We start from the raw sequence: 72,089 nt of genomic DNA on the forward strand, positions 1-72,089 counted from the left end.
GCAAAGATATTGAGTGGTTTGCCATTTCCTTCTCCAGCTCATTTTACAGATGAGGAAACTGAGGCAAAGAGGATGAAGTGACCTGCCCAGGGTCACAATGCTAGTAAGTGTCTGAGACCAGATCTGAATTCATGAAGAGGAGTCTTCTTGATTCCAAGCACAGTACTCTATCCACTGCACTACCTAGCTGCCCCACATATCAGCTAATCTGCAAAGTCACAGAGGTGGGAGATGGAATATTAGTAGAGCTAATAGCTAGTAGACTAATACTATTAGAAGAGAGTCAATAGTATAAGTTCCCCACCAGGCATAAACACACACACACACACACACACATTTCTGGGCTTTCATACTCCACTGTGACGTACCATCTGTACTGTATTTGCACCTTTTGATGAGCTCAAGTATTCTACAATCAAGGTGATAAAGAACAGAGAGATTTTTATGCCTTTCTTTCCTTGATTATTTGCCTATTTCTTTTACTCTTACTTTCACCACCACTAGAAAGCTTCTGTTTGGAACAGTTTGATGCTTGGCATTTAGTTACCACAATCATTGGGCCAAAGTGGCTCTGACTGGCTTTGCTACATGAGTAATGGAGGAACAGGGATAAGAGTGGAGCAGCTGATTTTTTTTTTCCTCCTGTTTGTGCCTTCACCAGCTCCAAAGGCAGCGAACTAGCTGTCTACTGGCATTTAGCCATCGCTGGCCTTGGGAGATATTCCTACTAACAACTAAACAGACTGGGGATACTCACTGTCTGTGTAAGGATTGGTGGTAATGGTTGATATTTAAAAATAAATTATAGGGCAGAGTATTTCATATTTCTTGTTCATGTAGCAAACTTGTAATGGCTCCTTCCTGAAGCCACAAGAGGCCAAAGATGATTTTGTGTTCTATCAACAGACTCAAGCTGCCTGGTAACAGAAGCAACCCCTGCTGCTGATATAAACGTTTCAAAACTCTTACATTTTGAGCCTTGCCCTGGTAAGATGTGCTCTTTCTCAGAGAATGGGGAAAGGAATCTGAGTCCTCCTGTGACTTTAGACTTCATCGTCAATTATAATAACCATCACCAACAAGAATTTGAGAGCCTACTGTGTGCACATCACTGTACCAAGCATTGGAGGGAATTTTCGGTAATGGAAGAGAAGCTACAAAAGAAATGAAAGACCCTTCCCTCAAGCAGCTTATAATTTAGAAACAAAACTAGTACACACAGAAACAATCAGAAAACAGTCACCAATCAATCAACAAGTATTTAAGCATCCACTCTATGAAAGGTATTATGCCAGGAGCTGACAGAATGAACCAATTCTTAATTACTTGCAAAGAGTTCACATATGTGATCATAAAGGATTGTGAAAATACACATGGGTCAGTATGGTTCGAATTGCAGACAGGGATGAGAGAATGCAAAGTAAGTGACCACTTTGGGGTTTTGGGGTTAATCATCTTGGAGGAACTGAGTGTGTCGCTGTCACAATGATTTGAATAGACACATAGTGGTGCAAAAGAAACAAAAGGGCATTTTTGAAAGGGGAAACAGCATTTACAAAGGTTCAGAGGTTTGAACAAGATGTGGTTGGAACATGGCCTTAGTTCCTGTCTTCTAGGAAGGGTGTAGCATATCATGTCTGGATTGAACATATGACCTCAAGCTTGGCGTGTAACTCCTGGGTCAAACTGCTTGAATCGATCTGTAGCCACAAACTGTTCAGTGTTGGGAAGAGTGACTACACCTCAGGACATCACTCAAGTCCAACAGTCCTTGGGACCTGCTGCCATAGTTTCCCTCTTATCACTTGAATGTTGATATGACGCTTTAAAGCTAGTGTAATAAATGTTTGCTTTGTACTATGTGTTGTAAGGATCTTTGTCAAGGAGAATCTAGAACGTCCAAAGAACCATTCTATAAGCAGAAAGGACTCTAACTCAAGCCCATAAATAGTCAAGATAAATCTCCTTCTCTTTCTAGTGGGCTTCCATTTTCTTCAAAAACTACCCCAGGATTTACATCACATCCCTCAAGAAGAAAGCACTAGGGATTGACGTCATTCCCTCTAGCGATAGCTATCTTTCCCAGAGACCTATACAGTCTTCCAGACTTACTGCCTTGCCTTGTGGTTGAGGCCCCCTCAAAAGAGGAAAGTATTGGTTATAATTTACATTTTTTCCTATACCTGCATGGTCCACGTAACTCACAGTACTAGTGAAGGGAAGCATCTGGGTTTATTCCTCGACATCATGATTCTCTCTCTTGCTGCTCCTTGGCTTTGAATCCTACTTGGTGATGAATCTTCCCCACTTGGTCCAGGAATGTGTCATTTTCCAGTAACTCCTCCTTTTCTCTCTGGGAAGCTTAACAGAATCTTTGTATTATCCACAAACCTTTGCTAGTTCACGACTACTTCTCTCTTTTCTTGATTAGTGGAATAGGGCAAATAGTCCACTATAGCTAGGTGGCCTCTAGCCATCCTTCACTTTATACCTAGTCCATATCCTTGCCAGTTGCCTCTACTATATCCTCCACCATGCCCCCATAATCAAATACCATCAATGCTACTGGGAAGGCTGTGTCAATGTATTCCCCTCACATTCCTGTAACTTTCCAAACCAAAATACCTTTCTGAATGCAGCTCCTTTATATGTGCTGTCTCCTCCTGTTAAAATATAATCTCCTAAAGGGTAAGGACAATATTAATTTTTGTATTTATATTCCCAACTCTTAGAATGATGCTTGGCACATAGTAAGTATTTAATAAATGCTTTTTTATTCATTTATTCAATTCATTGTTATCTCTGGGGCCACATGGCTCTCTAAATGGGTTTTACATATGTACAGGCTTCTCCTGGGAAATGAGTTTAAGTCTCTGTGAACAGCCCTCTCTTTTTGGCATCTATTTGCTCTCTAGTTCATGTTCCTGGAGGCTTGGAACCTTGGCCAGGCTCCTCCAGGGCTTCTACATTGGATGGCAGTGTATAGAGGCAGGAGTAGAGTGTCAAAGAGTTCTTAGACAAATTTCTAGCCCAAGCCTCCTGGGCTCAGAGTAGTGGTGGAGGACAAACCATGAACCAGAGGCAAGAAACAGCAAGGGACAGAGCCATGACATAGAGGAGCAGATGCAAACATTGTTCTACATTGGCATTTAGCTATTTGGTTAGAGGAGGGGCAGGAGGGGAAGAAGTTGATTCTCTTGCAACTGACCCTAATTCTCTTGCTTCTCTCCCTGCCCCCCGGACTTTTCTTGGTGACGGCGAGTGGTCTCAACCACAGGGTATTCCTATAAGTCTAGAGGACTGCATAGATTCCCTGGACGTGAAGTTCACCAGAGGAAGAGGAGTTGAAGTGTTCTTCCCTTGCAGGAGAGAGGTGGGGCTCAACCCTGGGATAGAGTCCTTTGGGAAAATGGAGACCCCCCAGAGAGGGAAGGAAACTTATCTTGGCTGTCTATAGGCTTTGGTTTGAACTGTTCTGTGTTTTCTGTTGGGTTAAAGATTGTTCTATATTCAACAAACTCTTAGCTAGCATGTTCACATAGGAGCTGAGGACCCTCTTACCCACGCCTCGGCACAAGCTAAATTCTGAAGTTCTTAGGAAAAACCGTGGATAGGGGCAGGACACAAGAGTAATACATGACATTCCCAAGACTGAATCCAGTCCATAAAGCTTATTCCTGGACCAAAATGCTGGACCATTGGTTACAAATAGAAAGAAGGACTAAATAAGTCTAGGTATGGCCACTATAGAGGATTTCTTCGGACCTATGAAAACAGAAGGGAACATGACAGCTATTTTAAAAGACGCGAAGGGCTTCACATGGAAAAGGGATTACACTTGTTGTATGGCAACAAAAGGAGGCAATTGCAATGAGATAAATTTAAGTTTGTTACAGAGAATTTCCAAACAATTAGAATTATCCATAAATGGAATGGCCTGTCTCTAACAGTAGCAGGTTCCCTTTTACTGGAAATTTTCAAGCAAAAGCTGGATGACCATTTGGTCAAACCTACAGGAGAGAGGGCTGTAACCAGCAGTGAAATTTTTAGCCATTTTAATGTTAATGTACCAACATATACCCAAAGGCTAGGTATGCCACAGTGGGGACTCATGTTTAAGTATGAGTTGAGTTAGGCAGATGGCCACTGAGATTTGTTCTATCTCTGAAAGTCTGTGATTGTGTGGACTGTAAAAAATGGGAAGACATAGGGTTTTTTTAATGTTTTGAAATCAGACCTTTCAAAGTAAAAGCATTGGGGTTCAAATACTTAAAAAGCTTAAATTGAGCTAGAAGGGCTTCAGATGAATGGTTGAGAAAATACACTCAATTCTTTAATTACAATCACTAAGTGATTATTGTGCCAAGAAGGATGGTGCCAAGAAGGTTTTACAAAAAAAAAAAAAAGCGTAGTGAAGATATAGAGGAGGAATAATCAATAGGGAGCCTGAGTGGCTACAAGAAGAAAGTCTCATGATGTGCCCCAAATCAGAAAGAAAAATCCACACCTTGTAATTTAGAGCAAATCTCCTTCCTTCCTGCACAACTATCTTCCATTGTCAGACAGCTTATTATAGAATGAGAATCTTGTGGCTGGAAGCATCCTTGAGAAACCTCCTTGTCCAGTCATCCTTCTACTCTAAGGTAAGACCCTACTAAAAAGCCATTCCAGCCAGATGATAATCCCTTTTGTTTATGTACCTGAAAAGAAATTTGCACAATCTCATTTTCTCCCATATACCAATATTTAACATTGACCACTGCTACGAAATTCTTCCTTATGACAAAGTTTAAGATCACTTGGACAGATAATGGTTTTTACCCTCCCTGTATACGAGCCTTTTACTGATTTTATTCCTTTCACCCATCTGTTCCCAGCATCACAAACTTGCTCCTTTCATTTTTCCCCCCAACTCTTCATTCATCTTTGTGACTTTTTTCAAGTCCTTCTATGGTCAGACTCCTAGAACTGGACATTTCTAGTGGAACGTATTTTATGATGTCCATCATATTGATGTGAACTTAGTGGGAACTAGTCTTTGGGTTCATATAGTTTCACATCTGGCCAGCTAGGTAATGCAATGGATAGAGTGCTGGGCTTGAAGTCAGGAAGACTCATCTTCCTGAGTTCAAATCTGACATCAGATAAGTTGTGTGACCCTGGGCAAGTCACTTAATCTTGTTTGCCTCAGTTCCTCAACTATAAAATGAGCTGGATAAGGAAATGGCAAACCATTCCAGTATCTTTGTCAAGAAAATCCGAAATGGGGATCCTGAAGAGTCGGATACAACTTAAATGACTGAACAGCCACAGTTCCAAATCCACATAATAGCAAATTATGCGGTCTTTTAAAAAACTTCAAAACATGGAGTGTGTGCTGGCTGTAGACCCTGCCAAAGGAGACTTTCAGTTCCATGACAACTGATGACTGACCATAGGAAAGTTTCTCCTGTTCCCTACCAAAGATTTGAGGGAAATGATTCCTATCTTTTACACATCAGCTTTGGACACAATAGCAATAGGGCTGCACAATCTGAACAGATGGCAATAGCAGACTGCCTTCCCCCTCTCCCATCACACAGATCTTGTTTAGGCACAATAGACCTCCATTTACTGGTATTCAACTATTGATAGGAATAGGAGAAGGATTGGTGTTAAACCTTTGATTATATTGGTACTGGGAGATTCTGGGTAATTTCTTCTACCCATGCAGGTTGGCCCCTTTCTCTGCAACTTTTATATAGATACGTATACATACACAAGTTGCAGAGAAAGGGACCAACCTACATACGTGTATGTATATAGAATATATTCTTAGAGTTGCCTGGGTCTCAATGAAGTGACTCATTGAAGTGTCTCAATGACAGGATCACACATCCAAAGCCAGTATGTGTCAAAGGAAGGATCTGAACCCAAGTGTTTCTGACTTCAACACCAGCTCTCTATCCACAATTCAACATTGTGTCTCTATTAACTATTAATATCATTTTTAAAAGCACTCAGGATCAGCAAAACATAGAAAAAAATATATGCAGAAAGATGAGTAGCTGGGATTGATATTGAGAAATCATGTCAGTGAATAAAATAGCTAAAATTTTCACTCAGCTACTAACAGCCTTCTCATCATAACTACCAAAGGGTCAGAAAAATCAGCTTTCAACAAAGCAGAAATTAAAACTAGACAACTCCAAGATAGTCCTGATACTACATATGTCACTAGATATCCTCAGAGGTAGAAGTACCCAGCCCAGGGCTCTTAGCTCCCTCTGTTGTCCTGAGTAATGAGGTATTGTATGACTGATAGACAGGTTAGTGGATACTCTCTTGGCTCTTGAAAATAATGTTCAATTCATCTGAATATGGGGCTACTGACTGACAGTTTGGTCATGCAAACTACCAAATCTGAGATCTCCAATATACCAAAGGAATCCTGCTGAAGGATACCTTATTTATTTTTAACAAGGGATAAACTGGGAAGCAAGTTCATCTGAGTGACCTTTGCCTAGAACTGCATTTGGAATGTGCTTTATATTTATATTTTCAGTCAGGAAGTCTGTTAAAGAATATTTTAATGCAGACATCCCGGCCGCTGACAACACCAATGAAATATGGACTTGTTTTGTTCAGCAACATAAAATAACGTTACTTCTGCTTGGGAGTTCTCTCTGTCATTAGAACTCTGCAGTCTGCAAGATCGATAAGCTTTGCTTTAAGGGGGTAACACAAAACACATACCTACATGGACATAAATACATACTTACTGCATAATAAGCCCTACAATTCTCTCTCATCAGTAGTACCTTTAAAAGTAACAGATGTATAATGATCCACATCAACGAGGTTCTCAACCTCAAATACAGTATTAGAACAAATTATATGGGAAGGAGTCAAAGGGTCATACATGTCAAGGAGAGAGAAGTTTCAAGCTGAGCCTTCTCTGCTCAAAGGGTTCAATACTTGGCATTCTCCAAGATCACATAAAGTGGGGAAGCTTTTCAACACAAAAACTAAAGACTGGTGGATGGGGAGAAAATAAATTGTTTTATTTCATTTAGGACATTTTAAGATTTTTATTGAGAGCTTCTTAAAAAATAAGCATTATCAGCCCTTAGACAAGCTCAAACACTATTATTTTGCTATATGGATATGTTGGAAACATCCAATGGTAAAGCAATAGATTCTACAGCTGGTGCTCCAACACACCACCTCACAGCCCATAGTCAAAGGCAGCAGGATCATTCTGAAAATAGAGATCAAAGAAGCCTTTATATGTCTTCACATCAATGAGGAGAGCTTCAACTGTGGGGTCCTTCTTCATGGTGGTGACCCACAACTTCAGAGCAGGCGTGTGGTCCACGCAGCTGTACAACAGAAACAGAAGCATAAGCAGCACAAAGAGGGAGGTGCCAGGAAACATTAACATCTACTAATGTGTTTATTTTGAAGTTTTATTTTGTTTTTCTTCCAATTCACCTCTACAGAACCTAGCTTTAGGTTCAAAGGACGTGAGGCACTTTTTTTTTTTAATTTAAGAAACAGACATTAAAACAACCACATAGATATTATACCTAATCCTTCTACTTCAAAGGAGGCTGACATTGAGGGGGGCATCAAAAGACTAAAGCCAGCTGGTATTCCGTGCCCCAAGGAAAAGCTGTTACACTGCAGAAGCATTGCTAGATTTCCCAAGCCCCATGAATCTAAAGGAAAGATTCTTCATCACTGGAATTGCAAGTTGCCCTGGCTGCTCTTGGCAGGAATCAATTATTCAGTTATTCACCTGCCTGAATAAATAAACTGGGTACTCTGAGTATTGCTGTAAGGGTGCTCACTTTCTACTAACCACTCTTTATGATGACCTTCCATACCAATCTTATGCTTGCTAGTGAGATATTTCTTGCACATTAAAGAGTCCTGGTATTGTGATACTTGAATGAAATGTACAGTAGTAGACTGTATTTTAGCAAGTAAACTCCATGAGACCAGAGAGGAAGAAAAAAACCAAGTGGCTGCCAAAGTGTGCTACAGCTTTTAGACTACCTTAAGCAATCAGGGCCAAGTCGGTATTGTATAAAAAACAAACAAACCTTAGACCTGGAAAACCATCAAGAGATAATTGGACACACAGACCTACAAGAACACATTCAAGGAGTAAAGCAGAAATCTGGGTATAGCTTGGCCTTTGGTAAGTGGCAGAACAATTCACTTATATTTAATACAGCAGTATCTTATTTTTAAAGTTGGTTCTTATGTATACATGAATAGATAATTGAACAAACTGGAGGGGTTTAATAAAGGAATGACAAATTGTTATTTTTACCCTGGTGTTTTATGGCAAATAGCTTTGAAATTATGTTGAGTTTTGTTCTTAAAGTTTGTTATAAAGTTATTTCAAAAACAGATGACTATCACAGACCACAAAAATCTAAAGAATAAAAAAGTAATACACTATTCCAACAATAATAAGGCTGTATTTATCAGGAAGTTTACCGCAGAAAGCAGTCAGATAACTTACTCAGCTATCTCATATGATTCCAACCGTTCAAACCAGGGCCAGATTAGGTAATCAATCATAGATACAGAGTTTCCACCAAAGAACATTGTCTTCTGCCGGGTAAGAACCTGAAAAAGTGGACAGAACAAAATTTCAGGGTTTTTTTACGTACATGTTATGATCCCTATAAGATGGCAGAAGCATTGGTGGGACCAGTCCTCCCAGGCTGCTTTCAGTTACATGTGCTTACATGCTGCTCTCTCTGTGCCTAATCTGAGCAATTTAAATGAACAGGACAAGCTCTTGATAAGCAGGTGCCAAACTGAGGGGATAGTTTAAATCACAGTAAAAAATACCAAAAGTTCTAAGGAGTTAAGAGCAGCTGGTTAATGTTGAATTTGACTTGGCTGCATCACCAAAGACACTTTGACATCCTGAACTACAAGGGTGGTCTGATTTCCATAAATGTGACCTATAAATGACAGCCTACACTCTCCACTTTTGACCATGCAACAAAGCATAAAAATGAAGCCACTTTTAAAGAATTAAGGAGAATCACCTGGAGACTCCTCCAATCGAGTCCGACAATGCATTCACCAACTAGAATGCTATAGGAACACTGAAATAGGCAAACCGGGATGGGTAGAAAGCTTCAGCCAAGCAGTGCCAGCGTAGCCCCAAGACCATCAGGGAGCCCCAGGCAAAGACAAGCCCAGAGAGACTGTGAAGCCCCATGACAGGAGCCCAGAGTCCAAGAGCAGGGAGAAAGGCATCTGGCAGAGCCTAACTCAGGGGTCGGCTCTGGGGCCCCTGGCAAAACCCAACTCTCCAGGATCCATAGAATCCCTGGAAGAAGGAGCCTAATCCTGGCCAACACACTTAGGACTAGGCAGGGTCTGCCCAGGCCACTCAGGAGTATAGCAGCAATGCATTCATTACCCAAGCACAGGCTCCCAACCTAGAATTTGCTGAAACAAGAAAACCGAGGAAAACAGCAAATACTGCAAGGAAATACCTTGGACTAATAGATGCACAGAAGGTAAACCCTGAAAAACAAAGCACTCCCACAACAAGTGGAGAGAATCTGGCCACAAGAACTACAAGTGTCGGGGGCAGCTAGGTGGCGCAGTAGGTAGAGCTCTGGCCTTGGAGTCAGGAGGACCTGAGTTCAGATCCAGCCTCAGACACATAAAACTCACTAGCTATGCGACCCTGGGCAAGTCACTTAACCCCTATTGCCTTGCCAAAAAACAGAAACAAAAACAAAAACAACAACAAAAAAAAAAAACTACAAGTGTACCTGGAAAAAATGAAACGAGGTACAAAATATAAGAGCTAGGGAGGAAATAAGGCAAACAGAACTGATACTTTAGATCAGATGGTGGAAAACCTTACCCCAAAACTGAATGCAATGAAAATTAGAATAGGGCCAAAGGGAAAATGACTATATGAGACAATAAGAAATATTAAAACAAAATCAAAAGATTGAAAAACAGAAAATATAAGAAATGTAATAATAAAAACCTGGAAAACAGGTCAAGGAGAGATGATCTAAAAATTATTAGACTATCTAAAAAGCATGACCATTAAAAAAAAACCTTGGGGGCAACTAGGTGGCACAATGGATAGAGAGCATCGGCTCTGGAGTCAGGAGGACCTGAGTTCAAATCCGACCTCAGACCAAACACTTGACACTTAATAGCTGTGTGACCCTGGGCAAGTCACTTAACTCCAATGGCCTAACAAAAAAGAAAAAAAAAAATCAAGAGTTCAAGTTAGGATCATATAAGATTTGACACTTGTCACTTATTATAAAGAAGAAGAGAATCTGGAATATAGTATTCCAAAATGCAAAAGAGCTTACAAAATATAAAAATTGAAGTATAATCTCACAGGGGGAAAAATGGACCATTAAGGAAATAGAGAATTTCTAAACATTCATCATGAAACAGCCAGAATTGAGTAGATACTGTGAAATGGAAATGTAGCAGCAAAGAGAAACACAGAAAAATACACATATTTGTTTAAATGGAAGGGAGTATATGGGGAAGAATTGTTATATGCTAATGGTTGGTAGTGGGGAGGTAAGAAACAAATGCATTCTTCCAATACTAATAACCTTAAGGGCCATAGAGAAAGGTCAATATGACAGATGGCCCATGGGTGGTTTTGTTCTGTTTTGATGGCCTCAGTAAAAGACAAAAATGGGAGGGACAGAAGATTATACTGGGAAAGAAGGAAAAAGGAGAAAAAAATGATTTCCATATAACATAAGCACATGAAATAGGGAGTATTTAATCATGGTGGAAGGATCAAGGAGAGTAAAAACCAGGAATTAGGGGTCAGGCAATGGAAAGAAAAGAGGCACAACAGAGAAGAAATAGGCCATTTTCCTTGACAGATCACAATTGTCAGACAAACTCTTTCTCTTTTACCACCTTTTTATTTATAAAGTGGAAAGCTGGAACAAAGAAAGGAAAAAGTACAAGAACACAGGAGAGAGGGAAATACACAATTAACAGTCATAGCATGAAATCCCTCATAAAAGGGAATATGGTATCAGTATGGATTAGAAAACACAATCTAACAAAATGTTGTTTATGACAACATATGAATGTTTATAACAATATATTCTATGTATAGATGTATAATATATTCTGTTTTATATGATATGACTAAGTAGTAACTTTGAAAGACTTTAAAACTCTGATTAATGCAATGATAAACCATGAATCTAGAGGACTGAAAAATACAGAATGAGAGACACGCATTTTTTGATATGGCCAACGTGGGAAATTGTTTTTGCTGCACTATGCATATTTGTTATGAGGGTTTTATTTTTCATTTCTTAAAATTGTTCAACTGAGGGAGAAGTGAAAGGGAGTGATAATAAATGCTTATAAAAAAAATTTTTAAGAAACTTATGGGCTAATTCTACAGGCAAGTCTGGCTAGAAGGGACAAGAAATTCTTGGGAAAGAAATTCTGAAGAAGCCAACATAATTCTGATGAGGAAGAAAAGTTGTACAGGGAACTCATCTACCAACTATATCTTAACAAGACATGTATAAAAGATGACAGCAAGAACAGGTAATGGGGGGCAGCTAGGTGGCACAGTGGATAAAGCACTGGCCCTGGAGTCAGGAGGACCTGAGTTCAAACTCTGCCTCAGACACATAACACTCACTAGCTATGTGACTCTGGGCAAGTCACTTAACCCCAACTGCCCTTACCAAAAAAAAAAATAACAGGTAATGAAAAATAGACATAGAGTATGACATAATGAGTATAATGTGAAGAATGCTAAAGCTTTTAGATCAATTGAGGTTGGCAAGGAAAGATAAATACAAAAAAGGAATTATTTTAAAGTGTGTGAAAGAGAGTACAGGACCCTCTCTTGGGATAGATGGAATGATAAAAGAAATAAAACAAAGCTGCTCAACTCTTATTTTGCTTGTTTTCTCTATCAAAAAGAATGCTCTTTGAACTGGAAAACAGAGAATAAAAACAAGTAGCATGGAATTAATATTCAAGATAAATAAGGACAGAGGGCATCCAACTGTCCTTGATAAGTTTAAGTCAAAAGGCCCAGATGAACTCCATAATGGGGCACTTTTTCTTTCCACAGTATTAGAAAAGGCAAACATTTCCCCAGTTTTGAAAAAAGAATGGAGTCTGCAGACTACACAGTTCTGTGAGTTTGATTTAAATTCCTGGCCAAAATCTGGAATGGATTATGAAAAAGATAGTGAGTGAACATTTGGAAGAGGAAGCCATGCTCATAAAGAGCAAGCAAAACTTCATAAAGAACACACCACTCAAGTCTAACCTCATTTTTTGACAGGAGAATATCACAGATACAGTCTACCTGGACTTAACAAAATATTTGACAAAATCTTCTATGCTGTTCTGCAGACAAGAGGGAAAGATGTGGGCTAGATTAATAATAAAGTTAGGCAGATTTAGAACTGGTTGTATGGTCAGATCCAAAAGGCAGCCACAAATGGCTCAATACATTGCTGGGGGATGGAGAGGGAAGGAAGAAGGAAAGAAAGAGTGAGTTCTGAACCTTCGTCTTATAAACTCTAACCTACTATGCTCCATAATTATTGAATTACAAAAAAAAGTTGACTATTAAAAGAATCATGTTTAAAAGCTCTACCAGAACTTGCTATTTATAAAGTAATTCTATGAGAAATTCATTGGCAAAGTGAAAATGTATTTTGTAAAATGAAAGTCAACTGGTATAATGGAAAAAGGATACTAGACTTTTTGTAATTAGGAGACCTCAGTTCCTATCCTAGCTTCAATAAGTACTCACTGTACAACCATAGGGAAGTCATTTGATATCTTAGAATATTTATTTATCTATAAAATGGATGATACTATTACTATATCATCAAATAACTTATCACTAACGAAGTCCAATATCTCAGAATTCTACTAAACTAACAATACTGACAGTCAGAATGATGGGTCAGAAAATTCCAACTCACTAAGAGAAGTTACCAGGTTTAGACACTGGTTGGTTATCCTAGTTCATCATCAAAACGTCAACAGACAATTAAACCTATGTTAAACAAATATCTCAGTGTGAGACCTTCAAATTAGGGTGTGAACAACTACTCAGACCTAGGTTACTTAATAATTGATAATCATGCCATGGAGTTAACTAATCTTTCTGCTGAGAAGTCTAATACGAGGCAGAATGTCATAGTGGACGATAATGAAATTGGAGTCCAGATGATCTGTATGTGAATCCTACCTGAGACACTTACTAGCTATGGGAATGTGGGCAAGTCATTGAATCCCAGTCTGTTTCCTCACCTGTAAAATGAGGGGATTCGATTCAATGATTACTAAGATTCCTTCCAGCTCTAAACCTGTGATCCCATGAATAAGAAACTCTATGGTTTTCAGTCCAAATTCTTCCCCTTAAAAATGCAAACTGTTTAACTTGCTCTGTTTGTTGAATGAATGATAGATAAAACAGGTTAAACATCCTTTGGCACAAAGGTACCATAAATCACCTATCCGTGCCAGAATCACGTAAAAGATGGGCATCCAGGATTTTAAATAGTTAATCTGACCTAAGGGATACTTGTTAAGAGCCCGAGTGAAGATACGTCTCCTCCCTTTCATGGCTAAACTCCTCAAGGAAACCATTCACACTGAGTGCCTCCTCTTCCTCTCCTCTCACTATCTGGCTTCTGACCTCATCATTCAACTGAACAAGCTGCTCTATCCAGAGTTACTAATTATCTAACTAATGAACTGCCAACTCTAATGGACTATTTTCAATCCTCGCCCTTCTTGCCCTCTTTGTCACTTTGCCTCTTCTATGTGATACTCCTTCCTCTCCAGGTTTTCATGACACTTTTCTCTTCTGATTCTGCTCCTACCTGTCTGACTGCTCCTTCTCAGTCTCCTTTGCTGGATCTTCAACTAGGTCACACCCACTAAATGTGGCTGCCCCCCTCCCCCAGGGACTGTCCTGAGTCTTCTTTTCTTTTTCTGTACTCTCTCAATTGGCGATCTCATCAGGTCTCTTGGACTCAATGGTCATCTCTAAGCTAATGATCCCTAGATCTCTTTATCCAGTCCTAACCTCTCTCCTGACCTCCAAGCTTACACCAATAACTACTTACTGGACACATCCTGAACTGTATGTCCCATAGAAATCTCAAACTCAAGATGTCTGAAACAGAACTTACTGTCTTTCCTCCAAAACCTTCCCTTCTTCTGAACTTTCCTATTGTTGTGAAGGGTACCATCATCCTCCAAGTCATCTAGGCTTGCAATCATTATGTCATACTCAACTCCTTACTTGGACTTACCCCACATATCCAATTTTTTAGCAAGTCTTGCTTTTTCCTTCACAGTATCTCTCATAAATGTTCCCTTCTCTCCTTTGAAATAGCCACCACTCTTACCTAAGTTACCACTCATCACCTCACCCCTGGACTACTGTAGTCTTCTCATTGGCTTTCCTGCCTCAAGTCTATCCCTAATACAGACCATCCTCCACTCAGCCAGCAAAGTGATCTTAAAGCTTAGGTCTGAACTTGTCCCCTCTTTTCAGTAAACTGGAGTGTTCACCATCATTAAATGTAAAATTTGTTTAGCTTTTCACACGTTTCCAGTCTTCTTATACTTTATTCCTCTCCATATATGCTATGATCAGGGACACCAAACTTCTTGCCTTCCTCACATGACACTCTTATCTCCTGATCCCATGCCTTCTTTTTTTTAGTGAGGCAACTGGGGTTAAATGACTTGCCCAGGGTCACACAGCCAGTAAGTGTCAAATGTTTGGTCTGAGGCCAGATTTGAACTCATGTCCTCCTGACTTCAGGGCCGGTGCTCTATCCACTGCGCCACCTAGCTGCCCCGACCCCATGCCTTTTCACTGATTGCCCCTGATGCCTGTAATGCTGTGCTTCCTCACCTCCACCTCCTGGCTTCCTTAAAGACTAAGCTCAAATCCCACCTTCTGGAAAACGCCTTTCCCAGTCACCTCCACTGCCTTCACTCTGATTATTATTTCCAATTTACACTATGTATATACATATGTATGTGTATATAACATATATAATCCTGTACACATGGCAAACATATTATATAGGTGTACACATATAGGATCCTATATATGGTATATGCATGCACATATATGTACCCACAATAATCAGCTGAAATAACGGAAAAATACTAATTCCAAAAACCTATAAGGTAAAATCCTACAGTCACACCTTACCCTTGAAAATTTCTTAAATAGTACATAAAGTACTTTTTCACTATCTTTAAACAGTTGTAGGTAGAAAGGACCTAAAGGCTCTTTAAAAGAATGTATATCACAAAGTATGTGGATTAAGATGGTTGCTATAGAAATTACTGAAGGCAGATTTTCGTCTCCTCTATAGCCAGCCAAAGGGCTGTATAAGAAAGAGACAGGAATAAGGACTTCTACTCAAATACAAGAGAACGAAATCTGGCAAGAAAACCGATTGGGTAAAAATTCTTGGAAGGACTTCTTCAGACCCACCACGCTGTGATCATTTGAGAAGAGGATCAGCCCACTACATAACTGCTTCTTCCTGCTTCACGGTGAGGAAGGAGAAAATGCAAAGAAACCAAAGCGAAGAGAGCTGATGAGTTGACCAGGAATGCTGGGAAAACCAACAATGGCCTCCCTCCCTCCAATCTGCCCTTCTAGCTGAAGCAGAACAAATAAATTGTCTGTGGGCATGAGAAGAGGAGAATCTAGACGAGAAGACACTCATACTATAGAAAGAGGGAACCTAAACTGACTTAGGGAGTGGCAGATTCTTATCTCCCATCCATTCCGCACTGACTCCAGGGCATCCATGGAATGGCTGTCTTCTGTCTCAGATTATGAAAATTGTTTTTCTTTTTCTTTTCTCTCCCCTCTCTGTCTTTTGTCTCTCATTCAATGGAATAATTTAATTCAAGTGAAATGCACTTCCATTCCATTATTAATTGTCTACTATACATAATAGGGGGAGGGGGAAGAAAGGATTATAAATTTTAGTTATGATATCTGTTCTCAGGGAGCTTACAGTGCAGTAGAGAGTTAAGACACAGACCGCTATAAAAAACCATAGAGTGTGCATAATAACTACATTAGAGAGTTATAAAATAATGTGCTACATAACGTTAGGTTGAGGGAAAGGTTGTTACTAAATAAAACCAGGTGATGGGCTAAGGGACAGCTTGCCAGAAGAGGTACACTACATACTTCACAAACTTTTGAGGAAAATTCTTGGAAAACCTTAAAGAGTTAAAGAAATGTGAAGTTATTATTATTAAATTATTCAGTCACCAGCCCCTTTCGAAGTACCTAGGTATTACCAAAGAAGCAGGCTGGTAAAACAAGTGATGGGAGTGTGGGATGGGGTGGGAGGAATGTCCAATTAGAAACTAGAGAGCTTATTGGGAATTAGAAACCTATCTTTACTTCTAGTCCTTAGGGGAACTGAGGTTCCTATTTCTTAATCTCAGCCTGGTTAAATCTTACAGGTTTGAAAGGATTAGCACAATCTTTGATTCATCAACAAAGGATCTGGTGAATCAGGCAAGGGGCTGGAAGTCAAAACACTTCTATTGTTAGGACAATCCAGTTAAGCTTTCTGCTTACCTTGCCCCTCATAAAGCTATTACCCTGTGGTTAAAGGTAACAAGATAATTGCAGTGAAGCAGGTGGAACTGAAAAGGAAGTGGAGGACAAAGCGAGGTGGAGCACTATTCACACCATCCATCCTTCTGCACATATGCTGGTAAGGGGCCCCTTTATCAAGAGATTCCATGCACTGGGCACCAGACATTGAAAAGTAAAGACAGATACATTACTCATGGAGTTAAAGGCTCCCCCTTGTGGACAGCAGAGGTGAGAAGCAAAGGGCATAAAATCACAGATCTAAAAGATAAAAGGATCCTTTGAGATTGATTATCCAACAGCTTCACTTTATAGTTAAGGAAACAGACCCAGGTGGTTTAAATGATTTGCCTGAGGTTACACAGGTAGTAAGTTATATCAGCACTGTGCCTGGCACATCATAATAAATGCTAGATGGTTGATTTTAGCTGTTGTTTTCCTGTACAATAAACAAAAATATATCTTATCAAACCTAGATCTACCAATCAATTCATTAAGAAGCACTTTTAAAGCACCTATTACATGCCAGGGCCTGTGCTATGTGGTGAAGATACAAATACAAGTAATGAAACAAGCCTTACTCTCAAAAGAGTTGACATTCTAATGGGCAGGGAGACAGTACATATATAAGCCTATATAGAATAAAGAAAATAAATTCAAGATTGTTAGGGAGGAGAGCACTTGCTGTTAAGGGAAATTGGGAAAGGTTTCATAAAGAAGATGGTATTGTATTTGAGCTGCTTCCTAAAGTAATTCTGTTGGGTAGAGATGAGGAGGGAGTAGATTCCAGGCATGGGGGATGGCCAGTGCAAAGTCATGGAGATGGGAGATGGGAATGAGCTATGAGGAACAGAGAGGTCAATTTAGCTGGATCAAAGACTGCAGACAGGACAGCAATGTATAATAAGGCTGGAAAGACAGGTTGTAGACAGGTTGTAAAGGGTTTTAAAAGCTAAACAGAGGAGTTTATCTTTTATCCTAGAAGCAATAGGAAGCCACTGCAATTCACTGAGTTCAGGAGGTCAGATCTTCATCTAAGGAAAATCAACTTTGGCAACTGTGTGGAGGATGGGCTGGCCAAGGGAGAGACTGGAGGCAGGGAGAGAGATGGTGAAGAGGTAGAAATGACAAGATGTGGTAAGTGCATATTTGGGTGGGGGGAACAAGTTGTCAAGGACAAAACTTAGGTTATGAACCTGGGAAACTAGAAGAATGATAGTGCCTCTGACAGAAAGGAAAGTTTGGAAGAGGGGAGAGGAAGATGAGTTCTGTTTCTTGGACATGTGGAATTTGAAATGTCCATAGGACATCTGATTTAAAATGTCCATCTGGCAACTGGTGGTAGGGGACTGGGGCTGGATAGAGAAATCTGTTAAGTCATCTGCACAGAGACAGTAACTAAGCCCATCTGGAGCTGGAAGCTCAAAAGCCATCTAGTCTAACTCCTTCATTTTATGGATGGGGAGTAAGCATCAGAGGCAGGATCTGAACCCAGATCTCCTGACTCCACAATCACCGCTCTTTATACTGTGAAAAATTTTGAAAGTGGAATTCAGGAAAGAAGCAAAAGATTCTACTTCAGTCAATCACTTCTGCAACTTTTACAGCTGCCCTCTTGTCATCTTCATTTTCATCCTGTGTGACAACTTCAAAGCCAGCAGCTTTTACTTCCTAGGGGGTTGAAGAGTCTAGGAAATTCTGTGAATACTCATTGGAATGAACTGAGTAGGAAGTGTAGGTATACTTTAAATGTTAACCATTATAATTGTTGAAGAGGAAAAAAGCTTTGTCCCTTAAGAGGTAAATTCTTATTAAAAGCACAAAGTCCCCAAACAAGCACAAAACCAAAGGCTAATCACTGGACTACACAGCAGGACAAGTGACAGCTCCTTCTAGGTTCATAGGAGATGACGAAAATCAGAGCCAAAAAACGGCATTCATTCTCTGAAATACAGGTAACTTTCATTCAGGCATGGTAGAAGCCAATGAGGAGTTAAAGACGATGATGTCTTGTAAAAAAAAAAGAAGAGACAGATTGAGTCCAGATGAGTTGTTCATTAGTAAGAAGTGTCAAAAAATATCTGATTTCAGGACCTGGATTATTAATTTCTCTAGGAGAATTCAAAGCTTTGCTAATATAAACGATTAAGACAGCATCATATTGTATTGCATTAAAACAAAATTTAATGGAAAGGAAAAAGCACAGATGGATCTAAAATGGGAGATAATGACTAGTTTAACCTATTTCTAATGAGAGGCCCATCACCTCTGAATCCTACTAGAGTAACACAAACATTCAGAATGATGGATGAGACAAAGAATTCTAACCAAGAGAAGTTACCAAGCCTAGACATTGCTTATACCCTGATTCCAATGATCACTAATGGGTCAATGGACAGAAACCACATTTAAGCCCATGTTAGACTAATGCCTAGGATTGCAACTCTTACATCATGTTGGTGACAACTACTTAAGTCTAAGGTGGTTGGCAATGGGTATTCTATGGTTCCATCAATTCCACTACAAGAAAAAGGAGTTAACTAATTTTTCTTCTTATATACAGGCCTGAGTGATAAACTTCATGACTTTCAACCTCCATTCTATCACTGTTCAAGTTGCTTAATTTCTATTTACTGAATCAGTGAATGGACAACAGATAAAACAGGTTAAATTTTCTTTGGTATAATATTACCATAAAACATCTATGGATGCCAGAATCATGTAAATGAAAATGACAGCTAGGATTTTAAAGAGCTAACCTGACCAGGCTCTACTTGTTTTAAAATTTAAAAAAAAAAAAAAAGGAAAGAGATTAAAACCAGAACTTGTCTAAGGAAAAAAAAAAATAAGAAGGAAAAAAAATTGTATGAGAGTTGGTGGTTTTCTTAAGGGAAGTGTCACTGACAGATTAAGGAGTATTACACGCAAGCAAAATGAGAAAGAATAAGAAGGTGTGGGGCAAGGCTTCAACTCAAATAAAGGAAAAATAATCATCCCCACAGTTGTGAGAGATAATTCATTTTTGGACCCCTACTCAAATTCTAATCAGTATTAATCAGTTCAGAGTGATTCCATAAGGGGTAATGATTATCAGAAATTATTTTATTAAGTGACACATTCATCTAATAATACATATTTAGTCATTCATCTAATAATAAGTATAAGAATAAATATATACTAATCCATATTTTACACAAATCATAAAGGAATAACTGGACAAAATAGACAAATCACATGGGAAAAATCAGACAAAATAGGAGAAGGCCTCTCTAACAGGCCTCATATTCACTACTTCTTTACCAGCCATAAAGCTTGAGTAACCATGAGAATGCTGACAAAGATATCTCCATCTTATTTTGCTCAAATTCCAAATGACCAAGCCAAGCACAGGTGGCGTAGTTAACAGAAAGTCCCTCGACTTGTTTCTGGTATCTATGTATGACTTGTACCATCTCCTCTTCCTCAATATGAGAAGGAACCCTTCCATCAGTGGAGATATTACATGCTTTACCCGACCTGGGACCCCTCTGCTGACATACCATTTCTAGCTGATGGACCATATTTGGCCCTCAAAGCAAGGTCTATCAACCAATGGATTTCTGTATTTTGTGTAGCCTCTCTAGAATGTTCAGGTATCAAACCCTATAAGAACAGGTCCTGGTGACCAGGGACATCTCAGACTGGGAGGAAGGTCTTCATTTAGACAAGGCCAGGTCCCTTTGGTAAAGTGCTATTGGTTTGGAGCTCTGCCTAAGTTTCTCTTTTTGTAGTCTGGGTGTTAATGTTCCCACATGGCAAAGAATTATCCAGTGAGAAGTCAGAAAGAACAGTGCCACTCCAGAGAAGTTAACTTGTAAAGGAAAAAGGCAGCCAGCCCACTGGACAATTTTAGATGCAAGGAGTTATTTCAACTCTCAGGGCCTAAGTTTCCTTAACTGTAAAATGGTAGTTTTTTCCTCCTTTAAGATAGATTAAGCTCTAAATTTATGATCCTATGATAAGAAGGATGGATTAAGAATTAGATAATAGTCATCTAAGAGGTTTAAAAAAAAAGGTATTCAGGGTAGTAGTGGATAGAGCACCAGCCCTGGAGTCAGGAGGACCTGAGTTCAAATCCAGCCTCAGACACATAACACTCACTAGCTGTGTGACCCTGGGCAAGTCACTTAACTCCAATTGCCTCACCCAAAAAACAAAAAAACAAAAACAAAAAAAAAAGAACTGAAGGTCAAGTGGAAAAAGTTTAAGAAGCCCTGAAAGAACAACTCTCACTCACTACACCAGAAGTGTCAAACTCCCCAGTACAGCCCCAGCCAGATTAAAATGCAATTGGCAAATGTTTAACAAAATAAATAAAAATACAATACAACATAATGTTAATCTATGGTTTCCTCAGTCAATATGTGGCCTGGAGGAATCCATTTCTACTTAAGTTTGATATCTGCACATTGCCTCTAAAATATTTTTTAAATACAATTACTTGTTGGAGAAACTATTATCTTTGCTTAATCTTTCACCTCATTAGTCATAGAACCTAGATAAAATAGAATAAGTAAAAAGGAAAGGGAAGGGAAAGAAAAATATAACTCCTCCTAGTTGGAGGCAATGTGACTTAATGCCTACAATACTAAATTTGGAGTCCAGACCTGGATTCAGATCTTACCTACAATATTTACTAGCTGTGTTAGACAATTCATTTCAACTCTCTAGCCTCAGTTTCCTCAGCTGTAAAATGGAGATAATATGTACAGTACCTACCTCCCAGGGCTGCTGTGAGGCTCAAATGAGATAATGTATGGAAAACACTTGGCAGAAATTAAAGCACTATATAAATATTAATTGTTATTATTATTATTCACCTTTGAAGACAGTCCAATACTGAAGCAAGGCTACCAGGCTCCATATTTCCACTGGCCTCATTAGCAAACTATTCTAACTTACTGGCTAGTTAGGAAAAAATAACAAGGGGCACAGGAATGCAAGGAGATGACTATGCTGGGCACGCTCCCTGCTCTAGGGTTCTCAGGACCAAGCACAGATTTGCCGGGCCAGGTGCTACAAGTGTCAACACATCAGTACAGAAAGATGGGAAGCAGGGGAGTTTTTGAACCTAACAAAGTCTAACAAACTATAATAAGCCTTGTGCAGGAAGGTGGAGAAAGGACTGAGGTGGCCCCCATGCATCCTTTACCATGTGGTGACTCACACAGGAGAAGGCAATGAATATTCTTTACCTCTTCCAGTTTGCTGAATTCCTTACAGAGTTCTGCTTTACGAGTGGTGCAGTCTTTCCCGTTTTGTACTGCTGTAAGAATATCCTTAGACAAAGGTGGTATCTAGAAAGAAAACAGAAATTCTTAATATATTAGTTTAAAGATAACTCTATTTTCCTTCTTCATCTAAAACAACAGTGGAGCCTTCTTAGGTCAATATTTTAAAGAAGCTATTAATTATTTGTTTGTGTATTTATAATGAGGCAGTTAGGTAGGTCACTGTATATAGACTACTGGGCCTGGAGTCATGAAGACCTGAGTTCAAATTCAACCTCAGACACTTAGACTAGCTCTATGACTCTGGGCAAGTCACTTAACCTCTGTTTGCCCCAGTTTCCTCATCTGTAAAATGGAGATAATAACAGCACCCACCTCCATGTGTTGTTGTGAAGCTCAAATGAGATAATAATTGAAAAGCACTTAGCATAGTACCTGGCACATAGCAGGTTCTACATAAATGTTAGCTATTATTATTGTCAGTCTGAGTAGTCCCTGAGTACTAAGGCCCTCCACTGACAAAAGGACACAGCCCCTCACAAGCATGAAGAGACAGTCTTCACAATTTGTTGTGGCCAAAATATGTGATCACCTGGCAGGCTCACTGTCTGATGATGAGCCTCCAATCTTAGGTCAGTCCTGGTATGACTGATGGACTGTCATTGGGGCCATATCCAGGCACAGCAAGACTTGCCAGTTTGCTCCTCTGAAGTAGGTAAACTAGGGTCACCTCTGCTGTGACTAGACACTAGAGAAGATATTCAGTTTTACTCTTGAACACTGAATTTATGACATTACACTTATTTTATAGGCTTTCCAAAGTATTATTCATCCCTATGCTCCAGGAGATATAAGCTTATTTTATCAGTATTAGGGGGCGGGGGCAGACTTTAAAAGGGTGTTGTACATAACTCCGTACATAACTGATTTTCTTATAATCACAGTCTTTATAATCATAAGGAATCGAGTTTTCATTTCTAGTCAAATTAAGCAGTCAATTGCCTTGCTACTTTTTCTCCCTTTCTCTCCAAGATCTCTCTCACAAGCCACACGGTTTTATACTATTACCTAGTATTCCAATTTTTCCACATTTTCTCCATTTACCATTTACCTTTTCTGTCACATTAGCCAATCTGAAAGATGTGAGGTGGTATCTCAGAGTTGTTTTGATTTGCATTTCTCTAAACAATAGTGATTTAGAGCATTTTTTCATGTGACTATAGATAGTTTTAATTTCTTCAGCTGAAAACTGCCTGATTATATCCTTTGACCACTTATCACTTGGGGAATGACTTGTATTTGTATTAGTTTGACTCAGTTCTCTACATATTTTAGAAATGAGGTCTTTATCAGAAACAACGGCTGCAAAAATTGTTTCCTAGCTTTCTGCTTTCCTTCAGATCTTAGTTGCATTGGTTTTGTTTGTGCAAAGACCTCTGAATTTAATGTAATCAAAATTATCCATTTTGCATTTCATAATGTTCTCTACTTCTTGCTTAGTCATAAATTCTTCCATTCTTGATAGATGTAAATTATTCCTTGTTCTACTAATTTACGGTAGTACCCTTTACGTCTAAATCATGTACCCATTTCAACCTTATCATGGTATACAGTGTGAGATGTTGGTCTTAGTCTGTTGACTAGTTTCTGCCATACTATTTTCCAGTTTTCCCAGCAGCTTTTGTCAAAAACTAAGTTCTTAATCCTAGAAGCTGGAGTTTGGGTTTTCTCAAATAGTAGATTACTATAGTCATTTATTACTGTATCTTGTGTACCTAGCCTATTTCACTGATCCACCAGTCTTTTTCTTAGCAGTACCAAATGATTCTGATGACTGCTGCTTTATAATATAGTTTTAGATACGGTACAGCTAAGCTACTTTCCTTTGCTATTTTTTTTTTTTGGTCATTAATTCCCTTGATATTCTTGATCTTTTATTTTTCCAGATGAATTTTATTATTTTTTTCTAGTTCTATAAAACAATTTTTGGTAGTTTGATTGGTATGGCATTGAATAAGTAAATTAATTTAGGTAGAATCATCATTTTTATTACATTAGCTTAGCCCACCACGAGGAATTGATATTTTTCCAATTGTTTAGATCTGATTTTATTTGTGTGAAAAGTGTTTTGCAATTGTGTTCATATAGTTCCTGGGTTTGTCTTGGCAGGTAGACTCCCAAATACTTTATATTATCTACAATTATTTTAAATGGAATTTCTCTTTTTATCTCTTGCTGCTGGGATTTGTTAGTAATATATAGAAATGTTGATGATTTATGAGTTTATTTTACATCATGCAACTTTGCTAAAGTTATTAATTATTTCAAGTAGTTTTTCAGTTGATTCTCTAAGTATACCATCATATCATCTGCAAAGAGTGACAGTTTTGTTTCCTCATTGCGTATTCTAATTTCTTCAATTTCTTTTTCTTTTCTTACTGCTAAAATTAACATTTCTAGTACAATATTGAATAATAGTGGTGATAGGGACAGCTAGGTAGAGCAGTGGACAGAGCACCAGCATTGGAGTCAGGAAGACCCGAGTTCAAATCCGGCCTCAGACACTTAACACTTACTAGCTGTGTGACCCTGGGTAAGTCACTTAACCCTGATTGCCTCATCCAAAAAAAAAAAAAGAAAGAAAGATATATTAAAAAAAAATAGTGGTGATAATGGGCATCCTTGTTTCACTCCTGATCTTACTGGGAAAGCTTCTAACTTATCCCTATTACATATGCTTGATAATGGTTTTTAGATAGATACTACTTATCATTTTAAGGAAAACTCCATTTATTCCTATGCTCTCTAGTGTTTTTAATAAGAATGAGTGCTAAAAAGCTTTTTCTGCATTTATTGAGATAATCAAATGATTTCTGTTATTAGTTTTGTTATTGATATGGTCAAGGATGCTGATAGTTTTCCTAATATTGAACCAACCCTGCATTCCTGGTAAAAATCCCTCCCTGGACATAGCATATTATCCTGGTGATAAATTGCTGCAATCTCTTTGCTGATATTTTAAAATTTTTTCATCAGTATTCATTAGGGAAACTGGTGTATAATTTTCTTTCTGTTTTAGCTCTTCCTGGTTTAGGTATCAGCACCATATTTGTGTCATAAAAAGAATCTGGTAGGACTCCTTTGCCTATTTTTCCAAATATTTTATACAGTATTAGAATTACTTATTCTTTAAATTTTGGTAGAATTCACTTGTAAATCCATCTGACCCTGGAGATTTTTTCTTAGGGAGTTCATTGATGACTTGTTCAATTCATTTTTCTAAAAAAAAAATTTTTAAATATTTTATTTACTTTTCTGTTCATCTGGGCAATTCACATTTTTGTAAATATTTTATAAATAATTCTTAGGGGTATTCAGGTATTGTCCCTAAGTACTAGAAATGCCAGGGCCATGCAAGCCCCCTTCTAGCTTATAATTGATGTGGGAGTTACTTAGAGGTTTCAACAAGAAAAATCAAGAATCAGAGAAAAAATGAGCCTGAAACCACATATGGGGCCTACATGGCAATGAGCCTGAAATGGATGTCACATAATAACACAGCCTTAGGCACTGCTCATAACTATAAAGCATGTCCAATAGCGTGGCATGGGAGAAGAGCATTGGACTTAAGAGTCAGGTAGACTGGGATTCAGATTCCTCTTAGATATTTGCTAGTTACGTCACCCTCAGAGAACACTGAGCCTCAACTTCCCTATCTCTAAAATGAGAATGGTAATTCCTACCTCATGGGCTCGATGGGAGGATCAAATGAGAATGTTTATGAAAGGTTCCAGGTAACCTTAAAGACTAAACAAATGTTACTGTCACCATTATCACTGTTGTTGTTGTTACCTATTTTGCTAGAAAAGTTCTGAGACAAATGCTTAAAAAAATTTTGTAAATATATTTTATAAATATTAGATCATCAGATTTATTGGCATACAGTTGGGCAAAATAACTCCTAATTATTTTTTTAATTTCCTCTACATTAGTGAATTCACCCTTTTCATTTTTGATACTGGTAATTTGGTTTTCTTCTTTCTTTTTTTAATCAAATTAACCAAAGGTTTATCTTTTTTTTTTTTCATAAAACCAGCTCTTAGTTTGATTTATTAGTTCAATTGTTTTCTTACTTCCAATTTTAATTTAATCTCTCAATTTAATCTCTCCTTTGATTTTCAGGATTTCCAATTTGGTTTTTAATTATGGATTTTTAGTTTGTTCTTTTTCTAGCTTTTTTAGTTGCATGCCCAATTCATTGATCTCTTCTTTATTTTATTCATGCAAGCATTAAGAGATATAAAATAGACTGTCCTAAAAGTATTCCCAAATGCTGAGCAACAGAAATAAAACCTGAGGCTGCTATCTGCAAAGAGTGACCACATAACAGTTAATGATTTCTTACCTTCAGTAATAATGGTCATAATACCAAAAATGAAACCAATTTCCATACTAGCTACTATTCAGAATAATATTCAATATATTCCTCTTCTTCTTCCTCAACAGTGACAGGGAAGGAGAGTAACAGGTATTTTTAAATAAAAGTAAATACTGTCATTGATGTGGCTCAAAAAATAGAAAAAGTAAATTCATATGGAAAGAATAGATTGGGAGAGGATTTTGGGAAGATAGCAGAGTAGGTCAGAGAATTCCAAGCTCTCCATATTTTCCCCATAACCAAGACAAAATAGTGCCTCAGGCATTTTTACTAGAGCAGTAAAAACAAACAAAAGTTGGGGCAGAACAGTGGTCCTCCTGGGACAATCAGAAGAAAAATCACAAATCAAAAAAAAACAAGATTTGGTCTTTGTGAAGTATAAACACCTCCCGGTTAGTTCTGCTGAAACAGCAAGCAGGGAGCCCTGGGGCTAGCTGGGTTGGGAGGTAACCTTGTCCCAAGCCACAGACATTTTCACATCCTGGACAGTGTGGGGAGTTGGCATCTGAGAGGGAGAAGATTGAGGGAACCTCGCTGGTAAGGGATGCCAGACCCAGCTGTGCAGCTGAGATGCAGCCCTGGGTGAGAAAGAACCAGCACATGCCTCGTGATTGCAGAAGCAGGGAGGTGGGGATGCCACTGGCCGTGGGCATTTACAGGAAGGAAGAGTTCTTGGTTTCTGTTCCAGGTCAGGAAGATCTAAGGCCATAGACACCATCCCCCATACCCCTGGACTAGAGGTGATCACAATAACAAATTGCTATTAAAAAAAAAATGGGGGGCACAGCCAAGATGGCAGAGTAAAAGCAGTGACTTGCTTGAGCTCTCCCCCAAACCCCTCCAAATACCTATAAAAACTAGCTCTAAACAAATTCTAAAGCAACAGAATCCACAAAAAGACAGAGTGAAACAAATTTCCAGCCAAACACAGCCTGGATGGTTGATCAGAAAGGTATATCGTGCTGGGCAGGAGAGGAGCACAGTTCGGGTGTGGGCCCACAGGCCGCAGCGACCCTGGAGCGAGCCTCAGAGGACTGAATCATGGGCATCGGTGGCGGTTTCCAGACTTCTCAACCCACAAATGCCAAAGACAACTTAGAAGGTCAGTGGGAAAAGTCTGTGCCTGAGGAGGGAGAGAGAGAGACAGTGGGATTCCAGCCCCATTCTTGAGTGCCACCCTGGGCAGTGGCTGCTTCCTGAGCTTCTGGCCCACAGACTGAGGGGGAATCAAGTGGCTGATCAGAGTGGGATTACAGGGCTCTCTATGCTGGTGCAGGATTCTCTTGCTTTGCTCATGCTTGGATCTGGGTCACAAGTTCTGGGTGGTGGTCCTGGGGCGAGGAGGAGGGCTGGCGTGGTGGAGCTTGTAGTGGCTGTGTAGAGGAAACCCTCCTCATAGTTCCTAGACAGAAAAGAGCACTTACAGACCAGAGCACAGGCCAGGAAAGGAATAAACACCTTGCCCTTGATCATAGCACCTTGGAAGAACTGAAAATTTACAGGACCCTAGAAGTATCTCTGAAAACAGCTGCACAAAACCCCCGAAGCTTGGGACAGTACATTCTCCACTCTGGAAACAGACCCCTACCTTAACAAAGAGTTTATAACTCAAGTAATTGGCTGAGATCATGAGCAAGCAGCACAAAAAGAGTCAGATTATATTATCTTACTTTGATGACAAAGAAGATCAAAACATACAACCAGAAGAAGACAACGAAATCAAAGCTCCTACATCCAAAGCCTCCAAGAAAAATATGAATTGGTCCCAGGCCATGGAAGAGCTCAAAAAGGATCTTGAGAAGTGAGTAAGAGAAGTAAAGGAAAAACTGAGAGTGATGCTAAAGGAGATCCAAAAAAATACTGAAGAAAATAATACCTTAAAAAATAGCCTAACCCAAATGGCAAAAGAGGTCCAAAAAGCCAATGAGAAGAATGCCCTAAAAAGCAAAATTGTCCAGATGAAAAAGGAAGTCCAAAAGCTTACTGAAGAAAATACTTCCTTAAAAATTAGAATGGAGAAATTGGAAGCTAGGGACAATTTGAGAAATCAAGGCACTGTAACACTAATCAAAAAGAATGAAAAAATAGAAGAGAATGTGACATATCTCATTGGAAAAACACCTGACCTGGAAAATAGATCCAGGAGAGAGAACTTAAAAATTACTGGACTATCTGAAAGCCATGATCAAAAAAAAAAAAAAGAGCCTAGACATCATCTTTCAGGAAATTATCAAGGAAAACTACCCTGATATTTTAGAACCAGAGGGCAAAATAGAAATTGAAAGAATCCACTGATCACCTCCTGAAAGAGATCCCCAAAGGAAAACTCCTAGGAATGTTGTAGCCAAATTCCAGAATTCCCAGGTTAAGGAGGAGATATTGCAAGCAGCCAGAAGGAAACAATTCAAGTATTGTGGAAACACAATCTCGATAACACAAGATTTAGCAGCTTCTACATTAAGGGTCTGGAGGGCTTGGAGTATGATATTCAGGAGGGCAAAGGAGTTAGGACTACAACCTAGAATCACCTACCCAGCAAAACTGAGTATAATCCTTCAGGGTAAAAAATGATCATTCAATGAAATAGAGGACTTTCAGGCATTCCTGTGGAAAAGACCAGAGCTGAATAGAAAATCTGACCTTCAAATACAAGACTCAAGTGAAACATGGAAGAGGTAAACAGGAAAGAGAAATCATAAGAGATTTATTAAGGTTGAACTGTTTACACTCCTGCAGGGAAAGATGATATTTGTAAACTCATGAGTCCTTTGCCAGTATTAGGGTAGTGGGAGGGAAAAAAATTATATGTATGTATAGATAGATAGAGGGCACAGGGTCAGTTGAAGATGAAGGGAGCTGATATCTGGAAAATAAAATTAAGGGGTGAGAAAGAATTATACTGGGAGAAGGAGAAAGGGAGAAGTAGAATAAGGTAAAATATCTCACATGAAACAGACAAGAAAAGGCTTTTACAGTGGAGGGGAAATGCAGGAAGGTGAGAGGGAATGAGTGAATCTTATTCTCATAGGATTTGACTTAAGGAGGGAATAACATACACAATGGGGTATGGAAATCTATCTTACCCTACAGGAAAATAAGGGGGGAAGGGAACAAGAGAGCAGGGGGTTGATAGAGGGGAGGGCAAATTGGGGGAGGGGATAATCAAAAGCAAACACTTCTGAGGAGGGACAGGGTCAAAAAAGAGAATAGAATAAATGGGGGGTAGGATAGGATGAAGAGAAATATACTTAGTTTTTCACAACAGGACTACTGTGGAAGTGTCTTGCATGACTACACATCTATAACCTGTACCAAGATGCTTGCCTTTTCAATGAAGGTGGGTGGGGAGGGAGGAAGGGAGAAAATTTGTAACCCAAAGTTTTAAAAACACATGTTAAAAATAAAAAAATTTAAAATGAGCAGGCAAAGGAGAAAGAACCCAACCATAGGAAGTTACTATGGGAATAGAAAAGACCAGGGTTCATCTTCAGAGGATACTGAAGCAAAAAAAAAAAAAGCCTCTCCTACCCCAAAGAATAATGTCAAATGGTCACCTGCCCAAAAAGAATTCGTAGAAGAACTTTAAAGAGACTTTCAAAATAAAATGAGAGAGATTAAGGAAAAAGTTTTTAAAAAATAAGAACAATGCAAAAAAACAAGATTATGAAAAGAAAGTCATCCAGATCCAGAATCTTAAAGAAGAAAACAACTCCTTGAAAATTAGAATTGGGCAAGTGGATGTCAGTGAAGTTATGAGGCCAACAAATAACAAAACAAAATAAAAAGAATGAAAAAATAGAAGAGAAAGTGAAACATCTCATAAAAAAAACTGATCTGAAGAACAGATCAAAAAGAGAAAAATAAGAAATATATGGACTACCTGAAAGCTATGATCAAAAAAAGAATCTTGATATAATACAAGAAATAATTAAAGAAAACTGTCCTGAAGTGTTCCAACAGTAGAGGAAAGTAGAAATACAAAAAAATCCAGCCTTCACTACCTGAAAGAGAAACTACGAGGAAAACCCACAGGAAGGTCATAGCTAGATTCTGAAACCCCCAGCTCAGGGAGAAAATATTATGAGCAACAAGAAAAAACAATTCAAATATGGAGGGGCCATAATTAGAATTATACAAGACCAACCTAACAGCGGCTACTTAAAGACCACAGGTCTTGGAACACTACATATCATACCCTGCAAAGTTAAGCATATTCCTGAATGGAAAAAAAATGGATAATATTCAATGAATTGCCAGACTTATAGGATTTTGTTACAAAAAGACCTGAAATCAATAGAAAATTTGACATATAAGATCCAAGAGAAACACAAGCTAAACATCAAAGACCATTACAATTACAAGACTGTTTACTTTTTAAATGAGGAAATATAAACTGTATGTCTAAGACTGTTATTAGTAATTGGGCAGTTCAAAAGAAAGATTAGGGTAGAGTTGAATATGATGCTATCTATACTAAAAAGCAAACCACTTAGGAAAAGGTAAAAAGAGTAATTATCTCACACAAATGAGGTGAAGGAGGAAGAACTGGCACCGAGGAACTAGATGAGGGAGGAGGCTGGTAGTTCTGGAACCCTACTCTCATCGGGAATGAGTTAAAGAGGGAACTAGACATATATATCTCGAAGGGCATAAAAGTCTTCTAAATTCAGAAAGAAATAAAAGGCTAAGGGGATAAAGGGGGGGAGGGGATAAGGGAAAGACTTCAGGATGGGCGGGAGAGGATAAGGGAGGGATCTCTGGTGGGGAGGGTAGGTTAAGTAATAGGAGGGCAAGGTAGAGGGTAAAAATAAAGTAGAAGAGGCAGGAGGGATAGGAAATAAGAGATATACACAAACATAAAATAAAGATTAGGAGTAGAATTTATTAGGATAAAATAGCAGGGGTAGTAATCATGATTTCAGAAAAAGTTAAAGATAAAATAGATTTAATTAAAAGAGAAAAATATGGAAGCTACACTATATATCAGCCATATTAATCGATATTGTTTTAGACTAAAATAACTAGACAATATGAGGTTGGAATATTGTTGTGATATTGGAAACAATGAACTGGTGCACTTAGAAAAATATGAAAAGACTTGAACCTATGAAGGAAGATATTATTCACCTGCAGAGAAAGAAGACAAACAAGTATAGCATGGTCTTACATAGAGGCATACGCATAGTCTATATATGACTATGATTACAAATATCTAAGTATATGTATGAATATGTAAGTATGTATATATGTATGGATATGTGCTTGTATATGTGTGCATACAAATTGTATATGCGTATAGATGTATGTGTTTATATATGCATGTATGTATATGTACATACATACATTCAAGCTTGTGTGTATGAACACACACACACACACACACACAAATATATCCTCCCTTAACTTAATTGTAGCCTTCCTGGGGGAGGCAGAAGAAGGGGGGAAAAAAGAACAAAGTAAAAAGTGCGCAGCAAAGAACAAAGGAAAATTAACAAGGAAGCAAAAAAAAGATGGACAGCTCCGAACACAATGTGTATGTAGTATTTATTATATAGGCTTTCTTGAAATGGATATCCATTGCTGTATATTTTGAATCCCCTCTTATGTTCTGCTGTGCACATGGCAATGCTTTTTTTCCCCTTGTCTTATTTTTTATTTAAGTCTTAGTATTTAAGTTTAAAATAAATTAATTTAAAAATATAACTTCGAGAAAAAGAATAGATTAGAGATTTTTTTAAAAATTACCTTAGAAAACAACTCCAAAATCATCTTTTGTAAAGCTTTCTCATACGGATCTTCTGGAAACAGCCTCCTTTCTGGATAAACTTCATCCAGGTATTCACAAGTGATGGAAGATTCATGTATCAACTGACCCTTACTGGTCTCCAGAACTGGTACTAGACCAAGGGGGTGTTTCTTAAAGAACCATTCAGGCTTGTTTTTCAAGTTAATATTGATGACCTCATGCCTTGAAAGATATAAGGAAAAAAACTTATGTCAAGAGTTACCATTTTGAATATTGATAATCACTAGTCTCATATTACCAACTACCTACAGGTGTATGTCCAAGTGGATGTCCTGTGGGCATCTCAAACTCAACATGTCCAAAACAGAATTATCTTCTCCTTCAAACCCTCCCTTTTTTTTTTTTTTAATTTGGCTAGGCAATGGGGTTAAGTGACTTGCCCAGGGCCACACAGGTAATTAAGCGTTATGTGTCTGAGGCCGGATTTGAACTCAGGTACTCCTAAATCCAGGGCCGGTGCTCTATCCACCGCGCCACCTAGATGCCCCTCCTCCCTTCTTTCTGATTTCTCTTTTTAAGGAACCACCATCCTTCCTGCCCTGTCTCCTAGATTTACAACCTCAGTTATCTTTTATTGCTCTTCTCTTTTCTAAGTTTTGTCAATTCTACCTCTATATTTAATATATTTCCAATCTTTTCTCCACTCCCACAACTACCATCCTAGTTCAAGAAGGTCCTCATTACCTCTAACCTAAACTACTGCAATAGTCCCTTAATGTTTCCTTGCATTTGGTCTTTCTCCTTTCCAATCCATCCTCCACAAAAGTGCCAAATTGATACCCCTAAATTATAGGTCTCGTGTCACTCCTTTGTATCCTTAAGTAATTAACACAGTAACTGGCACATAATATGGGCTTAATAAACGTCTGTTGAATGAATAAATTATTTAAGTGAAGATTTAATCCCTTAGGTATAAAGAAAAAAAAACAATTAAATAATTGTCAAATGACTTAATAGTTTGTTGTGAAAATATTTTCCAAAGAAAAAAATTGGGTGTGTAGTACATGAAACTGATTAAAGCATGGATCGAATGCAAAGCATTAGGGACCAAGCAAAGTGAGATATAAGGATAAATAATAAGATTTAGGTTCGGCCTTCGAGGCGTTTGTAACGTAGAAAGGAGAAATAAGAAGCGTACATGGGTAAGTGGAATACAAATCACAATTCATAAAATTAAAAGATTGTCTGTTGATTGCCTTGCAAACTGCTTCAAGAAATAGCACCAGTGTTTCTTTTATTTCAAGAACGCCCTCTGGCCAAAAAGAGGCACAGAATCTGCAATTAACTAAGGGTTCAGAAAGCCGGCTCCGGGACCCCGGCCGGCTCCCAGCCCCCGCCCCGAGCTTGCTCACTTGATTCCTTTGGCCTTCAGGATGAGCCGGGTCCTCTCCGCGAAGGGGCAGAATCTCATGCTGTACACCCGTATGACTCCCAGCGGCACTGGGCCGGGCTGAGCGCTGCCTGCAAAAAGCCCCAGCATTCGGTGAGCGCCCTAGGCGACTTGCCTCCCGCGGCCCAGAAAAGCTATCCGAGAGCGGCAGGACGGCTTCTAGCCTCCGCTCGCAAGGGAAGGGGCAGCGGCCAAGCCCACCCGGGATAACGCCACAGGAGCCCCGTCGATGGAGGCCCAAACGGAGCTGCGGCTCCTCTGGCCCAGCCCGCGGCCCCCGAGCAGCCCCCCGCGACTCACCTTTTCCCAGGCTGCGGACGGACTCGCCGGACATTGCGTCTCCCGGTGCTTGCAGCAGCTTCTCAGGCCTGCTACCGCTGCACGGACGGAATGGGGCTTCACCAGGGGTTGGCCCCTCCCTTCTCCAGAATCTCCGGAGTTGCCTCGGGGTGATCTGGGGCTGGAGGCGGGGCTGGTAGAGAACCGGATACCGGGGGCTCGAGGGAGCCTGCTCCTTGCTCCGGACCGCGGGTGAAGAGGAACTCCTCGCTTCCCCCTCGCTTCGCCCTCCCCCGTTAAGCCAGCAAAGCCCAGACTAAGGTTTGGCTAAAGCAGGGTGTGCGTCACCTGCAGGTTACCGAAAAAGATCCAATACGTAGGCGTTTTCCGTACGATCCTGCAGCCACAGATTACCTGGTTTGGGTCGTCCTTTTCTAGTCTTATTTATAGGACTCATAGAATAAAATCTTAAAATAACAAGGCAATTGTTTTTTCTTTAGTTCTCGGGAAAATCGTTTCTCACTGAGAGTAACATTTGTACAGCACTTTAGAGCTTATCGTGATCAATTATAAACACATTGGGTGGTGTCCACATTATCTTCTTGTATCACATTAAGGCGGGAAGATAGTCTATCTTCAAGCTAGAAATGGCTTGAATCTTAGAATGTTAAACAAAATTCTGTCTGGCAAACGAGCCTGAACTCGTTATTTTGTAAGTTCCTTGAGGACAGGGGCTGGCTTTTACCTTTATATCCCCAGTGCTTTGTACTGTGCGTGGCACATAGTAGGAGTTTAATAAATGCCTAAATTGACCTAGGGAGTTTATTCTTACAAACTGGGCCTTCTGGCATAAATTTCACGTAGTGTAGTTGGTTAACTTCGAAACAAACATACTGCCAACCCCCATGCAAGACTCCTGGGCTTTTCTACTGCCTTTTCTACTTTTACATTTATTGAGATTTGCAAATGTTATTCCTCAACAAGCTGGTAAACTTCTTCAATCAATGAATGACCAACTTGATGGGTAATTTTTGTACATGTACTGTCTCAAAGGGAATATTTAATAGTACTTTTTTTATCCTGTACTGAAATAGCAGGACGGGATTGTTACCTGTGGATTTGTTTCCTGGGGTTTCTTCAAACACTAGTTTCCCATTCAGGAGTTACTTGACAACAGCTTTACCATTTATCTTGCTAAACAAGTTGCCCTTTTACACTTAATTTATTTAGACTAATGACCTGTCCTAGAGAAATTTGCTAAGTCATTGTTGTGTATTGTGGTTAACTAATTCTTACTGTCTTACAAAGGTTATCTATAATTTTCTGCAATTATCTGTCATATTATAGCCAGCTCCACAGTTATTAGAGAAGTCTCCTCCTTCCCCCAATGGCTAAGCAAACATTTACTAGGGAAAAAAGGCACACACTTCATGAAAATCATGTGAGGAAAGAAAGCACTGTGTAAGTTATAAAGGATCACATAAATGTGAAGTATAATGTCTATATAGTTTATGGTTGGAGAAAAAAGGGGGATAAGGGTTGGGGAATCCTGAAAAGAAAAGCCAGGACAGTTTCCTTCAGAGTCTCTTTGCCAGGCCTGACCAGATGCATCATGTTGGAAATTCAGTAGAGCCACAATTCAATGCAGGCAAAGCGGGCAGACACTTGGTTGGAAATCAGAGGACTCGTATTTTATTTTTGGCTCTGTTTGCTTAATGGTTATATTATCTGAGACAAGTCACTTAGCTTTTTTGGGCTGCAGTTTTCTAATCTATAAAATGAGGGGGTTGGGACAAGATGATTTCTAATGTTTTTTCCACATTTCTGTCCTATAATCATATCTCTCCAGGCTGCACTGCAGACTCTATGGATTTTCTCTAGAATGGAAAGGGTGAATTAGTTAGCTACACCTTTTGTTCTACCTGAACCTTTTTGGCTCCTTTCAGGTATCGTCTTCCTCCATTAGCGTATAAGCCCCTTAGAGCAAAGACTTTCTGCTAAGTACCTATTTCCTCTGCACGTCTGGCCCTTAGAAAGTATTTAAATGCTTATTGACTTGACTGTAATCCTATTGTTTATTGGTCCATATTTCCTCAACTTCTATTTTCTACTAAAAACGTGCCAACCAGATGAGACAATGGAAGGGCTCCGACCTAATCTAAATTTTTGAATGTAGTTCTTGGGACACAGGATCAGATGGAAAGCCTGATCTAATTAGAAAGAGAAAGAGAGCCACTTAAGCCATTATTTCTCTACCAAATAAATGCATTTGTACAATGCCAATTCTGCCTCTACAGTATTTTTGCATCCGATTCTCACTTCTCGCTCAGCCAAAGCTTCAGTTCAAAGCCCTCATCACCCCTCCCCAGACGGGAGAAGCAAACTACAGCCTGCCCCATAAATCTGTCCAGCTGCCCGATGGCCACAGACGAGACCTAAAGGATGGAGTTGCTCAACCCCAGCCCTAGACGACTGCTGTGTTCTACTAATTGGTATTTCTTTCAGTCTTTCTCCACTCCGATACATTCTTTGCAGCCAAAGTGAATTTCTTAAGCACAAGTCTGACTATGTCACGACTCTTCTTAACAAATTCCAGTTGCTCCCAATTGCCTCTATAATCAGATATGTAAATTCCGGTTTGGCTTTTAAAGCCCTTCACAACCTAGTCCCAATCTACGTTATGCATTATTACTCCCCCCTCCCAAAACTGTTTCCTCACCTGTAAAATGGTGTAAAACCCTTCCAGATTACCCCAAAGGCTCGGAAATAACATATAAAACATAAGTAAATAAATATAAATGCTTAATAAATAATAATAAAATATAAATGCTTTAGAGCTATTTGTAAATATATATTATTAGCTCTATTATTAGAATCAGCACTAACCTCTTCTCTAATATTTTGTTCAGAACACAGAAAAATATTGCCTTCTAATAATGTGTTTATTATTACCATTCTGCCAATCCTCCTTAAAACTCCTGGGAAGTACCTTTGAAGTAAGAAATACTTTCCTTCTGCTACTGTTGTTATTGCTTAATTCCCTAATGCACCCATGCTGTAATAAGTAGATCATAAAAGAATTGCAATGAGCAAATATCAATTAGGCCTCAAATCAGTTTTGTTACATAAAACCTAACCAAGATATATTTGGAAATCACTTTGCCCAACTGAAAGCATTTGCTTTCTAAGACATGGAAGACATATTCCATTTTTTTAGCCAGGACTTTGGTTATGAGAGGGGCAAGGATTGAAGGGAACCTGGGGCATGGAACTTTTTAAACCCTTCTTTAAAGTATTACTCCCAAGGGGGGAAGGGGGAAGGTGAGAGGGAATGAGTGAATGTTATTTTCATTGGATTTAGCTTAAGGAGGGAATAACATACACACTCAATTTGGTAAGGAAATCTATCTTACCCTACAGGAAAATAGAGGGGAAGGGGATAAGAAAGGGGGGATGATAGAGGGGAGAGCAAATTGGGGGAGGGGGTAATCAGAAGCAAACATTTCTGAGGAGGGACAGGGTCAAAAGAGAATAGAAGAGGGGGGAAGGGGGCAGGATAAGATGAAGAGAAATATAGTTTTTCACAACATGACTGCTATGGAAGTGTTTTGCATGACTACACATGTATAACCTGTATCCAGTTGCTTGCCTTCTCAATGAGGTGGGTGGGGAGGGAAGCAGGGAGAAAATTTGGAACCCAAAGTTTTAAAAACGAATGTTAAAAATTGTTTTCACATGCAACTGGGAAATAAGATATACAGGAAAAGGGGTATAGAAATCTGACCTGCCCTACAGGAAAATAGAAGGGGAAGGGGCTAAGAGAAGGGTGGGCAGAGATAGGCAGATCAGGGGAAGGGGTATTCAGAATGCATGCCTCTTGGGGTGTGGGGAAGGACTAGATGAGGAGAAAATTTGGAACTTAAAATCTTGTGAAAGTGAATGTTGAAAACTAAAAATAAATAAATTAATAAAGTATTACTCCCAGATTGTAGCAGAAATGAAAGCATTAATTTTTAACATTTCTACAAGTCTCAGAGTCAGGTAAATTAGTGTTTGGGGTCCTTGAGTGTCTAGAGATATCCAGGAACCAGGAATGGTGGGATAGAGGGAAGAACAAAGCTCTCATTGAATTCCAGATTCAGGACTTATTGGTTGTTTTCAAGAGTGAGAGTTCCTGAAAAGAACCAGAAAATTCTCTCCTTGTTCTGAAATGTGGTCCATTGAACAACAACAACAAAAAAGTTCTTTAGCTGAGGAGAAGAAATCAAGTTCAAACAATTTAAGAAAGCAGAGTTCCTGGGTTTTTGTTTTTGTTTTCAGTCAAGATGTGGTCTTCCCCATTCCCTTTGTCAAGCAGAACATACACTTCATTTATTTATCACAACTTTGGAGACCTGTGTCATCAACAAAGAAAAAAATTAATCTTTGAGATGCCACGAAATTTGAATATTACACAGGATTCAGGAATTACCCCCAAACAAGCACATACACGCCACAGGACTTTGGGGGGGAGGAGTCGGCAAAGGAGTGGAGGAAACTGTAAAAGTCGACTAGATGCTTTGTAAGGTCCCTTTCAGATAATGAATCCTATGCTGTTTAAGAGCAGGTATCATTTTTTGGGCTTTTTTTTGTAATCCCCAAGGCTCTGCACAGTCCCTGGTATGTAGTAGTGGACACTTGGTAAATGCTTGTTGACTAGGACATCTGCCTGGAAGCTCTCCCTCTAAATTACCTTTGGCCAGGTAAAGGCCTGCGGCCAAAGCATGGGAAAGTTAGTCTTCCTCGACAAGATCGGCGGCTGAAGGTCAAGGCCCGGAGAAGTAGCGGCTGCGGAAGGGCAAAACCGGCAGCCAACCTAGGTCCCGAGGATTTCGCCTCTATTCCTGGGCTTCACTTCCCGCTGCATTCCCAGCTGGAGGCCTCGGTGCCCTTCCAAGTGTGTACCCGCAGCCTTGAGGGGCAACGTGCCCCGGGAGAAATGAACAGCCACGAGGGAAGAGTGCCTCCCTCTAACTCTGCAGGCGACTCGCGTCTCCTGAGAGTGAAGCGACAACCCGGTGCGGCCTTTCTGCCTCGACCCAGCCCGCCGATTGGTCGAGACATGGAGGAACTTTCGCCAATCCCGTTGAGCTTTCCAAAGGTGTCCCACCCCACCCTCCAAGATAAGAGAGGTCTAATCCAATAGACAACGATGTTACGGTCTCCAGGATACGAGCGTCAGTTGTCAGGGTCTCACTCATTAGTGCCTTTGTGAAAGGATCTCACTAGTCCCATCCCATTCTGTGGTTTGCGTCCAGTGCCCTGGCTAGATCTGCAGGATAGGTCGTTTTCCACTGGAAGTCCCACTTGTCAGTTGGGGGTGTGCAGGGGGTGTTCTGAGGCTCTTTGCAGCCCCACAAGCCAAACATTTCACGACCTGACCCCTTCCTGTCTTTCCAGACTTCTGTCATTTTACTCCCTTTCTAGCACTCTATCCAATCCTAAATGGTCTGTTTCTCACACACAATGCTCCGATCTCCCGATTCTGGGCCGACTGTTCCCCATACCTAGAATGCTATTCCTCTTCACTTCCACCTCTTAGAAGCCTAGACCCACACGAACAAAAATATTTATAGCAGCTCTTTCTGTGGTGGCAAAGAATTGGAAATTGAGAGGATGCCCCATCAATTGGGGAATGACTGAACAAGCTGTGGTATATGAATGTCGTGGAGTACTATTGTGCTATAAGAGATGATGAACAGGCTGCCTTCAGAAAAACCTGGAAAGACTTGTATGATCTGATGCTGAGTGAAGTGAACAGAACCAAGAGAACGGTGTACACTGTAATAGCCATGTTGTGAGATGACTAACTTTGATAGACTTAGCCCTTCTCAGCAATGCAAGGATCTAAGACATCACCAAAAGTCTCAAGATGGAAAATGCTATCCACATCCAAAGAAAGAACTATGGGGTTTGAATGCAGATTGAAGCATACTATTTGCTCTTTTTTTTTAACTTCTGTTTTGTTTTGTGTCCTCTTTCATGTGGTTCCTTCTATCGCTTCTAATTCTTCCTTACAATATGACTAATGTGAAAATATGTTTATAGGAATGTATATGTATAGCCTATATCAGATTTCGCACTGTCTTGGGGAAGGAGGTGGGGAGGGAAGGGGAGAAAAATTTTAAACTCAGAAGTTTATGGAAGTGATTATTGATAAATCAAAATAAATTAATTTATATATATATATTAAAAAAGGCTTCCTTTAGATTCAGCTCAAATGCCTCCTTCTGCCAGCACTCTGGTACAAGTATAGTCTCCCTGCCTCAAAGTCTCTTCCCACTGCAATCCTTCACACAGTGCTTAAATGGACCTTCCTAAAGTGCAGGTCTTGACAATATTGCTCCCCAGTAAACCTCAGTGGCTCTCTATTACCCCAGGGATCAAATATAAAACCATCTGTTTGGCTTTCAAAGTCATTCAAAACCTGGCCCCTTTCTATCTTTCCAGTTTTCTTATGCTCTGTTCCCTTCCACGTACACTTTGATCTTTGGTAGAGCTTCTTTGCTGTTCCTCGAACTCAACACTCCATCTTCTGACTCAGAGTTTTCACTGGCTGTTCCCCTGAAGCCTGGATGCTTATCTCTCATGCTAGCTTCCCTCCATTTCTTGGAGTCTCAGTTAATGTCCCACTTTCCAGAAGCAGGCTTTTCCAGTCCTTAATACCTTCCCTATGAAACTACCACCCCACTCCAATTTATCCTTTATATATTTTGTGTGTAAATTGTTGTTTGTATGTTATTTCCTTCATTAGACTGTGGTTCCTTGAGACAGTTTTTTTAACTTTCTTGTATCTCCAGGGCTAAAGCACAGTACCTAGTTCACAGTAGGTGCTTAATAAATGCTAGTGGACTTTTTCTGATGTCCCCAGTTGCTAATGCCTTCCCCTCTAAGGTTGCTTTATATCTACTCTGAATGTGTCTTTTGTGTTCTTGTACATGTGTGTGTGTGATTTAAAGGTTTTGAGGGAAAGGATTACTTTTGCTTTTCCCTTGCATCCTCATTGCTTAGCACAGTGCTTATGGAACAGTAATCATAATCAGTTAATAAATGCTTGTTGATTGATTGAAAGAATTCACAAAAATTGCAAGAGGAGAGCAAGCCCCAAGCAGACCAATATAAGGCAGTTTCGTTGCTACTTGTCTTAGTGTTTAGCTCTTAACTATTTAAAATTTCTGTTACTTTACTAAAATCTTCTTCCCTGGGGCTTAGTTTCTTCTTTGGTAAAATGGGAATGATTCTTGCCTTACTTAACTTATAATGTTGTGAAGATAAAATGACATGTGGAGATACATTGAGGTACCATATAACAGTTAAGTAACATTTATAATAATCAATGGAAATGCTAAAAGGCAGTGTGATGTAATGGTTATTGGGCTGGCTTCAGAGTCAGAACAAACTCTGTTTGTGTAATCCCCACTTCTGACATATGCTGGCTGTGTCACCCAGGTCTTTCTGTATCCCAGGCAACTCTCTAAGACTTAAAATTGCAGAATGTATCAACTTGCATTGATACAAAGAGTTTCTCCATTAGAGCTACTCATACAGGTTAAATCACAAGAGTCCCTCCAAGTTCTCCTTCCTCCAAAAAGTGGGGATGTTTATATCTACTTTAGCTAAGAAAGCAGCATGTATACATTGCAGGTATGTCTTATGTAGTTCTTTGTATGTATTTTCTTATTTAATCTTCACCACAACCCTATGAGATAGGTAATATAATTATTATCACCATTTTATGGTTGAGGAAACTGAGGCTGAGATTATGACTGTCATCTTCCTGACACCTTTTCCTCTCCACAGGCCATCAGTGCAAGACCCTTCTCGCTTTACCTCTAACCCTGGGGGAGATAATCTACTCAACATTGGAGTGAACTCTGGGGCATATCTAAGTTGGTCAATGAACATTTATTTCATCTACTATGTACCAGCCTGGTGCTAAATGCTGCAGATACAGAAAAAGGGAAAAGGCAGTCCCTGCTTGCAAGGATCTCACTGTCTAAAGGGGGAGAACACATGAAAACTACTAGTTACAAATGAGATATATAAAGGATAAATTAGAGATAATCAACAGATGACCTGGCTGAGGAGTGGAAGATGTGCACCTAAATATGGCTTCTTTTTGTTGTTGTTGTTGTTCATCCTTCATTCTTGAAGAAAATCAATGATATCAGGAGGGCAATGTCTTGACTTGCTTGTGAATTGATTATAAGTGAGGCAGAGCTGTACAAAGTCATCAGCCTCGCTCTCTCCTCCAGAACCATCAGAAGTCTAGCAGTAAGACAAAGATCAAGAAGACTGATGATGGCCCATGATGTAGTGGGTGACCTTTGCCTTTCTAAATATGGCTTACCCCTCATCCAGGTTCCAGTATTCCACCAATCTTCTGCTGTGACCATCATATGTCCTTCTACTTCTTGGGTTGATAATCAAATCAACAATTACCATTGCTACTGTGAAGGCCACATTCAGAATCCCCATGATTCAGAATCTCAGACTATTTAAGCCACCACTTACACCCATCTGTGTCTGCTCCATCCATCCCTTGGCCCTATTCCAATTTACCTACCCTTCCAATTTGCCCTCTCGAATGTTGATGGATCATTCTATTCAATAAATAAAGTCTATTTTGTATCCCCAATGGCACTTGATTTGATCCTTACAACTGATTAGAAAACTAGAATCACAGACTTTAGAGAAAGGAGTGATTTTAGAAATCTACAGATAAGTAGCAGAGCCAGTATCCTAGTTTACATCATCTGATTCCAAATATTTTTTTTCTTTTTTTTTTGCTGAGGCAATTGGAGTTAAGTGACTTGCCCAGAGTCACATAGCTAGTGAGTATTATGTGTCTGAGGCTGAATTTGAACTCAGGTCCTCCAGACTCCAGGGCCAGTGCTCTATTCACTACACCACTTAGCTGCCCCCCAAATCTTCTTGTGTGATGTAATGGTCATAGGTGTCAAGATATTAGAAGAAGCCCTGTTTTCCACAGCTAAGACCCAGCAAACAAGCTGTGCTCTGAGCTTGGCATAACAACAATACTTTGTGCTCACCCTCTGGATGATCTCAGTCACAGCAAAACCCCAGAACTGGGACTTACAATTTCTTTATTTCCCAAGGGATCCTGACCCGAGAGCTGGAACTGCAGATGACATACTGCAGCAGAAAGTGAACAATCACATTTTCTGACATTCTGAACAATCCCTGAACTTGTAACTGCTAAGTGAACTGAACCAGATGCTGCATTCCTGTTCCTGCTATGCTAACTCTGGTTCTATACCCTGCTGAACAATCACAAGGCTCAATGACTCTGAGGACTTGAGACAATCACAAGGCTAATAACTTAGAGACTGTTCCCACAGGGCACAAGAATGCCTGTATTGTCCCCCCAAAAAATGCAAACTGTGGGAACTGTTTACTCAAGATCTAAGGACTGTGTTGGGTCACGCCACTTTGTGGTTTTCATGCTTAAAAACCTTACTGTTGCCATAAGTCAGCAAGTCCTTCTTCTCTAGAAGGTAGACTTCCACTTGCATGAAATTAAACTTCTATTTGATTCCTGACTCACCTGTCTCTGGCCTGCTTTGTTTGGCTCTGACCATCTACAGGTTAGAGACTGGTCCAGTTTGGACTATATTTAAAATTCTTTTGTCATTAATTCTGGACGAGGGCTGAGTATACTGTCCTAGTTTTTTTTTCCCTCTTTCATTTTCTTATGTGCCCAACCACCAAAGCCCTGATTCAAGCATGTGTTGGCATTTTCTCCCTCTACATTCTTGCTCCCACCTTTTCTGCTTGCAAGCAAACAATGGCTAACAATGATATCTGAGACACACTTCTCCAAAGGGTCCCCTCAAGGAACTAACCCCCTGGGCAACATCTTGTGCTTACCTAACTGGCCTCTCATGGCAACTTGGCTTATATCTGCCTCTCCTTTATTGGCCAGAAGGGTAAGGGTTCTCTCAGACCCCCTTCCCTTTGGCCAACTTGAAATGTCAGGTTATTAGGAGACACTCTGTTTTCCAGAGCTAAAGCCCAGCAAGCAGGCTGTACCCTGACCTTGATATAACAACAATCCTTTGTGCTCACCCTCTGGATGATCTCAGCCACATCAAATCTCACAATTGTTTCTGGTCATGAAGCCCTGCTATGAATCAAACTTGTGCCATTGTTGCTGTTACTCCTCGTTGTCAGGGCTACAACTCAATGTGTAACCATAGGTATAAGTATTGAGATCTCCTCACCCTGCCTCCACCCCACCAGGGTCAGGGCTCCAGTACATGTCCTTGCTTCCACGCCATTTCTTTCACTTTGAAATTAAACTCGTGTTTGATTTCTGACTCTCCTGTATCTGGCCTGCTTTGTTTGGCTCCAGACACCCACAGGTTAGAGGCCAGTTCTGTTCATCTGACTGACAGAGGGCTGAAGCTGGGGTCAAGAAACAAAAGTGAAACTATCTCTGCCCTTAAGAGGCTGACATTCTATAAGGAAAAGCAATATGTATACACATATGTAGATGCAAAATATATACAAAGAAAATAGAAGGTAATTCCAGAAATTTTAAAATATGTTGTATTTGATTTTCTATATACATGTTACTTCCTTGAGGGCAGGGGATCCTTTTGTTTTTTTTCTTTGTATCCCAATGGCCCAGAATATAGAAAGCGCTTAAGAAATGCTTATTGAATTAATGTGCCTTGTACCTAAGATAGGTCTGAACCCAGGCCTCTTGACTCCAAGTCCAACACTCTGTCCCCTAAGCAACTAAGTATTTGGAATCAGAAGATGTAACATAGAAGACCTGAGTTCAAATCTCAGCCTTACTATCTGTGTAACCCTGGACAAGTCACTTAACTTCTGTTTGCTTTAGTTTTCTCATCTATTAAATGGGAATAATAGCACTTACCTTCCAAGGTTGTGAGGATCAAAAGAGATAAGAATTGTAAAATGCTTAGCACAGCCTGGCAAAGAGTAGTTCCTATGTAAATGTTAGCTGCTATCATTATCATTATCATTATTATTGTTATTATTATTATTATTATTATGACTACTAGATTATCTCCAAGGTCCCTTCTAGCTCAAAAGTCTATGATTCTATCTTACTGGATGATCATGAGGATCAAATCTATCACTCTGGCAGATACAAAATAATATATAAGACATGGAACACTGCCCTCAAAGATCTTGTAACATAGTTGGAAAGAGAAAACTAATACATATGTAAAAACAAACAAAAAAAAACCAACTATGTACTACTCATCATAAGTTGAACTCCTTAGAATGAGGAGGGAGATAGGGGAAGCTCCCCTAGAGAGGGCCTGAAGACAATAGGATCTCCATCCTGGTCTGTTGGAGCAAAGGTAGCCCTTTCTGGTTACTGTGCAGGGAGAAAGGGCCAGGCAGTGAACGTTCCGAGCCACAACAGGCAGGAAATGGGGCCAGCAATCTGCAGAGAGTCCTCCGCAAGCCCTGAATTCTGCGTTCCTGTCAAAGTCACAGCAGGAGCTTCAGTGTCTGGGTGCCTCTGCCAGGGAGGTCTTTACAGAAGGCCTGAGACCAGTACGTTCTCTGCAATCTCTTGGGCCACAGTAGAGGATGGAGCCAACTCCAGTTGGGGATTGTGCTAGCAGACAAATATGAGGCCCAGGCCAACGCCCAAGGGCTAGGCCATCAAGAGAAAGGAACTACAGCAAAGGGTGGGCCCTGGTCCCGAACACTGCCATCTGGAACTACAGTGACAGCCAGAGTACAGAGAAAACAAGCCCTGCCCACTCTATCCAAGAGAACCAGAGTGGAGCCTAGACTTGGCACAAAGTTCTGAGCCAAGAACAGAGGCTGAAGATATGAATAAACAGAAAAAAACTCTGAATACAATGAAGAAATACTATGTTTTAGGAGAAGGCAAACCAAGAAGATGAGAGTAACTCAAATTAAATAATGGCTTGGCCACAAAAATTTGAAGAAAGAAATGAAACAACATTATTTTAAAATTACAGTTCAGGAGGAAAAAGTTGAAAGGAGATTAATATCTTAAAAAGACGATAGAAAACCTTGCCCAAGTAATGAACTCCCTGAAAAATAGAGTACAGCAAACAGAATTCAGTGATTCTAAGAGACAAAAAGAAATATTAGAATGAAATTAAAAGCCTGAAAAATTACAATAACATGTAAAATATCTACTATTAAAAATAGATGGGGGCAGCTAGGTGTCGCAGTGGATAGAGCACCAGCCCTGAAGTCAGGAGGACCTGAGTTCAAATACGGCCTCAGACCAAACACTTGATTTGTACTAGATGTGTGACCTTGGGCAAGTCACTTAACCCTGATTGCCTCACTTAAAAAAAAAATAGATGAATTGGAAAGCAGGTAAAGGAGGAATAACTAAGAAGCATCTGACTCCCTGAAAACCATGAGCAAAGAAAAAACCTGATCATCTTGTTTTAAGAAATCATAAAAGAAAATTGCTCACATCTATTAGAACCAGAAGACTAGAAGGCTCTGTGTGACATCCACAGAGGAAATGTCAAGCAAAGGAGACAGAGAATAAAGATAAATATAAATATGTAAAAATGTAAAGGCAAATAAATATGAAAACAACCTATTAAAATAACATATAAGCTAAGATTTTTATTAGTACAGGGAAGAAGTCAGATAGCATTGTCCCTCAGAGACATAATCACAGGGCTTAGTGCTGTTTTAAACAGAGATGTAAGAAATCTTGAAACATTTTCTCTTTGATAAGGAGGGACTCCTTAGCATCCTTCCTCATGGGTGCTCTCTAGACCTTAACTGTTGGAGCATGACCTGCTCAGCTGCGAGATGTGACAGTTTAAAAAGGTTTGAGAGACATAGTTTCTGAATAATTTAATCATTTTATTAATAAGGCCAGCAGGTTATTAATAAAAGGATGGTCATTTAGCCCTCTGTCTCAGACCGATGGTTGTGGACTCACAGTTTACTTACCCTTCAAAACAGTAAGTGGTCCATCAAACAGCAATCAAATCTAATTGGTTAAGTGATTGGAGGTGGGCTATATTAAAATGAAGGGCTAAGTATTTCTTGTATTGGGAAAGTAACAATATAACAGCCCACTCATAGTTTAAGACTATTAATTCAAAGAATGCATAGCCCTCCTATGCAAGCCTAAACAGAACACAATGGGTTTCTCCACCCTAGATTAAATTCCTTGCAAGGTTGGGTGGGGTCTGACTAAAATGGGGGAGTCAATGGAATCTCATTATCAGTAATGTCCTTCAAGAAAAGGGAATTTAGAAAAAGGGGAAAGCCTTTGAATCACAACACAGGATCAATCCAGATTTTCTGATAGGGTCACCCATAGTTTATCTCCAAGCATATCACTTGCACCACTGCTGGACATCAAGCACCTTCTGCCTGGTTTAGCTCTCCAGATTCCTCTTAGGGCTTGGGAGAGAAGTTTCACTCTACCCCTAAAGGCAGTCTACATGAGAAATAAGGACACAAAATGGAAGTCAGCCTGGATGGCGCCCCAGCTTCCCTAGCTCCTCCCAGAGGTGTGTCCTCAGTACCAACGAGTTTTACACTGCAGCCATCTGGAAGGTAAGGTTTAGCCATTTTGGAGGAGTGATGCCTCGCTCCCAAACTGCTTTCATCTTCCCGAGGCTGGTTGCTACATCGCCCAGACAATTGTCAAAAACTCGGCCTACCTGTTTCGGTGCTATATGTCTCTGTATTCCCCCTCCTTGTTCTCAATTTATAATCTTGTTTTTCATATTTTATTTTCTACTATGCTTGTACTTCCTTATACTGATGAGTGGGATGTCCCTATTAAGACTTCTCAGTGTAATTAAGGTTTGGGATAAGATAATCCTGAACTTGGAGGTAAGTTCGTGAGGCAGAATACGATAAGTATAGATTTCTATAGTTTCCCCTTCTCCCAGTGTTAAGTCAGTAGTTAAATGTTGCCAAGCCTGAAACTCTGAAACCCCCGTATTCTGTTGTTACATTTCGGTCACGGTGACCTTCCCACAGCAGTGTCTAACTTGAATGCACATTCTAAATGTTTCATTTTGGCAGCAAACTAAGGTGATGGATATGTATATTGTTTCTTTGTTCTCTGTCTCTGGGAACAGATTTTCACGATTAGATTGTAAGCCAAATATTGGAAAGTTGGTGGGAGGGGGAATTTTCTCCATAAGGGCTATTTAATCTGGCTTTTTGCTTCTGTAGTTTGTCTCCTTTCATCAGAAGCATACTGGTGAAGGGACACCTGATTCTCAAGAATTGAAATAAACTTTCTGTTCCTACCTTGAGATACCTCTAAGTGTTTTTTTTTTTTAGGTCACATCCCACACACTGATTTTATGAGGACTTAGTGAGGGTCTCAAGAAACAGGGTCTGGCCAAAGCCCACCACACAGTTTTTCTGTTGAAATCAAGGGTTCTTAATCTTTTTTTGTATCATGTACCCTTTTGGCAGTCTGTTCAAATCAACAAGCATTTATTAGGGAAGGAAATAAACGTTTCTATAATATCCACCATGTACCAGGCACTGATCCTCACAACAACCTATGAAGTAGGTGCTATTATCATCCCCCCTTTTACAGTTGAGGAAACTGAGGGAAACAGGTTAAATGACTTATCCAGGGTCACACAGTCAATACATGTGCGAGGTAATATTTGAACTCAGATCTTCCTGATTCCAGGCCCAGTGTGACACCAGCTGCCTCCAAAAACATTTATTAAGCACTTAACTATGTGCCAGGCACTATACTAAGCACTGGGAATATAAATGCAAGCAAAAAAGAAAGACAGAGAAGGGGATGAGGGAAAGAAAGTACCTGTGCAGGGACATAGTGAAGTCTAGAGAGTCAATTACAGAGCCAGAAGAGGAGTGAAGTGAGTGTGACTGGTTTGAACACTTTCTCAAACTGGAGGTTTGGGGAGGAACTCACCCATTAGAAGAAAGGACCACAGAGGCAAAAGAGTCTTCCAAGGAGAGCCGATCACAGGGACAGAGCCATATTCCTGGTTGAAAAGGCTGCTGGGACATGGTAGAAGATGATAGAGTTTGGAGAATCAGGTGCACAGCTGGAATCTTAAATGAATAAAATAAATTATATGAGATTACAAAAGAAGCATTGTATTGAAATAGAGTTATAAAAATATTTTTTAGAAAACAAATTCACAGGACCCCTGAAATCTCTCCACAGACCCCTTGGAGATCCATGGATCCAGGTTAAGGACCCGTTGTTTAAATGAATCCCTGAGAGATGAGTTTAAGTAGTTCTACCTCTCCAATGCATTAATGTGCTATTTTATTTGTTAGTATAGTTACTTGTCTATGAGTTACAGCCCTTTACTAGATAAGTTACATTAGGTTGAGGGCCTTATTTTGTCTAAGCTTTGAACTTTCCTCAAGAAACTTCTGTTGAAATGGACTAATTTATCCTAAACATAATAATGAAAGAGATTAACTTTAAATATAAATATTTGCCCACCTGAAGTAGATACTGTTAGAATTGCTACTTTCTTTAATATCTATAAAATTAATTTATCATATAAATTAATTGTATAGAAGATTAAAACATTTCCAAATAATGAGATTGACTCTAACAATGATCTATCAAGGATCTCAAATTTCTGACATAGATCATAACTGTCAGTAGTTTAGTAGATAAATAATAAAAGAATTGCCCATGGCTAAAATAGATCAAATTGGGGTAACCAGGTGGCCCAATGGATAGAGCACCTGGCTTGGAGTCAGGAAAACCTCAGACACTTACTAGCTGAGTGACTCTGAGCAAGTCACTCAACTCTGTTTGCCTCAGTTTCCTCATCTGTAAAATAAGTTGGGGAAGGAAATGGCAAACCACTCCAGTATCTTTGCTAAGAAAACCCCAAGTAAGGTCATGAAGAGTTGGAAGGACTGAAACAACTGAACAACAACAAAATAGATCAAATTACTTGCCCATGGCCACAGGGGTTCTGGGTAGAATCAGGTCTTTCTCACTCCAAACCCAGGACTCTCTTCACTAGGTTCCACAGTTTTTCTTAGCCTGGAGAAGGAAGTGAAATTCACAGTATTCTTTGGCATTAATTCTTTAAAGTCATTAAGATATTATTAAAAAATCATCTTATAGTATTTGTAACAAGGTATTGTAATAATATTATGTATTTGTAGAATACTTTTCATTTTTCAAAGTAAGTTCTCATCACATTTTTGTACAATATAACCCTTAGAATTCTCCTAGGTCTAGTAAAAGATTAGGAAAGATCCCATTTTTTCCTGCCAAAAATATCACTCACATTAAAGTTTAAAAAAAAATTCTCAGTTAATGAAATCTGTGCTATCAAACTATGCAGTAGGAGGGTAAGAAAGAATGCTCTAATTCAGGGGGTTTTAATTTTTTGTGTGTCTTGGACTCCTTTGTCAGTCTAGTAAAATCTATGAACTCATCAGATTGATATTTTTAGATACATAAGATAAAATACATTGGATTACAAAGGAAATTAGTTACATTGAAATGCTTATGAAAGTATTTTTTGAAGTTTTTTTTATGGAAAAAAAAACAAAACCTCATCCAAGTTCATAGACCCCCTTTGAGTCTGGGCCCTACATTAAGAACCCCTGCTTTAAGTAGAAAAAGAGAGAGAAGACTGAAAAGAAAATAAGTCTGTGCAAGAAGAAGATAACAGGAAAAATGAGACAGACATTGTACATCATTTATTTTGTTGTGTTTGATACAGGATACACAGCCCATTCTTTTATGTCTTCTAATCTGCTGAATGCTGTACACAGTCTTGCTTTCTAGGAAAATGAGTCTTCACCATTCCTTACTGTTATAAGGAATCTCTGCATAATGATAGTATCTAAACAGAAAAAAAAAGTTCCTGATATATAAAATTTGAGAATTTTTCCCTTTCCCTTAAAAAATTTTGTAAAGCCTGCTTAAAACCTTGATGCTTGAGTATTACACGTACATCATAGGTTTTCCATGCTCCCTATATATATATATATATATATATGTATATATAAATTTTATCAAGAAAGAAGAGGTGATTTATTATAAGAGTGCTGGATTGACCACAAAGAAAACAATCAGTCCAGAATGTCAAAAAGGTCCATGGCTGCAACTAAGTGAATAGATTTCAGGCAAGCAGACCTTGCATTAAAAGATGAAATGCTCTTTGACAGGAAAAAGTCAAATGATGATAATGGTCCTTTATGAGATGGTAGAGAGGAATTCTAGATCAGGTGAGAGAGTTGGTATAGCTCTCCATAGGGTGATGTCTTCTGAAGGTTTCAGCCAGATGGGATCAAAGATCTGGCATTCTATCTATAATTATATGGCAGGACCATTGCTAGCTGTCCAGACACATGTCTTGCCACTGGACTCCAATGACTCTGGAGGAGAGGATAAGGCTAATGACTTTGCCCAGCTCTGCCTCACTTAAATTCAATTCACTTGCAAGTCAAAACATCACCCTCCTGATGTCATTGGTCATCTTCAAGAAAGAAGGATGAACAACAATCTATGCCCCATGCCTTTGTGTTTGGGGCCATTGTCACCATTAAAAGCAGAACAGAAAAAGGAGAAAAGCAATGATAATTGTTACTACTAAAGTTCTGATGGACAAGGAATGTGCATGTGAACATGTTTCAGGAGTGGGGGTGGAGAGTGACCTGGCTTCTAGGGCAATCATCAAGGGATTTGGGCATTCTCTGAAGCTACTCTGGGGTGGTTTAGTACTGTGGGACTAAGACTAGATGATCTAATAAAACAGAAAAGTATCTTACACACTGAATTAGGACATTGCTCACTGAAGTCTTGCAGAGCATGTCTGCTCCATGCAGTCAGTACTCTCAAGCCTGTGGGGATAAGAAGACTGGTGCTTAATCTGTCTTCTAAAGCTATCACAGTCTGGGTCCATTCTACTTGATTCATTACCTGTAATCCATTCCTACAGTCTCCCAAGCAGTCTTATCTCCTGCTGCTACTATGGGTCCTCCATATTTACTGACCTTGAGTCCAGCAAATTATCTTAGTTGAACCACAGCAAGGTTACTTCAAACTGAAATCCATCCCAGATATCTCTAGAGGCTTTTGACCTGAAAGGATTCTTATACTAGGTTATCTGGGGATCCCAGAACCTGGTCTTATAGACCCTGGGAAAATAGTTCCTCATGATATCATACAGACTATTGTCAAAGTATTGTTAAGGTAAATGTGGATTGGGCAAATAAAAAACAACTGTGCATCACTGTGGGATCATTACCTATCATGTTCACTGTATTTTGCCTTGCCATCTCAGTAGTTTTCCCATCTTCTCCCCTGTTCTCTATTACTCAGGCCAAAGAGAAAACATCTGGAAAAAGGATCCAATAACCTTAGATATCTCCTTATCCTTTTCCCTAACTTCCTGGGCTTTGTCCAAAATCGTTGTTGAGGATTGCCTAAGTAGAGTACAGGCTAACCTAGTTGCAGAAACACATTTATTTTTTCCAATCTTTTTACTTTGTTTTATAATATTTCTTGTTGTTTTATGGAGTTATTGACTTCCATTTGGCTCATTCTAATTTTTAGGGAGTTGGTTGCTTGAATAAGTGTTGATATCTCTTATGCTTATCAGTGAATTCCCTTTTCAATTCTTCCATAGCTCTTATTTTCTCCCCAATTCTTTCTTCTTATTCTGGGTTTGTGTCTTGAATATTCCTGGCACCATAATAGTTGTTTTTGTTTTTAATGGTGAGAATTTTTTTTGTTTGTTTGCTCATTCTTCCTGCCGACTTCCTGACTTCAGACTCTATTTTAGGGCCAGACTCTGCATACTTCTGTAGGGAATGTGTGGGCTGGTCCTAATGATGGGGAAGGGATCTGGACCCCAAAAAGGAAAAGTCCTTGAACTTTCTCACAAATTTCAGCATTGAGGGTTAGTGGGAAAGTTCAGGGGCTTTTCCTTTTTGGAGTCCAGATCCCAAAGACAGGGTCTTTTTAGGGGTTCAGATCTTATCCCCATCACTGCTACCTTCTTAAGGTACTGAGTGTTGAGTTGCTCCACGACCTGTTCATATCCTTGTACCACAAAACCTACAGGGGAATGGCTTTTGGTCTGATGCAAGGTAGCTCCAAAGCTACTGAAGCTTTAAACTGCAGTGAGACTTTTGGGCCACCCTCTATATATTTCTGATAAATTGTCTAAATATCTTGTATCAATTTTTTTCTGAGCTATTTAATACAATTCTCCTCTCTCCCTCCTCCTCAATCAGCTTCCCTTCCTATTCTATATGCATTAATTTTGTTCATGCAAAAACTTTTCAATTTCATGTAATACACATTATCTAGCCTACCTTTTGTCATATCCCTATTTTGGTTAAGAATTTCCTGCGTAGCCACGCCCACTTCTCTAGTTAACCTACCCTAGGATCCAGTCATCCGCTGTTTTCGCCTTGGGATTGGCTGAGACGTCGAGATATTTCCACCAATCACCTTGGTTTTCTAAAGCCTTGGGGCCGGAAGGACCAATGGGTATCAAGATTACTTGTTGTCTCTCGGATACGAGTTTAAACGGTCCGCGCCCACCTCTGCTGGTGACAAAGGGAAGAGCGGTTGACCGCGTCGTTTTTGTAGAAGTCGCTCTTTACTTCGTAGTTTTGTTTTGTTTTGTTCTGTTTGTTTATATCTAAATCTATTTTATTTCCCTGAGCATCTCTAGCCCTGGCGTGTGTCAGAGAGAGTGAGGGATCGGAGGTCACGTCCACACCGACCCTGACATCGAGGTGACCTAGCCAGCCTCCTACATCTTCTCTGCACCCGACGTTCCTTGTAAAGCTCTCTCTCCCCCGGTCCTTGTTCCCTTTCCTTTGACCCCGGGGATTCTGTGGAGCCCCCACCTTCTCCCTGACCGCCCTTTATTCCCCTGCCCTCTGCCCCCACCCCAGCTGTGATTCTCCCGTCAGCCACCTGTTTACTGTCTTTTACGGACACCACCCCCCACACCCTCAGTTTCTGGGGATTACCAACTAGGCCTCCATTCCTTTCCTTGTGGCTCTCATCCCCCGGCCTTTGAGACCATGTCTCTTCCAGCAGGCCAAATGAGATTAATGCACTTGATGGACTTGCTCATTGCTTCATACGAAGCAATATGGCATTAAAAAAAAAATTACTTCTATCAACCCTACCCCCTTATTCCATATACCTTTCAGTCCACCCAATTCTAGTTCATACATTTTCTACTTTCTTTATCAATCTAGGCTCTTTCATTTGCCTATTACCTTTCCCGTCATCCCCATTCATTTCATCTCACATCCTTGTCTCATTCCTGTAGATGTTAACTCAATATGCAGTTTAGCCTTAATTCTTCGCCCCCCACCCCAGTCCAAAGACTTGGATTCAAATCCCACCTCTGACACCTACTACCTGTGTAACCTTGGGCAGCTCACATAATCTCTCTGGGCCTCATTTTCCTCACTGGTAAAATGAGGAGGTTAAACAGATGATGTATGATATCCCTTCCAGTTCTATATCCGTGCCCCTGTCTATTAAATGTATGAGATAACAGGTAATAAGCAAGATGGCCTGGACAATTGAAGGACTGAAGGGAAGGACTTAGCCCTAATTCTTTCTCATTTGAGACTGCTCTTTATTTGTTTTCCTCCATAAAGTACTGTTAGATTTTCATTTAACATAGGCTTTGAAAATCTCATTCTTCTTGCTTCAGCAAAGAAGCATTCTTTTCACTTCAGCTAACATTCTCAACATATCCTGTGTTGTCTTGTTGAAAGCTATTAATAAAGACAACTATATTTGAACACACAGTAAAAAAGAGAGACCAGTTGTGTTATGTTTTGATTAGAATCAAGCCCTCTTTGTTCCACTTCACTTTCCTCCTTTTCATTCTCCAAGTACACTTGATCCTAGGAATCCCCCCCTCATCTTAGGGTTACTTGAGTGATAGGAAGTTAGTCTTGGAAGAAAGTTTATGAATACTTAATCATCAAAGATTTTGATCTGTTTAAATTTTAGTGATTCATAGTATAACCTGGACCTGCAGCCAATTTGGGAAGATCTTTTTATTTGAAAAATAGTGAGGGAGGGAAGAGGGATGGAGGAGATGGCATAGTTTTGTTTTAGAAATTTTGATGAACTTTGTTTTCTTTTAAAAAATAACTTGATATGTATAATTATTGATGGCTATATATCCTTTCCTAAAGATGGGTGCAAGGATTCCCTAAGCAGAATATTGATTTTATCAACGACAACACACTTTGCTATGCTTGTGGGAATTACTTAATTTTCATTAACATTGAAAATGAGAAAAAGTGTGTTCTACAGTGTGTGAATGGAAAAGTGGGTGTTCTGGCAACTAACATTCCTTTCCAAGTGGTGGCTTTTTCAGATCGCAGTCTTAAACCCGCTATCTACATATACACCTTTCCTGAATTGTCCAGAAAGGCAAAATTAAAAGGTATTTCCTCCTTCTCCTATAATTAGAATAATTTATTATAAAAACATAACACATGCTTTTAGTTCTGAATAGGAAATATTTAAGAAAGTATATACTTAGAGATTGGATGAGGGCAGTAAGAATTAATTAGTGGGTTGGAGAGCTGAATCAGAATCTTAAGTTCAGTTGGAATTTTTCTTCACAGTGGCAATGTTTCTGTTAAGATCAAATTTAGGTTGAATAATTACAACTAATAAACTACTATTCATGTAGCTGTCTAAAACTACTGATAAAAAGTAATGGTTACAAGTGGTGATTGTAATCCCAGCTACTTAGAGGCTGAGGTTTGATCTCTTTAGTTTAGGAGTTCTGAGCTGCAGAGGATTAAGCTGATCACCTGTCCAAAATAAGTTCAGGACCATGAATATGGTGAACTCCCAGGAACTTGTGGTCACTAGGTCACTAGGCAAGGGGAAAATGGCCCAGATCTGAAATGGAACAGGACTAAACTGTGCTGATAGGAGTGGAGAAAAATATCCTGAATACTTAATTCAGTCACTTGACTTTTGAGTATTTTTTTAAGTTTTCTTTTTAAAATTAAATGTTTTCAATTTACAAGCATTTATTTTCTGGCATTCATCACCCTCTGGGGGGAAAAAGAAGAAAAAACAAACCCTTGTAAGAAAAATGTATAGACAAGCAAAACCAATTCTGAAATCACACTATGCCACAAGAGAAAATTTCTATGAATTCTCTCCAAACTTTATAAGGTTATGTACAGTGATGTGATAAAAGCTAGTTTCCACAATGCAAAAGCTATACTTTTCTTGCATTCTGTATGCTGGCCGTAAGCAGCCTCAACTTGGGAGACAGACAGGTACACTTCTTGGGGCAAATGGTTGAAACTACTGCTTTCTTGGCCCCATACTTCAACTGTACTACCTTGCTGTGCTAGATGGTACTAATTTCAGAAAAAGTCAATTGAGTTTTACATAATTTAAAATAAAAGGCAGTTTTTAATTAAAAATTTTTTGCAATATAACTTTATTCATTTGTTGATAAGCTATTCAGTGGGGCAGCTACATGGTGCAGTGGATAGAACACCAGGCTAGAGTCAGGAAGAATCATCTTTTTGAGTTAAAAGCTGGTCTTACACACTTACTAGCTAGTCACTTACCCTCAATTTCTTCATCTGTAAAATAAGATGGAGAAAAAATGGCAAACCACTTTAGTGTCTTTGTGAAGAAAGCCCCAAATGGGTTCATGTGTCAGACACAACTGAACAACAGCCTATTCAATAAAGATACATAAACACACACACACACACACACACACATATATATATATATATATATAGCCTTTTGGGAAAAGGTGATAATAAATAGGAGGAGAAAGAGAAAGGCAGATCCTGACAGAAACATATATAAAATGAGGGGATGATGGATATGAAATACAGAGATAGAAAAACAGAGACACACGAAAGAGGAGATAGTGACCCCAAAACAAAAAGAAATAGGCACACAGAGACCTTAATAAAGACGCCATCTCCATGTTTTGGTCTTTTAGGGTATTTTTGCTAACACTTTTAAAGTCAAATATTTTTACAAGCTGAGACACAGATGGACAACATAGATTTAGAACAGGAAGGAGAGGAGAAAGGGGAAAGGAATAAACGTTTATTAAGTGCTTAGTATGTGCTAGGCACTGTGGTAAGTGCTTTACAAATGCTATTTCATTTGATAGGAACCATCAATGCCTCCTAGTCCAACCCCTCATTTTTCAGATGAAACTTTTCTGAAGCTCAGATTAAGTTCCATATGCTCACAGCTAGTAAACTTATAGCAAAATGGTGGGAAGGAAACCAAGGGCTTGCAGACCCCAAAACCAACACACTTATCTATTATGTGATGCTCTTGAGTACTTTCTACTTGTCTTGAAAGTGTTAGAAAATTAAGCTGAAGGTTAAATATGACCTGAGGGACTTGTGATTATATATCCCTTATGTAAAAATACCATAGGAAGTAAGCTAAATTTTTAAAAAAATGAAGCAAATCTAAATTTAAGATCATTATAACTTTGTCAATGATGTTTGGGAGTGGTTTCCAGACTAGTTAAAGTTCTGAAATCATCAGAAATATATGATATAAAGGATTAATTTTGCACTGAGAACTAGAAAATATGATTTAATATTTTTTTTCATCTCTAGGTTCTAAAGTTCATAACTTTTTAAAAAGTTTTACTCAGAATGAGTAAATGGGGAAAAACTTAAGGAATACATTAGAAGAGATGTATATGACTGATGACAAAGCAATTAGAAAAAGGAAATGAACTCTTTTATCAGTGGTTAATTTAAAGACTGATAACTAAAATAGATGTAATTTTCTGCATTAGGGCATGCTCAGCTGGACTATACTTTACTTGGATTTAGTTATTGTGGTACATATCTGGCTAGTTACTCTGCAGTTCCAGAGTATGAATTGACACTTTGGTAAGTTTAAGCATTTGCACATTTTTGTTTTAGTAAACGGAAACTTTGTGTAAATATTTTCTAATATTTTTCATTTAAGGTTAAATATATTTCTAAAGTTTATTATTCATCAGAAGAGATTTCACCTTAATGTTTTAAGCTACTATTTAGAGAATGAAACATTTTAATCTAAGTTTAAAAAGCCACCTATGTGAACTTCTTGAAGACTTGACTTTTTAGATGGGCTTTTAAACTATTTTCTTCGAACATTGCCATTAAAGGGACATGGGAGACATGGGAAGTATCATTCAGCATGTCAGAGTTTACATTTTCAGTTTAGGAGTGATATCACTGTTGTCATGGACAAACACCGAACCATACTAAATGGATCGTATTGTGCTGAAATCTGGGAATAACAAGAATGTGTAAGATAGTCTCTAGTTCCAAAGACTTAACAATTTATTTGGGGTGATAAGACACATGTATAAAAAGATGCAGTGGTTCTTAAAATTGTCAGAATCTTTCTTTTTTGTCTTCTACTATAGCAGAGTCCCAACAATAAATATTAGTTAACATAATTCATTACTGAAGAGCAAACCTTAATAAGATTTAGTATAAGAGGGAACTTGAAGAATGCGTTTTTTTATTAATTGTAGTAGAGCCTTGTACATAGTAAGTGTTCAATATAATGTGTTGAATAAATAATGAATAAATTCATCTTAAAATTATGATGATCTGATAAAAATAAATGAAAGGCCAATTGACACCAACTAGTATCTTGTCATAATAGTGATAGTGATCTTACAAAAATATGCAATATTTATACGAACATTTTAAAACATAAACATATTAACAAATTGGTCTCATTTCTGCAACATTTTGTTCCCAGTCTCTGGGCTTTTGGGTTGCCAATGTGAAGAATATGGTATGACTGATACTCACAATGGAAATTAATAAGTTTTATGGACTAGCTTTGGCCATATATATTTCAAATGTCATTTTATTGTTCATGTAGCATACATTTGTTTAATATATTCATGTTTTAAAATTTATTCTTACAGTCAGTCCAAAAGTATATATGTCACATTATTTGACAAATTTTCCATAAAAACTAAACTGTAGTATAATTATATTATACACAAGATTTTTTTTCTTTATAAGGAACTGGGAAAAAAAGGTTATTTTGTGTAGCAGATTACAACCAGGTGTGGAAGTAAGCCAGATGACTTTTAATCCCATGAACTGGCACCAATTGTGTCTGTCTAGTGCAAGTGCTTTGACTATATGGAATATTGAAAGAAGTGACAAGAATTATAATCTCAAGCCAAAGTAAGTAACATTAAAACATGGAAATAAAATGATATCATTTCTTTGCATCACTTCACAATGAACCATGTCATTGTCAATGATTTTTGAACTTAATTTTCTGAGCTTATTTTTTTATTCATATAAAATTAAGAATTAATTACAATTTATATAAGAATATAAATCTTAAACATGCAATCAAAATAACACAACATACATATATTTATATATTCAGTCCTTGGCAGTTTTCATTTCTATTGTATAAAAGTAATAACCATGATATTATTAATGTGATAGGCTTGTTTTGAGGTACAAAGTTTCTTAAAATTTGGTGCCATTGATGATATCATTATGCATTCTTTTTCAACCACTAATTCAGATCCATGTTTTGTCTTAGAACAGCTTCAGTAGAAAATCTTGTTTCACAGAAAAAATGGTTTTAAAAAATCTGTATCACTTAATAAACCAGAGGACTCAGTTTACTTGTAGCCAAAACATAAAATGTTCAGGTCCAAATATATATATTTTATTTTTGGTGAGGCAGTCAGGCTTAAGTGACTTGCCCAGGGTCACACAGCTAGTAAGTGTCAAGTATCTGAGGTCGAATTTGAACTCAGGTCCTCCTGACTCCAAGGCCAGAGCTCTATCCACTGTGCCACCTATCTGTCCCCCCTAATATTTCTTTTTAATATAACAAGACCAATCAATTTATTAACTATCCTTAGAAAAATGGAGGAAGACCAAATGTATTGTATTTTCCCCGTGTAAATGACTTCCTTATCTATTTGCATTTAGAAGTATCTAAGTCTTATAAACAAATGAGGAGAGCAAGGAATAGTTTACCTGTCAGATCTATGGAGAATGGAAGAATTTATGACCAAACCAGAGATAAGAGAACATTATGAAATATAAAGTGGATAATTTTGATTACATTAAATTCAAAATTTTTTGTACAAACAAAGCCAATGTAATCAAAATTAGAAGGGAAGCAGAAAGCTGGGAAATAATTTTTACAGCCAGTGTTGCTGATAAAGGCTTCATTTCTAAAATATATAGAGAGCTGAGTCAAAGGTATAACAATAAAAGTCATTCCCTAGTTGATAAATGGTCAAAGGATATGAATGGGCAGTTTTCAGATGAAGAAATTAAAGCTATCTATAGTCATATGAAAAAATGCTCAAAAACAGTATTGATTAGAGAAATGCAAATCAAAATGATTCTGAGGTACCACATCACACCTATCAGATTGGCAAACATGACAAAGCAGGAAAATGATAAATGTTGGAGAAGATGTGGGAAAATTGGAACACTAATGCATTGTTGGTGGAGTTGTAAACTGATCCAACCATTCTGGAGAGCAATTTGGAACTATGCCCAAAGAGCTATAAAACTCTGCATACCCTTTGATTCAGCAATATCACTACTAAGTCTGTATCCCAAAAAGATCATAAAAAAGGGAAAAGGACCCATATGTACAAAAATATTTATAGCAGCTCTTTTTGTGGTGGCAAAGAATTGGAAATTGAGGGAATGCCCATCAATTGGGGAATGGCTGAACAAGCTGTGGTAAATGAATGTAGTGGAATACTATTGTGCTATAAGAAATGATGAGCAGGTAGATTTCAGAAAAACCTGGAAAGACTTAGATGAACTGATGCTGAGTGAAGTGAGCAGAACCAGGAGAACATTGTACACAGTAACAGTAACATTGTATGATGACCAGCTTAGATAGACTTGGCTCTTCTTAGCAACACAAGGATCCAAGACAATTTCAAAAGACTCATGATGGAAAATGCTGTCCATATATAGAGAAAGAACTGTGGAGTCTGAATGCAGATAAAAACATACTATTTTCTCTCTTTTTTTCTTCCTTATGGTTTTTCCTTTTTGTTCTGATTCTTCTTTCACAACATGACTAAGGTGGAAACATGTTAAATGTGATTGTATATTTATAGCCTATATCAGATTGCATGCCATCTTAGAGGATAGGGGAAGGAGGGGGAAAATTTTAGGACTCATGCTTTTATTGAAGTGAATGTCAAAAACTAAAAATAAATAAAAATTTTTTAAAAAGAAATATCTAGGTCTTTAAAATAAAATGGGAATTGGTTCTTTAGATTGGTCAGTTGATTAATAAACAGGTCTATTCTACTTGTTTTTGTAGGGCAGGTATTTGAAAATTTATTAAACATATCAAAATATTATCCATAATTCAAGCTTTTCTGTAAATATAGTCTCTTTACCTTTCTGGATCAGAAGATCAGTTTGATCATTATGCATTGATTACTCAGTTTTCCAAAAATATTGACCAAATTCATAAATTTCAGGAGGAAATTTGTTACAAAATGAATTTATTTAATTTGTTTAATCTTTATTATCCTCACAAAGAAAAATTCAATTTCTTTTAGCTCAAACACCCTTTTATGTACTTAACCATGAAAAATCCATTGTGTTTACAATAATGTAGAAGTCTGCTATATTCTACTTTCATAGTGTTACATGTTTTTACAAGGGGCCTTCCTTTTAATGGACTGTTTATTTTATTCTGTTTTCATTAATGTCTTTTGTCTTTACATCACATTGACTTCCAATATATCCCTCTCCCAATGGAAAATGCTTTTTGACTTTGGTGTCAGAGGTTCTGGGTTCAACTGCCACCTTAGATTACTTAGTACCTGTATAATTTTGGGCATATCTTCCATGGCCCCTAGTTTTCTCATCTATAAAATGAAATTGTTGGTCTAAATTAAATGACCTTTGAGGTTCCTTTTAGTTCTAAATCTGTAACTCTATAGTGTAAGATATTGTGCTGGGAGGGCTCCTTCCCTCCAAATTTTTTTTTCCCATGATTTCCCATGAGATTGCCCAAATTTTGTGCCTCCAGATAAATTTTGTTATTATTTTGTCTAATTCTATAAAGTAACCCTTTGCTAGATTTATTAGTATAAAACTAAATCTATTAATTAATTTAGGTAGTATTATCATTTTGATTATATTGATATGACCTATGAGTAGTTGCTATCTATCTAACTAGTTAAATCTTTTTTCTGTAAAATATTTTGTGGTATAAATATAATTCTTGTGTATATTTCTAGATGAAATCCTTTCATACATTTCTGTACTTATTTTGAATGGAATTTCTTTTTCTATCTGTTTCTACTGTGTTTTGTTAGTATATAAAAAGGTTAATGATTTTTATGGGTTTATTTTATATCCTGGTACTTTATTGTAGTTGTTGTTTCAACTCATATTTTGGTGGCATTTCTGAGGTCCTCTAAAAGTAGAAGGGCAGGATAGATGGAATGCTGAACTTGAATGAGAAAGATGTGTTTAACTCCTACCTTAGATATTTTACTAGCCACACAACCCTGGCCAACTCGCAGCCTCTCTCAGCCTTGATTTCATGAACTATAAATTGGGGATAATTTTAGCATCTACTTACCAGGGCTGTTTTGAGGGTCAAATGGGATAACGTGTGAAGCACTTTGCAAACCTTAAGACACTGTATAAATGGTAGCTTTCCATCATATCATCCTCAAAAAGTGTTTCTTCTTTGCCTCTGCTTATCAGTCAGTCAACAAGCTTTTATTATATGTTCATTATGTGGAAAATGTTGTGGTAAGGCATAGGGAAAATAGTCATTGTCCTCAATAAGCTTATATTCTAAAAAGGGAGACAAACATGAAAATAACTAGGTATATACAGGTATATGCAGAATATACAGATATATAGAAGTTAAATATCATAGATGAAGACCCTAGCAGCTGAGAAAGAAAATGGAATTTGAGTTGGGGCTTGAAGGAAGCCAGAGAAACTTAGAGGTAAATGTAGAGAACTTCTCCTTGCTAGGAATAACCAATGCAAAGGCAAGGAAACTATTGTGGTTAGATAATAGAGTTAGGGAGGAGAATACAGTATAAAATATTGAAAATGTAAGGATCCAAATTGTAAAAAGCAAAAACAAAAACTCAACAGAAGAGTTTATATTTGAATCTAGAAGTAATATGGAGCCACTGGAGTTTAATTGAGTCTGGGAGTGACAAACTTAGATGTTTACTTTAGGAACTGAGTGGAGGATTGATTGGCATGGAGGGAGACAGGGAAACAGAGAAATCAACTGGCGAGTTACTTCAATAGTCTATACAAGGGGTGATGAAGTCCTGAACTAGACTGGTGGCTATGTGAGAGGAGAGAAGGGGCCTATACAAACGATGTGGTGAAGATAGAAACAGGATTTGACAATAGATTAGATATGTGAGGGGAGTTCAGTGAGGAGTCAAAGATGACACCAATGTTGGGAGCTTGGGTAACTGGGAGGTTAATGATGCCCTTAAGAGTCCTAGGAGAGTTCATAAGAGGGAAGGGTTTAGGGTAAAGACAATTGCGTTTTGGACTTGTTGAGTTAGAGATTCCTTTGAGACATCCAGTTCAAGATTCTCGGGCTGGATATATAGATCTAATAATCATTTGCATAGTGATGATATTGAAGTAATGGGAGCTGATGACCTCACTAAGTGAGATAATATAAAGCAAAAGGAGAGGTGTACTTAGGACAGAACCTTGAGGGACACCTAGAGTTTGTAGGCAAGACAGATAAAGAATCAACAGAGGAAAAAGAGAAAAAGCAATCAGATAGGTAGTAGGAAAACCAGGAGAGCAGGGTCACAAAAACCTACAGAAGAGAAAATATCCAGGAGATTGTAGTCAGCAGTGCAAAGGTCAAGAAAGATGAAGATTTAGAAAAGACCATCAGATTTGGCAATTAAGATATTATTGGTAACTTTGGAGAGGGGAGTTTCACTTGAATTATGAGGTCAGAAGTCAGATTATAGAGGGCTAAGAATAGAGATTTTACCTGAGAAGGAGGAGAGATATAGGATGATGGCCAGCAGGAATAGTTGGATCAAATGAGACTTTTTTAAGGATGGGGGAGACATGAACATATTTTTTGGCAACAGAGAAGGAGCCAATAGATAGGAAGGGAATGAAGTCTAGAGAGAGAGAGAGAGAGAGAGAGAGAGAGAGAGAGAGAGAGAGAGATTGGGGATGATGTCATGGTAATCTTCTGGAGAAGATGGGGAAGGGGTGGAATCAAGGGTACATGTATAGGGGTGGAGGAAGGGGAAGGGAATAAGCATTTATATAATGCCTACTTTGTGCCAGGTACTGTTCTAAGTGCTTTTTACAAATATCTCATTTGATCCTCGCAACAACCATGCAAGATAGGTGTTGTTATCCCCATTTTACAGTTGAGGTAACTCAACCTTGTCAAGGTTGGCCTTGATGAGCAGAAAGGCTACCCCTTCATGCCAGACCAGAGTGTAGTAGGAGATTGTGAGGCTATCTGATAGATGTGAGATGAGGAGGAGAGGAGAAATGGGATTTCTTGGAGAATGGCTTTACCTTTTCAGTGAAGTTTCAGGTGAGGTCTTATCTGAGAGGGTGAAGTGTGGGGGGCTTTGGAAAATTTGAGGATAGATTTAGATTAATTGCTATGGAGAGTGTGATAGCAAATTGATTAGGAAGGAAGGAGGAGGAGGAAGAAAAGGAAGGAAGGAAGGAAGGAAGGAAGGAAGGAAGGAAGGAAGGAAGGGAATACTACCTGCCAGGTACTGTGCTAAGCACTTTACAAATATTTTGATCATTTGATCCTTACAACAATCCTGGGAGATAGGTGCTGTTATTACCCCCTTTTGATAGTTGAAGAAACTGAGGCAGAAGTTAAATGATTTGTCTCTGGTCACATAGCTAGTAAGTGTCTTGAGGCTAGATTTGAACTCAGCTCTTCCTGATTCCAGGCCCAGTGCTTTATCTACTCTGGAGGAGCAGAATGATTGTCTTGCTACAGTGACTGGTCTCATTGCTAGTGGATTACATAAATTCGTAATGAATCTATGTAGTTTTGTGATTTTTTTCAGGCTCCATTCAACAGCCCATGAGTCATAGTAAAGTAGGTGTGTGGTGGAGATGATCCTTACTTTACTCTGTATCTGCTATTCTGCCTGGTTTCAACTCCATGGAACAAGATGCCCCAGGTGCTGAGTACTCCCTGGTCTTTACTTGTCTCCCCTCCCTCTCCTGCTTCCCTTTGTGTTTTGTCTCTCCCAATTAGATTGAAAATTTCTTGAGGGAAGGGACTGTCCTTTTAGAAAAATTAAGTGTTTAACACAGTGCCTAATAAACGTTTATCAGATTGGTTTGGATTCTGGGTTAGCATTTGGCAAGGTGTGATTGGTGATAAAACAAATATAGAGTTTGCAACTGGTAGAGTTCTTTAGATCTTTTTCCATACAGGAAAGTATAAAGCACATACAACTGTTTCATTAGTCATTGGCCTACTTATAGAAGCAAGGAGTAAAGAGGACTGAGGAGAAAAGAAAAACTAATTGAGTTCTGCTTTCAAAAACTTTGAGTGTATTAGCATTCTCTTAAGTATGAAACTTTTCTGAAAATATCAATTTCAAGGAAAAAGAAGTCAAAGATTTCATAGCATTAAAGAGAGGGCCATTTTATCCCCAAGGCATCTTTAAACTTTGAATAGAATGTTAGCAAAGGCATAGGTTTTTATCATCTTCAATTCTGTTTAGACATTTAGACACCCAGATTCTTGGGCTCTTGAACTCCAAAGTTCACTTAATCAATGACAATCTTTTGTCATTCCATCGTTTCCTATTTTTGTGACTCTTGATATTCATTCATTCCATCCTTTAGTTATTTCCTAGGCCATCAATCCTGCCCTTACTATATTCTCTTCCTTTCTCTATCTTGATGCCATCATGATATACAAAAATAGTTAAGATAGAATAATTTTTTACTCACATGGCTGTCACTATGGTTCATACCCTTATCACTTTTTACCTAGACAAGTCACTTTCTAATCAGTCTCCCTGTTTCTAGTCTCTTCCAACTATAATTTATCTTCTATATGTCTTCCAAAAATCATCTTTCATAGGTCTGACCATGTCACTCTAACACTAATCCTAATCCTAACCCTTGCTCAAACTTCTTCAGTGGCTTCTATTGCCACTGGGATAAAATGCAAACTTCTCAGCCTGGCATTTAAGATTTATTATCTTAATTTTTTTCTAATTTTCCCAGTTGTTAAAGTTCTCTCTTGTCAAATTGTGTTATATTTTCTTATCCATATGTTGTAACCTGCAGTAGAATGTAAATTCCTTGAAGTTAAAGACTATTTCATTTTTTTCTTTGTATCTTTAATGCTTTGAACCATGCCTTGTACACATTAGGTGCTTAATAAATGTCTGTTGAGCTACTCTTTTCTTAAAATTCTGTTTTTTTAGTTACAAATTCTTTCTTTCCCACATCTCACTTCCCATCCCCACTGAGAAAGTAACCAGAAACTCCCTACAGGCACGTATAGTCAAAACAAATTCCCACGTTTGTCATGTCAAAAAACAAACAAACAAACCCAAATGCCTCAATTTGTATTCTAAGTTCATCACCTTCCTCTCAAGGGAGGAGGCAGCATGTTTCATCATGAGTCCTCTAGAGTTGCAGTTGGTTCTTATGTTGATCTGAGTTCTTAAGTAAAGTTGTTTGTCTTTATAATGTTATTGTTATTGTATAAATTGTTTTCCTGGTTCTCACTTCACTATGCATTAGTTTGTACAAGTCTTCAGAGGTTTTTCTGAAATCATTCCTTTCATCATTTCTTTCATTTCACAATTATATTCGTTCACATTCATACACCTTAACTTGTTCAGCCATTCTCTAATTGATGGGTACTCCCCCACATTTACTTTTTGAAGATGACTTTTTTTTTTTTTTTTTTTTTGCAAAATGCCGCTTCAGAACCTTCAGAAAAGCTGAAGTAGTTTCTGGGGAGAGCTAAGCTAACCGGTTTAGAAATAAACTTTGTTGGTCACATTCTGAATTGCAAATTTGAAACTGAACATTCTGGTAAAAATTCAAGTCTTTATGAACTTGAAAAGTAGATATACTAGTCAACTTAATAGGACTGTCTAGATTACTTCTCTCATAGCCTTGAAAATTCTCTTTGTCTAATTCATAACTGTGATTTATAGATTCTTTTATAATTTATATAGGAACTAGCCAAAAGGATGCATTTTATTGTTTTAAGACATATAAAAATTAGGCTATACATGATTATTTTCCATTAATGATATTTTTGCTTTATGTAATGGTTCTTTCTCTTTCTTTAGATCAGTAAAACTACCTGCAGAAGATGGGACATGTATTGATGAAACAGATGGAATGTTCTCTTACACAGAGCCTAAAGATACCGTTTATGGACCTGCACTACTAGTTTCTTCCATTGCTGGGCTAGTTGGTGTAGAAGCAGAAACATTCAAGGTAATTACAACTTTATTCTAGATTATCCAGCCAATGCTATATTGTACTTGGCTTGGCACAGAAAAATTGTGCTTATCCTAGAAGTTGAGTTATAAGGATATGGTCAAACATAGGAAATTACTGAGGCATGGAAGATTACTATTAATATTTCAGTATAATTCTTTAGATGCAATTTAACTCAACAAATATTTATAAAGAACATATAGTTAGAGCATTGTGCTAGGAGGAGAGGGAAATAGGATATGATCTCTCTTTTCATAGTGCTTATACATATTCCTGACCAACTCTATTATTTTTACCAGTTTATTCTATAAAATGGGGATGATAAATCTGCACTAGCTAACTCATGGGACTGTTGTGAGGCTCATAATTAACTAAAAGATGCGAAAATGCTTTTGAATGTCAAAAAGCACCAAGTAAATGAGGTTTAAACAAACTAGTTTGGGATATGGCAACATAACCTATGGTTTAAGATTAGAAGGACCCCTTCCTTGGACATTCTCGAGCAGAGGATGAACACTCATTTCTCAGGTTTTTTTATGGTGGAGATTCTTTTTGTGAATGGGTTGGCCTTAGTGATTGATGAGGTGCCTTCCAACTCTCAAATTTTCTGGGAAATTGACTCAAAGAAACTTAATTTATATATATTCCTTAATATTGGATGAGTATTTCCCCTTTTGAGAGAATAATACACTTTTGTAATCACAATGCGGTCATAGTAAATGTCATCTTACCTTAAGATTATTACATTCTTTTCTTTTTCTCTTTCTTTTTAAAAAAAGCTTCACTAACTAGAATTTCTTCATTATATTAGTCATCTGAAAAGCCTTGAGGGAAGTAAAGGTACATAGGACAAGAGGACAGATAGGACAAATTAAAAAAATTTTTTTTAAATAATATTTTTTCCAAATTATATGTCAAGACAATTTTTAGCATTCTTTTTTTTTTTTTTTTTTAGTGAGGCAATTGGGGTTAAGTGACTTGCCCAGAGTCACACAGCTAGGAAGTATTATATGTCTGAGGCCGGATTTGAACTCAGGTCCTCCTGACTCCAGAGCCAGTGCTCTACCCACTGCACCCACCTAGCTGCCCCCTAACATTGATTTTTACAAGATTTTGAGTTCCAAATTTTTCTCCCTCCTTTCCTCTCCTTCCCTCTTCTTAAAATGGTAGGCAATTTGATGTAGGTTATATATGTGCTGTCATATAGAACATATTTCCATATTAGTCACAGTTGTGAAAGAAGAAACAGATCAAAAGAAAAAAAAACAAAGAAGAATAAAGTAAGTTAAAAAAATATTCTTTGATCTGTATCCAGAGTCCATCAGTTCTTTATCTGGATGTGGATAGCACTTTCCTTCATGAGTCCTTTGTACTTGTTTTGAATCAGTGTTGCTCAGAAGAGCTGAATCATTCATAGTTGATCATCACACAATGTTGCTGATACTGCATACAATGTTTTCCTGGTTCTGTGCATTTCACTTTGTATCAGTTTATACAAGTCTTTGCAGGTTTTTCTGAAATCTACCTGTTCCTCATTTCTTATTGCACAATAGTATTCCATTACATTCATTTACCACAGCTTGTTCAGCCATTCCCCAATTGATGGGCATCTCCTCAGTTTTCAATATTTTGCCACCGTGAATATTTTTGCACATATAGGTCCTTTTCCCGTTTTATAATCTTTTTGGGATACAGACCTAGTAGTGGTATTGCTAGATATATATACATATACATATACATACACACACACACACACACACACACACACACTCACACACACACTTTGGTTGCCTTTTGAGCATAGCTCCAAATTGCTCTTCAGAATGGTTAGATCAGTTTACAACTCCACCAATTGTGCCTCAGTGTCCCAATTTTTCCATATGCTCTCCAATATTTATTATCATTTGCTTTTTTTGTCATGTTAGCCAATCTAATAGGTATGAGGTAGTACCTCAGAGTTGTTTTAATTTGCATTTCTCTAATCAAAAGTGATTTAAAGCACTGCTTCATATGCCTTTAGATAGCTTTGATTTCTTCATCTGAAAACTGCCTATTCATGTCCTTTGACCATTTATCAATTGGGAAATGGCTTGTATTCTTATAAATTCAGTTCTCTCTATATTTTGAGAAATGAGGCCTTTATCAAAGACACTTGCTGTGACGATTGTTTTCTAGCTTTCTTCTTTCCTTCTAATTTTGGTTGTATTGTTTTGTTTGTGCAAAAGCTTTTAAATTTAATATAATCAAAATGATCTATTTTACATATCATAACGCTCTCTTTCTCTTGTTTGGTCATGAACGTGTAATTCACTTAACTTCTCCTTTAAGAATTCGGATGCTATACCACTTGGTGCATATATGTTTAGCACTGATATTACTTCATTGCCTATGGTACCTTTTAGCAATATGTGGTTTCCTTCCTTATCTCTTTTAATTAGGTCTATTTTTGCTTTTGCTTTGTCTGAGATCAAGATTGCTTCCTCTGCTTTTTTTTTTTACTTCAGCTGAAGTAAAAATAGATTGTGTTCTAGTCCCTTACCTTTACTCTGTGTGTGTCTCTCTGCTTCAAGTGTGTTTCTTGTAAACAACATATTGTAGGATTCTAGTTTTTGATCCGCTCTGCTATCTGCTTCTATTTTATGGGAGAGTTCATCCCATTCATATTCACAGTTATGATTACTAACTGTGTATTTCCCTCCATCCTATTTTTCCTCTTGTTTATCCTCTCTCTCCTTCCACCCTTTCTGTCCTCACCAGTATTTTGCTTCTGTTTAGCAGCTCCCTTGATCTGTCCTCCCTTCTGTCATTTTCTACCCAACCCCACCCCCTTTAATTAATCTCTTCCCCTCCTACTTCCCTGTTGGGTAAGATAGATTTCTAGATTCAACTGATTGTATATATTGTTCCCTCTTTGAGCCAGTACTGATGAGAGTAAGGTTCAAGTGATGCCTATTGCCCACCCTCCCATCTTCCCCTCTAATAGGTTTTTCGTACCTCTTCATCTGAAATAATTTATCCCATTCTACCTCTCCCTTCCTTCCACACCCAGTGTGCTGTGCTGAGAGGGTGGGGTGGGGGATGGCTGGTACTGCTGGAGGCCATATGGGTCTGGCAGCTTAAACTGAGGTGCTAAACTGAGGCAGCTAAACTGAGGGTCCTAGTGGTGATGTCTGGTGTGTGCTGAGGCTGGTGGGGTGTTTCTGCATTTCCCTGGGGCTACACTGAAGCATGTAGCTGTCTGCCCACTGAAGGTTGCCTGTTTGTCCAGGGCTACACTGAAGCATGCAGTGGTTTTTGGAACTGGGGTCTGTCTATTCCCCTGGCTATGCTGAGGCATGTCTGGTGTTGAGGTTTGCCTGCTCCACCACACTGGAGCTCAGGATCTCCCGTTAGTTTGCTGAGGTGGGACTTGCTGCTGGCTTACTGGGCCACTTCCTGTCCTGGACTGTGTTCCCCTTTTGCCTGAGTAAGACAGACCTTTCTTGTCAATTTCAAAGTTTCTTGGGCTAAAAGATTATTTCGCCCTGTCCTTTTGCTGGTTTTGCTGTTCTGGGATGTGTTTGAGGGTGCTATTTATGGTTGTTGGAGAATATTGGAGAGTTATGGTGATTTACTTCTTGCTCTGTCATCTGGCTCCCCCAGATAGGACAAATTTTGAAGGACAAAGAGATCAGGAAAGGTCCAAGATACTGAACTCTTCCTAGGAAGAAGTTTTGGGAAGGTTCTCCAATAGAATGTCCACATTGATAATTGAGGATAGAATTATAAGAGAAACTGTTTCTTAGAGAAACTCCTACAAAATAGAAGAGTATAGCAGAATGGATTAGAAAGCAGAGTCAAAGATGTTGTTTGTCAGAAATATACTGAAAATTGAAGATTCAGAGAATTAACAATAGACTATAGCAAAACTTATCATGCATGTTTTTTATTATACATTATTGTGCATTATATAGCAATTTATTATTAGCTGCACTAAAAAAGGCTTGAGTAGCAATTATGATTTCAGAAAACCAACAGCAAAAACAGACATAACAAAATAGATAAATAAAGAAGCTTATGCTTGCTATTTATTATACTGATTATTATGTTTATAATTATACTTATGTATTATATTAATTATATTTAAAGACTGTATGGAGATGAACAAACATAATGCATAATATATGCATAGCAATGGCATAATAGCTAAATACATGAAGGAAAAGCTAATTGAATTGCAATGAGAAGCAGACAGTAGAACTATAATCATGGGGGACTTCAATGTACTCAGACAAACCTAACAAAAAGACAAACAAAAAACAAGTTAATGACTTGAATAGAACTTAAAAAAAAAAGAAGGATGATAGACCTCTGGTGATTGTTGAATGAAAATTCAAAAGAATATATATAATTCTCAGTTATATATAGTCTTTTTCAAAAATTAACCATGTATGGTGACACAGGGGATAGAGCTCCAACCTTGGAGTCAGGAGGACTTGAGTTCAAATCTGGTCTCAGACACTTGACACTTACTAGCTATGTGACCCTGGGCAAGTCACTTGACCCTGATTGCCTCACCAAAAAAAAAAAAAAAAAAAAAGCAAAAAAAATTAACCATGTATAAAGACATAAAACCTCACAAATGAACGCAGAAAAGCAGAAATATTAAAAACATCTCTTTTACTGAT

General features: G+C 38.5%; 2 protein-coding genes across 2 annotated transcripts in view; one reads left to right on the plus strand and one right to left on the minus strand.

Moving 5' to 3' along the window:
• Positions 1-7,022: 7,022 nt before the first annotated feature.
• Positions 7,023-34,105, minus strand: LOC114035345 (glutathione S-transferase omega-1-like). Its single transcript, XM_027851425.1, has 6 exons — positions 33,871-34,105; positions 33,533-33,641; positions 32,120-32,342; positions 21,901-22,002; positions 8,516-8,622; positions 7,023-7,361 (listed from the first exon to the last, which is right to left on the minus strand). Exons 1-6 carry the CDS (start codon positions 33,902-33,904, stop codon positions 7,208-7,210), a joined length of 729 nt encoding a protein of 242 aa, XP_027707226.1. The 5' UTR covers positions 33,905-34,105; the 3' UTR covers positions 7,023-7,207.
• Positions 34,106-47,371: 13,266 nt separating this feature from the next.
• Positions 47,372-72,089, plus strand: part of LOC114035485 (cilia- and flagella-associated protein 43-like) — a 166,088-nt gene continuing 141,370 nt past the window's right edge. Inside the window, exons 1-6 of the mRNA XM_027851631.1 lie at positions 47,372-47,466; positions 53,292-53,522; positions 55,081-55,334; positions 57,705-57,801; positions 58,942-59,109; positions 67,269-67,419. Coding sequence (XP_027707432.1) covers positions 47,372-47,466; positions 53,292-53,522; positions 55,081-55,334; positions 57,705-57,801; positions 58,942-59,109; positions 67,269-67,419 — 996 coding nt within the window. The remainder of the gene's footprint in view (positions 47,467-53,291; positions 53,523-55,080; positions 55,335-57,704; positions 57,802-58,941; positions 59,110-67,268; positions 67,420-72,089) is intronic.

The sequence above is a fragment of the Vombatus ursinus genome, unplaced genomic scaffold (assembly GCF_900497805.2).
Source record: "Vombatus ursinus unplaced genomic scaffold, bare-nosed wombat genome assembly UNPS02009205.1, whole genome shotgun sequence".
NCBI classification, from domain to species: Eukaryota; Metazoa; Chordata; class Mammalia; order Diprotodontia; family Vombatidae; genus Vombatus; species Vombatus ursinus.

Excerpts from the sequence above, each read along its gene's own strand:
- LOC114035345 (XM_027851425.1), bottom strand. The coding sequence starts at position 33,904 with ATGTCCGGCGAGTCCGTCCGCAGCCTGGGAAAAG. Across the intron at positions 32,343-33,532 it reads CTGAAGGCCAAAGGAATCAA|GCATGAGGTCATCAATATTA; the intron begins GTGAGCAAGCTC and ends ATATCTTTCAAG. Across the intron at positions 8,623-21,900 it reads AATTCAGCAAACTGGAAGAG|GTTCTTACCCGGCAGAAGAC; the intron begins GTAAAGAATATT and ends CCACTTTTTCAG.